This window comes from Etheostoma cragini, chromosome 23, assembly GCF_013103735.1.
Source record: "Etheostoma cragini isolate CJK2018 chromosome 23, CSU_Ecrag_1.0, whole genome shotgun sequence".
Taxonomy (NCBI): Eukaryota; Metazoa; Chordata; class Actinopteri; order Perciformes; family Percidae; genus Etheostoma; species Etheostoma cragini.
In genome coordinates, this window is record NC_048429.1 from 7,192,316 (window position 1) to 7,253,263 (window position 60,948).

The 60,948-nt window shown below is 40.5% G+C and overlaps 5 protein-coding genes across 9 annotated transcripts in view; 2 read left to right on the forward strand and 3 right to left on the reverse strand.

Moving 5' to 3' along the window:
* The window catches only part of tspan11 (tetraspanin 11), a 14,775-nt gene extending 2,831 nt beyond the window's left edge, over positions 1-11,944 (reverse strand). For all 3 annotated transcript variants that reach the window (XM_034863849.1, XM_034863847.1, XM_034863848.1), the window contains exons 1-7: positions 11,774-11,944; positions 9,581-9,688; positions 6,463-6,654; positions 3,119-3,193; positions 1,845-1,949; positions 1,245-1,403; positions 392-478 (exon numbers count right to left, since the gene is read on the reverse strand). In XM_034863849.1, coding sequence (XP_034719740.1) covers positions 392-478; positions 1,245-1,403; positions 1,845-1,949; positions 3,119-3,193; positions 6,463-6,654; positions 9,581-9,667 — 705 coding nt within the window. In that variant the 5' untranslated portion in view covers positions 9,668-9,688; positions 11,774-11,944. The remainder of the gene's footprint in view (positions 1-391; positions 479-1,244; positions 1,404-1,844; positions 1,950-3,118; positions 3,194-6,462; positions 6,655-9,580; positions 9,689-11,773) is intronic.
* Positions 11,945-17,110: 5,166 nt separating this feature from the next.
* Positions 17,111-28,460, forward strand: LOC117938670 (protein arginine N-methyltransferase 8-B). Its single transcript, XM_034863419.1, has 10 exons — positions 17,111-17,903; positions 18,424-18,636; positions 19,901-20,056; positions 20,784-20,847; positions 21,536-21,678; positions 22,008-22,095; positions 23,335-23,450; positions 25,281-25,431; positions 27,810-27,931; positions 28,226-28,460. The coding sequence occupies exons 1-10, from the start codon at positions 17,835-17,837 to the stop codon at positions 28,307-28,309; spliced, it is 1,206 nt and encodes a 401-aa protein (XP_034719310.1). The 5' UTR covers positions 17,111-17,834; the 3' UTR covers positions 28,310-28,460.
* Positions 28,461-29,382: 922 nt separating this feature from the next.
* cracr2ab (calcium release activated channel regulator 2Ab) lies at positions 29,383-42,699 on the reverse strand. 3 transcript variants are annotated; one of them, XM_034863416.1, is made up of 18 exons: positions 42,453-42,699; positions 41,234-41,605; positions 39,925-40,036; positions 38,781-38,967; positions 38,507-38,653; positions 37,141-37,231; positions 36,791-36,886; positions 35,309-35,496; positions 34,974-35,045; positions 34,704-34,752; positions 34,512-34,594; positions 33,591-34,155; positions 33,317-33,452; positions 32,731-32,812; positions 31,777-31,891; positions 31,217-31,318; positions 30,350-30,426; positions 29,383-30,170 (listed from the first exon to the last, which is right to left on the reverse strand). In XM_034863416.1, exons 2-18 carry the CDS (start codon positions 41,426-41,428, stop codon positions 30,083-30,085), a joined length of 2,385 nt encoding a protein of 794 aa, XP_034719307.1. In that variant the 5' UTR covers positions 41,429-41,605; positions 42,453-42,699; the 3' UTR covers positions 29,383-30,082. The 3 variants fall into 3 exon arrangements, 2 of the variants coding, with proteins under 2 accessions (XP_034719307.1, XP_034719306.1); XM_034863415.1 differs by having other exon boundaries at positions 33,591-34,248; XR_004655466.1 differs by lacking the exons at positions 29,383-30,170; positions 30,350-30,426; positions 31,217-31,318 and having other exon boundaries at positions 31,790-31,891; positions 33,321-33,452; positions 33,591-34,248.
* Positions 42,700-43,249: 550 nt separating this feature from the next.
* Positions 43,250-45,649, reverse strand: ccdc59 (coiled-coil domain containing 59). The gene is made up of 4 exons (XM_034863420.1): positions 45,380-45,649; positions 44,698-45,049; positions 43,603-43,711; positions 43,250-43,439 (listed from the first exon to the last, which is right to left on the reverse strand). The coding sequence occupies exons 1-4, from the start codon at positions 45,525-45,527 to the stop codon at positions 43,272-43,274; spliced, it is 777 nt and encodes a 258-aa protein (XP_034719311.1). The 5' UTR covers positions 45,528-45,649; the 3' UTR covers positions 43,250-43,271.
* Positions 45,650-45,917: 268 nt separating this feature from the next.
* On the forward strand, positions 45,918-57,081 carry mettl25 (methyltransferase like 25). Its single transcript, XM_034863418.1, has 12 exons — positions 45,918-46,309; positions 46,598-46,780; positions 46,941-47,047; positions 47,192-47,773; positions 48,070-48,217; positions 50,232-50,326; positions 50,533-50,562; positions 51,060-51,133; positions 52,385-52,478; positions 52,884-52,958; positions 53,407-53,478; positions 56,702-57,081. The coding sequence occupies exons 1-12, from the start codon at positions 46,027-46,029 to the stop codon at positions 56,807-56,809; spliced, it is 1,851 nt and encodes a 616-aa protein (XP_034719309.1). The 5' UTR covers positions 45,918-46,026; the 3' UTR covers positions 56,810-57,081.
* The last annotated feature ends 3,867 nt before the right edge of the window (positions 57,082-60,948 follow it).

Below are 60,948 nucleotides of genomic sequence, written 5' to 3' on the forward strand. Positions count from 1 at the left end.
CTGTATGCCTCCTTGGCCTCTGTGTGGCTTAAAAGCTTATGTCCATCTCAGGCTGGGACATATCAAATAACAGGAATGAACAAAATCAGATAATGATGACAGAAACTCAAGTGAGATGAAAAGAAATGTCCATTTACAAGTTGTTGACCTGTGCTGGCATATTTTCAGTTATGATAAGACTAAACCCCATCCCACTTTTTGTTTTTTTGTTTTGTTTTTAAACAAAGGGCAGCATTTATACACACATCTTAAACAGAGATAAAAGCAGTACATACATTTGCTAAAATAATAATTGGGCTTATATCAAGCACAGTCTATTCAGGATGAAGACTGCTGAATTGTATACTTATTCTCTAACAACTATCTGAACTACATATCATAATTTACTTGCCTGCAGACAAGCCACTCCTATTCCCACAGCACCAATGACCAACAGGTGGTCGGCCAGAAACTGCTCCAGCTTTGTGATGCAACCACCCTGCAAAGCCAAAGGCTGAAAGTTAAAATCACTTAATAGATAAACACTCAACTGTACAAATAGCTGCAGTATTAAGCTTGCACACCCTTTAAATCTTGCTTTGTGTCTAACTTTCAATGTGTTGCAGCAACGAAGGAGACATTGGCGGTAAGTAGGGAAATATCAGCATATGGGAAAATCTTAAAAGTACTCTTGTTATAGTCTTTAGGCAGCAAACATTGCACAGTGAATATTTGTGTAAATCAATAGAGAGTTCCATAAATGCAACGTGATATTTGATACCTAAGAGTTAAGCTTGATTCCTGGTTCTGCGGAGGCTCCGTGCAGAGCTTTTGCCGTAGCCTACGTAAGCGGCCTGAAGTTAGTACTTGTGTGTTGGTGTGTGCGTCAAGCTGTCATGTCTGTGTGTGTGGGGAGTGTGTGATAGAGTAAGGGAGAAAGTGAGAGAGAGTGGCGGCGATTAGCTTCGGAGCGAGCAGTGACTCTAGAGTCATAGTGAGAGAAACAAAATGTCTCCCCTGTGCTCTTCGACCAAGGTGAGACATCTTTAGCAGTAGAAGTTAACCCTCTTCTTCATTTCACATTGTTTATGGAGAAGGAGAACCAGGAAATGAGTCGGGGGGAAATGCAACGCTACCAAGCCATGGCCGAGCGGCGTACGTCGCCGTGACGTGTAGTTACATTTATCGAGAGGTCCCCATCAGGCTAGTGTCTCCACATACCTACGTACATAGAAACAGCTTTCAGAAGTGTGTAGTGCACTGACCTCCACCTTGTAGATGTTGGAGGGGTGGTCTCTCTTGCCACAGTGAGGGGTGATGGTCTTACAGCAGCTGTCAGGCACCACCCTGTCTCCTGCCTGCTTTGATGAAATGTACACACTCACCATCCAATCATGGGAGTTGTTGCTGCCACAGCACTTGAACTGGAGAGGCAGAGGGGAAAGCAAAATGTTTGGTTTCATGATGTCACACATTGTTAGAAAAGACCATCCCTCTTCTTTGATATATTTGTTTGGCTCAAATCATTATTCAATAAACTTCCTGCAACTGAAGGGAGTGGTTTAGTTTCCTCATAAGGATTCTGACAAAATGACTTTTGATCTGGGTACTTCACCATACATTTTGGGATCAATGCATTGAGCAAACGGCAACGGATAACACAGAGCTATGAGCAATTTCTTTTTCTGAATTTTTAGCATAATTTAATACTACTTAATTTGTGATAGCTGCAGACTGATTGATGGAAAACACATTCATAACAAAGTGTGACTATTTGTACTGAATGCTAGCTGAAGAAAAGTGTATCTTATAACCTTAAATAAACTAACAACAACAAAACAAAGAACACAAAATACAGTCCGTACGTCCTGTTGTAGTCTGTCCACAGCTAATGTGATGGCCTCCTTCCCTGGCTGGGCGTAGTTATCTGTCATAGTCTGGTTGAGATGCTGCTTCAGCTCCTCACTCAGCTGGAAATGACAAAAAAAGAGAGAGACAGCACAAACAACTTATTAATTACACATAGAACACATCAAATGCAAAAATGTGCAGTAGCCAAGACATATTTAAAAGAGTGTTGAAGTGATCAACTTGACAAAAATGAAAGAGTGGGTGTATTAGGACAAGATAGACAGGCAGCAACTCCCATGCATCTGTGAGAGCTGCGATTCAAAAGTCAGATGAAAAATGCATTGCAAAAAATAGACTTTAAACATAGCCATTGATGTGTATGTGTGTGTGTGTGTGTGTGTGTGTGTGTGTGTGTGTGTGTGTGTGAGAGACAACAAGAGAGAGGGAGCGAGAGAGAGAGAGAATGAAAGCCCTTTGTTATGTCTAAAGTGATTCCATCCTGTGCTGAACCCTTTTCCATTAGAATAAATCTCTGAGCTTTCAGATAGCGTGGTGCTTTTTGCAGTCCTAGCTGAGTGACAGACATATGTTTGAGTTAAAGATCCTCAGAACTGTGCGTTAGATCAACTGCACACACTGAACATTACACTCGGTGGAGGTAGGAAAACAGTGTCAAACCACATACACATATAAAAGAGCAGCAAAAAAATAAGCAACGCTAAAAGATCTAATGTAGTTTTGCAAGTGACTCATTATTATCCATGTCCTTTGAGATGGAAAAAAGACAACTAGGGAATAAATGATGAAAAACCAAGAAAAAAAGTCAGTTGATTGCACTTACATCAAGGGGTTCCACGAGCCAAGACAACACAGCAAACAAATGGGGGTATCCATATAGATTCATTAGTAGGCACGTGACATTGACAACATCCTCATAACATATACATTAATGATGCCCCGGAGTCTGCGCCCCTACATAGCAACTGTTCAGTTTCTGAACTCAGTCATCAAAAATCCCAGATGGACTATTCTGTTATGGTGCAAACCTGAAAAAAAGCATTTATAGCATACTAGGCTTTTTCGCATACTGTTCAAGGAGTTTCACTGAAGAGCTTTAAGAATATGGCAGAAAGTGCTGCCCTTCAACACACAGCCAGAGGGCTGACACAATCTGTAGCACTCAAACTTAAAAAAGCAATTAAAACATTCTCTCAGCAAAACACCCTCAATGCCTGTGTGCATCTTCTATTATATTGGCGGCCTAAAATATTAGAATATTTTGACTTACCCTCTGGTAATAGACATAAGCCAGTACTCCAGCCACCAGTTCAATCAAGAAGATAAACAGCAGGCAGAAGAAATACTGTCAATGAGAAACGGGACAGAGAGAGAGAGAGAGAGAGAGAGAGAGAGAGAGAGAGAGAGAGAGAGAGAGAGAGAGAGAGAGAGAGAGAGAGCACAGTAGGAAGCAATTCAATAAATTTGGCAAAAGAAGTTACTTTATTTCAGACATTTCAGCTTCATGGTCATCAATACACTGAAATAACTTTAAGAAAGTTGCTCGTACTCCGGCGGTTCAATAAAGACTTCCATAAACTGTCATTGTGCTGCATCTGTCACTGCAAACACAGATGGCAATGATGCACACAAAGAGACAAACCAGAAATCACTTTGACAGACTGTAGAATCCGATTTCTCTTGGGCATCTTTAAAAGCGCTCACCATGCTGCTTGACACAAGTTATATTATGCATTATAATTAACTTCAAAACTCCATCCCAGAATAAACTAAGTCAAAGCGATTTAAATATGAATCGTGAGCACCGTATTGCTTGAGAAACCAAGGAAGATAATTAATCAGACGTCAGATTGGTGTAATTATCTAAAAACCAAAGAGCAATACCTCAGCAGCTAAAAAACTAAATATCAATGAGGAATAAACATGATGGCTTTAGTTGTTAGGTATATAGTGGAAGCACTATTGTACGCCCTGAAAGAGTACATTTTAATGATCTGTGTAGCAAACAGATTGACTGCACATTCAGGGCGCTCTCTGACAGACAGTTGCAGATTGAGCGAGATCAGAACTAGAGCTTTCTCAGGCTAAACTAATGCTTTTTAGTACCACCTCAGTTGAGGTTCCAAGTGAGCTGAGGAGATACCTGAAGGTGACGTGAAAACCTGCAGACTAATGATTGGTTGGAGGGAATCGTCACCATTCACTGCGTCATCATTGGTGGCGACAGACGTTGGGTGTCCCTAACAAACTCGCTGTGTTTTAGTAGTTTTTCCAACAGTGTTTTCTTTGCTGCCTCCAGCTTCTTTTAAAACTAAATTTGTCTTCTAGCTGTGGAAACGGCCCCATGCCGAGAATCAAAAGCAACACGCCTTTGACGTTCTGAGTGAGTGTTGCATTAGGTCATGGCAGTTTCCTGCTATAACAACCAGCCACGCTATCCTCACGCATGACGCGCTACTGATCTTTAATAGAAAAAGGAGGACAGGGCACCGCGGGGCCGAGTCAAGTCAAGCAGGTGTAATGGACCATGGAAAAACGCAATAACAAAAGCACCAACTTTTGACTGTAAATATTTTGGTTCATATACCCCACACAAGCATGGGTCAGCCGTGTAATGCAAAAACACATACAACTAATGAGGCCCAACTGTCGCAGACAACAGTTTAAGAGCAGCAACAGCGCTGTTTCACTTGAGACCATTCCGGAGAGAGGTTCTAATACCCAGCCTGTATGGCTTTGGAAACCAAGAGATGGCAAACAACTGTCTAAAACAAACAGCCGCAGGGTGGAAATACTCTCACTGTATTAATATATAAAGACACTTTAGCAAATGTTGGCTTTCGTTTGGCACACACAGCCTGCTCGGTATCGCTTGGTTACAAGATTTAAAAAAAAAACAATTCAGTCTCTGGTTGTCTACACACCCACACCCGATCCGCTACACATCTACTGCAAGCAGTAGATAGATCTAAAAATAGTCCTGCAGCAATGACCGTTAACCTCCTGCCTGCCTCTCTCATACTAGGCCCTGTCTCAGTAAAATAATGAGGTGAGTAAGGTCCGTGTCAGAGCCATTTGTCAGCATCCTAAGACAGACCTTAGACCAGGGAGAGAATGTAGGTTATCTCATTGCATAGTGATTATGTACAGTAGTTGGTGAGACAATAATAGGCAGTCGAATCAGGCTTTAGATTGAACTGTGGATCACTTCTTGCATTTGAAACTAAGAATAGATGCGTGAGAACTGTAACATGTATTTAGGAGCACATGTGCGAATATTATATAATATAATAATATTTTCACCCTATTTCTTTGCAGATTATACTCAAAGATTCACAACGAGAAGAGTTGGAACTTGCAGGTTCTTGTGATGCTCCCCATGCCACTTTACAACACGAGACGATGATAGACAACAGGTGTATCGTTTATCAACGACTCTCTGTACTTCCGTTCTAACTTCTGGCTTGTGTTATTGTAGCTGGATATCATTTGTAGCTGTTTAAAGCTAGTGAAAGTGAGATACTTGCTAAAGCTGCAAAACAACGTATTATTTCTCTGATTCAACGCTGCTCGCTCTCTTCAGTCATTCTCTAGCTCAATCGACCATACACCGTGCTCACGGGCTCTAACTCGACCAGCTAACAGTTCGTAGCATATGATGAATGGATTACGGATCATTCTATTTCTTTAGTTTGTAGCTGACATTGCCAGCTGACTTCTCTATTGGCTGGTAAAACAGGTGACGTACCATACGTTCTAAAACCAGCAACTGGAGACTTAAGTCGCAGCCAAACCATCAGCTGGCTTAACGACGGGCCGGTTCAGACCGCCGCAACCTTTCCTGCTACTTTCTAAAGTGGTTTTGCCTCATCACCAATCTTTGGTCTAATCTGTGCAACCCTGTTTTGGACAATGACAACTGGACCATGAACCATACACTGTATGAAGCAATTTAAAGTATAAATAATTGCATAACTATTAAATAGGGTTTAGTGCAGAAATTATTGCAAACTTAGTATACTTTTATATACAAATAAATTAAATCACCTTGCTTGTAAATGTCTTTTCATGTCTCTTATTAAAGACCACAAAATATTTCATAGCCTACATTTTCCTTGGGAAAGAAGTTACTGTCGAGCCCTGGCCCTACATATTTTTTTGTCTTTGTTTTGGAAGTTCAGTGTGGCTTCATAGCCTGCTTTATAAACACAAAGCAGACGATGAAGCCACACCAAACTTGGCAGTCCTTTCACAAACGTGTCAATGCTTTGGTAGCAGTTCAGCAGAACCCTGCAATATAAATAATTACCACGTCCCCGTAATAAAAGCTGCTGCCCAAGTGAAAACTGCAGTCTTCTGTTGCTGGCCACTGTTCTCCAGGGGATTTAAGAAATAACTGTTACCTGCCCCTAAGCATTTTAGAGTAAACAACTCTGCTTTGTATATATGATGACATATCTTAAATAGTTTCAGTAAAGGCATCAAAAATGTAAAGATTTTAAATAAGCACTATTGCAAATCTGTCAAAAATGTTATTCTTTCATAAAAATACCGTTTACCCGAGACCTTTACAACAACCTCAGTAAAAAAAACTCCATGGGTCCCCAGTCTCACCGTGGACAGACAGCTCTTCTGCTCCCGAATGACAGCACAACACCCCAAGAAGCCCGTAACCACCACCAGGCTGCCGGCCAGGATGAGGATATATGCCGACACAGCAAAAGTGCTGGAGGCCAGCAGACTCAAGTAGTCACTTTTCTCCACCAGAGTCCAGACTCCTACGCCCAAAACAGCTGCTCCACCCACCTGTAAAGGAAAAGAGAGAAAGGAGGGGGTTGGGTAAAAACAAAATTAGGATGTAAAGATAAGGAAAGCTATCAGACTGATATGGGTGCAGCAAAAGCTTTCAAAGAAGGAACACCAGATGGAATGACATGATAAAAGGCACAATAAAAGCAAATTGTAAAAGGGTATAAGTCATAAAAAAGAGGAATAGAAGATACGGGTGACTTGAACAGAGAAAGGAAATATTGTGACAACACTGAGTGTGCCATGTCAATTCACTCCTAAAGAAAGACAAATACAAGACAAACAGAATTAAAGCACTTTACAGGGCAGGAAACATCAAACAGGAAGTGAGTTCAATGCTGTTAGATGAGTCACACAGCAGGTTAGTGAAAGGGGGCCTAAGGAAGAAAAGACAGGAAATAGAAAGAGAAACAGGGAGAAGTGGCCAGACACAAAAAATAAAGCTTGATATATGGTTGCCTACGTAAGTTGGCTGATGTTTATACTTGCGCATTGGTGTGTGTTGAGCTGGTATATGTGTGTGTGTGTGGGGAGTGGGTGATAGAGAGAGGGAGAAAGTGAGAGAGTTACAGCGATTAGTGGTGACTCTAGAGTCATAGGGAGAGAAACAAAGTGTCTCCCTCTGCTTTCTGACCAAGGTGAGACATCTTTAGCAGGAAACGTTAACCCCCTCCTTGATTTCATGTTGTTTATGGAGAAGAAGAACCAGGAAATGAGTCGGAAACAAGTCAAATCAAGCTTAACAGTCATAGGGGCAGTAGAGGGTTCAAAGATCAAGTCCGGGCTAATGACCTTCCTTACAAAGAATCCTGGATAAGAGACTCAGGGAGGCGCCTACGATCTGTTTCTATCATCAGTTTCAAAAACGGATGGAGAGGAAATGCCTCAGAGAGTCTCTCACCTTCATCCTCCCATTCCATTTCCGTCAAAAGCAAGATCCACAAACCACTGAAAACACAACATGCCCAAGGAAGGAGTTCCACTTGGATAAACACGGGCCCGCGGGAGATAACTCCACGCAAACTATTAGCATATTTAGGACATTTATTTTATTTATGTTTATTTTAGATTTGCAAGTTCCATTAAATTATAAACTCCCATTTTCAAAATAATTTTAACCAGGGCGCCGACCTTGGGACGCAATGTTAAAAAATATATATATATACTTTTCAAATGTTTTAAACTACCATGGCTTGGACTTGCCATAAAGATGTAAAAGCATCAATTCCTCAAATCCTAATCCAGTGTCAAAACCAATCATTTAATACAAATCCTTAACAATCGTATTCAGAAGGGATGCATGAATTCAATCCGCTGCATCAATATCCAAGTGGATGGATTTGATATTAAGCGAGATGACTAGCTAAATCTTTTGCATACTGTTCCTTGTTGCAAAAAAAAAAGGAAGAAAAAAAAAAAACAACAGCATGAAAACCACTAGAAGTAGTTCTTGAGCCAACATTTGGAACCGATACTTCTTTTGCGCCCTCAATATAAACAACAAAAATTGCACGATGATAACAAATGTTACAAGTCTAAATTTAAAAAGACACATTTCATTATATAAAATCGGCAAACGCAGCAGCCGTGCATCGGCCAATGCCGATACACATAAAAACGTATTGGCCCGATGTATCGGCCGGCCCATAAATCGCTTGATCACTAGTCTGTATATGTGCTTCATTGAAGCAGGAAGTGTTGCTCTATAATGGGGAGAGTTCTAGCCTGACCAGGCTCCTCTCCTTAACCGGTCTCTCTTAGTTATGCTGTTGTAGTTCTAGACTGCCGGGGGATTTCCTTTGACACCAGTTTTTCCCCGCCACTGGGCATGGTCGCACTGTCGTACCGTGCTTGCACTTGGGGGAATTGTTGGGACTTTATAAATTATAGAGTGTGTTCTAGACCTACTCTATCTGTAAATTGTCTCAAGAGAACTGTTGTTATGATTTAATACTGTAAATAAAATAGAACTGAATTGCTCTTTCTCGACCTATCTCTGTGGACAGAGCTAACACAGTCTGTCTTCTTGAGGCAGCCAGGCCTGTCTGTGGCCGCCTGTTTCCACAGCCAGACTGTGTCCACTCAGTCTGTATCTGCTCAGAGTCTTTCTGAGTCTGTGGTCATGTATGGTGCTTGAGAATTCAGCTACTGCGTACTGTAGGGCTACGTATGTTGATGTTTAGTAGTGTCTTTCCAATAGGTGATGTATTTCTCTTTTTGTCTGCAGATGATTCGGTTTGGGGGGGGTGTCCGGAGGTTCTCTCTCTTTCTCAATTTAATTTAAGGGGCTTTATTGGCATAAAAGTTTAAATAACAATGTTGCCAAAAGCATGACCAGTGACAATGAAAGCATGAAAGTGACAAAGCACAAACAATTACATGAATATTTACACAATATTAGGATGGGTTCATATCATTTTATTTTATTCTGTCTCTTTCTCAATATTCTCTTTGCCTCAGACTTGTTTCAAAGTGATCCCAGACACTCCACGGAGGAGCTGTAAGCTCATACACTTTTAGCACTTTAACACTGAATTGCAGAGAGCAGGTTTGACACACTGTTCCTCAACGTACACTGACAAGCTCTAAATAATCTATGACTCACTTCGGGGCCAAGTCCATAGAACTCTCCTTAATCCTCTCCCTGTTTCCACTTTGCTCCTTCCCTTAAACGTCTCTCTGTCTGCAGTTTAAAGAAACATTGAAGCAGTTTCTACAGTGTTATAGCAGAGATGGCAAAAGTTCTCACTTCCCATACTTAAGCAGTACAGAAACCTGTGTTAAAAATACTCTGGTAAAAGTAGCTGTTTGAGCACCATATTGAACAGATGACAAAGTGTAACCATTGTAAAGCATTTTCCTGTAAGGTTTTTGGGAGTGTAGTTAACTTAAAGAGAGGATAACCTTTACAGCTCTCACTTACCCAGAAGAGAAAGTTGAAAACAAAGAGCAGGTACTTGAGACACACCGTCAGCCAGTCCTCCTGGTCGTCTTTATAAGCCGTCGACATCTTCCTTCCACCAGTTCAATTCTGAAAGTGCAGATTGTTTTTTCCAATGCATGAAGAGGATAATGGGAGATAAACAGTGTGTTTGCACATTCTGCACTCAATCCATTCAGCCTCTTTTTTTTCTTATGGGAAACAGCAATTTTGTAAATATTTGTTTACACATATTTGTTAATTTCATATTAATGTTGAATAGGGTTTAGAAAATAATTTTTGGACAGCTATTACAGTAACGACTCGATTGTGATTATTTTGGCTTCTACAATCATGTTAAATAAAGAAAATAAAAAATCCACTCAAAATACATTTCTTTCAACAATCTGTGATATGTAACATTATTCAAGAATTTTATACATAAATATAATAATGAAAAGAGGAATAAATGTTAAAGGTTGAATCCAATGTTACACCAAACATTTAACAAAATAATTCACATTTGATTAATTGCGGTCTTCACAATTAGCTAATCGCATTCTTTCAAATCACGAAGTGTTACTTACTTCTTTAACATTTTATGACTTTGAATTTCTGATTCTGAAATGTAAAGTCAGAAGATTATTGAATTGTTTTCCTTCTGATAATACTCAGGCTTTGCTACTGCAACCCAAATTCCTTGGCACTTATCAGACATAAAAAGGAAGATGAAATGGAATAAAGGCATAACACAGCAAACACATGAATACTGACTGAATTATAAGATACTTCCTCTGCTATCTAGACTATCAAGGTCTCCATTGAGGTACACATAATCTTATATTGCCAGACCTTCCTTCACAGCGCTGGGAAGGAGGGTCTGGCAAATCCACGCAGCCTTCCGGGATGGGACAAAAACGCGCTCTGGTTTATTGGCATCTCTTTAAACCAATCACAATCGTCTTGGGCAACGCTAAGCGCCGGGCGGAGCCGTGGTCCCCCTGAAAAATAGCCTCGGGAAGGAACTTGTTTTGGCGGGGCATGTGTACGTTAAAAGTGTGTTTTAGTCATGCAACAGAAAACTCAAATTGGGGCAGATAATCTAGCTGTCTGGATTTACCTTGCAGAGATCTGAGGAGCAGTTAACCACAGTCCTCATCAATCCACTGGAGTTTAAATTGCAAACACAAAGGTAGCTGAAAGTGGCCCCTGGCCATGCAAAATATGTTTGCTTTTTTTCGCCAAGGTTTTAATCAACTAGTGTGTAGTGAATAGAGTTGTATTTGGCGTGTTTACAGCATCAGAAAGAAAAAAAACAAGAGTTTCCTCTATTTATATAAATTTAAATGTACTACTATTGTGAAGGGGTGAACGCAGAAACCTCAGGGCAGATAAAACCAAGCAGGTGAGTGACAGATAAGTGATAAAAAAATGAGTTTGTTGTAATTTGGCTAAAATACTAGGCTAACGTATTGCTCCATATCTGTTAATTTCAGAAACCATGCAGATTACGGCACCATTTCTATAACATTTGAGTTAAGTCTATATTATGGAACACTTTTTTTGTTAAAGATACACAAATTTCAAACAAAATTCAAACAAATACATACTTGAGGTGACCTACAGCAACAGTATTAGCCCCTGCCCAGTCCTTACCTCATTTAAAGTCACCTAGCTAGCTGTGACCCGCGTCACTTAGCTAGCTACTTTAGCTAAATATGAATTTGCACAAAAATAGTCACCCCTCAACGTTTATCCGTCACTTAGTAAGAAAACATGCAGTTTAACTAGCCTAGGCCGATAACGTTAAATATCTTGAAGTTTATTTTTATTTGCTGTTTAAATGCAGTCGTTTAAACATGCCCCCACGTGTTATAGTGATTTTATAGCACTACTTGAAGGGTTTCTTCTGGAAATGATGCCCTGCCGTGGAGATTTCGGACTTTGACCACAGCAGGCGTCGCAAGCAGCCCATAACTCGGGCACATATAGCTAGGTCCTGTACGGTTTATGACAACTTTCTTGCCTCCCTTTTGCAGGATGGTGTGCAAGCTTCGAGCATCCTGAGAAGAAAAATATCCCATCCACCTGCGTCGTTCACGCGCGGGACGATACGCTACACGACATACAGTTTAAGCATTCACCTTGCCGATACATCGACAAACGTTTTCGTTTCACAGCCGAGCACATACTCACCAGATTAACATTAATGATGACAACAAAAACTCGTTTTGTTACTATTCCCGTAAAATCAGAGCGTACAGCCCTGAAGAAGTGAGCGTTTAGGTTTTATCCAGACAAGCTTGTTGCATTCAGGGTGTCCGACAGCAGGTTTGTGCGGATGCTGCCTTTGAGTACAACTCGTATGTTTGACGTTTAGTAGCATAACAAGAGTTTTTTCGTCAAAGGTAGTAGACTCATAGAAATGAATCAGGTCAAAGAGACCAGCCAGAATTTGGGTTATAAATGAGACAAAAGTACATATTTTACATGCAAATTATTTTTTTCGGGCCATAATCTCAAACTTTAGTGTACGTTTATTTCATAGGTAAAATATTCAACTTGTTTATTGACTTCTATTCTACGATTATTTTCAAATTTCAGACAGTCCTTGAAAGCAGCACTGTGTGAACTTGTTGAAAGGGTGGAGTGAGAAGGAAATGGACACGAGAAAGGCTAAATACCACCGTGCCATTAACAGCATAGCCTTGGTTACAATGTAACCACACATAGCCCCTGAAGAATTTCTCAAACAAAGAATTAAAGGGGTGACACACTACAGTAAACAAACTCAGTGGGCTTTTTTGCAAGTCAAGTTTGTAAAAAAATGAATGTCCAATAAATGGTTAAACACAGTTGAAGCCCTTACTGTTGACATGGACACATTTCATTAAGAATTCCATCAAGCCAGTATGACCAACAATTGATTTTCAAATTACTCTTCATTAAATAAAGGAGACTACAATATTACAGAACAGAGCGCATCTGTGACCCAACAAACATGGTAAGGTGGTATTTCAGCATCAAGCTGATCCATTTTGATTTCATTCTCTGGACTTGTTTGCTTTTTTTTCACAAGTTGTGTAATCACAAAAGAAATGCAACTATACACAAAACCCACTAGACAAATGTATATGAGAAAAAAAATTAAAAGGCAACAAGCAACAAGGATGCCACACTATTTAGAAAAAAGAACTCATGCATCAAAGCCAATAAATATGTTCTGAATAAAATAACTGAAAGACGGCTCCTGTCCCCTTCTTTATGTAATCATGCTCTTCATCACAGCAAGACTTCCTCTCCAACAGACTCTTCACCGTGCATCTTCCTCTTTTTCCACCTCAGTAATTCAATAAGTTGGAATAGATGGTGCCTGCAGGGGGAGGAGCAGTGATCATCTGGACTGCCGACAATCAGTCTACCAAAATGATATTACTTAGCCGAGGATGTCATCCATTCGGTCAAGTTTTCCTAAGTAAAAAATCAAGCCAAACAACACATCATAAAATGTACAGAACAGCATCATTTTATGGACAGGAATTTCGTGCCTGTCCGTTTTCCATCTCCTCATGTTTGCATGGGTGACACATTGTAGAACAAACAGAAATGTGGTTTCCCAGAATAGCCAGAGCATTGCTATGCCTGGCCAGTGCCCAGTCTCATTCTGATGTAGTTAGTATGTGGCCTAAGGAGAAAGCAAACAATGTGCATTGGTGTGTGCATGTGTGATCGCATGACAGAAAAGAGGTATGTGTGTAAAAGTAGGTTAAAAATAAATAAATACACATGCTACCGCAGCCTTATGCATCGATTCATCCATTCACATTATGTTCGTCAGGTTTTAACATCTGCTTGCTTGGATTTGAGCCTGTCTCATTAGGTAGACAGCTGGGTGTTTGTCCCGTGGCACATCTTGCAAAGAGAAAATGAGAATTGGTTAGAAGGTGTGAAAATAATCGGTAAAAAGAAAGTTTTTTATTTTCTTAAACAAAAATATTAAAAAATCGTCTAACATGACAGACTTTTTTTATTGAATGATGATGATGAATGAGACTAAATTACACAGAGAATCAAATCTGGTTTTGAGCATTCTACATATTATGTTTGCATTGTTAAGGCAGTCTAGTTGTGTGTAGTTTTTGAGGTTCAACTTCCAGGAGTGCCTTGCAAAAGTGGAAATGGATAAAGTTCGAGCCACACAGCTCCTCCTTGTTGTGCCTGACCTCTTGTGGTCAGACCCAACTGGAAGTCACATGACAGACTGGCTTCTTCCAAAAGAGTGCAGCTCCAGTTTTACAAGTTATGAAAATATGACAAAGGTAGTGATGACTACAGCACAATTCACACAGATGATACAACATTTCAAAAGAGATAAGACTGCATTACCTCTTAGAAAAAGTAATAACGAACTATGAGGCTGTGCTATTCGTATTACTACTTTTGTGTGATCGAGAAAGCCAAGATCAACCAATAATAATCCTGAAGGATAACTGGAGACTTTTTTGGACGTGAACCAAGAGGTCAAGCAAGAATTTTCCAAAGTGAAAGCTCAGGGCTGGTCTCAGAAAACAACCATGGATGCAAAGAACAAAAGAAAACACCAGGGGTAATGCCAACTTGGTTTCTGGGGAGAGTCAAGAGAGAATGTTGTGATATTGGAGTGGAACATGTGTGTACTTGACATTAGCTCCTTCTACACAGACCACAACATCTTGTACCTGATTTTTAGCCACAATAGCAATGGGATTACGGCAATGTCGATCTGTCAGTAATGCTACCACTATTTTTATTATTATTAGTATTGTTATCTTTTCCACAAAGATGATCATATTGACTTAGATATGCTATAATGTTCTTTCACTTTACAGATACCAGTACTCTTGTGAATAGAGCTGCAGGAATTCTTCTTTTCTTTTTACCAGGAAATGTATAGTGACAGAGTCGGGGAAGCAGCCTGAAGGATCAAGCAATTCAGACAGCAGACCGGTTGCTTAAATAGACACACAGCAAACAAATGGGACTCAATGTAACACCTGTTTGGATACCAGCAGATATGGGAATCAAATGGAATAAAACAGAAATGAAGACCACAATTAAGCATGCGTTGAAAGAAAAGTGGAAAATGCAAAAGAGAAAACAGAAACGTGGTTGTACTTTGGTTATACAGAATTCAAAGAAAAGAAGGTACAATGAGAAGCACAAGGAGAACCCAGAAAAAGAGAGAGAGAGAGAGAAAGAGAGAGAGAGAAATCCAGGAACATTACGGAAAGGGACAGGACTGGGAAGACCAGTCTTTATACACTGTTCATTTTGCTGGTTTCTTGTAATTCGCAGTGGCTTTGTGCATTTGACAAGTTTGTGTAAATAAACTACACATTGAGACTGATTTGCTTGTGTCATTTCTACCTGGAAATTCTATCACAAACAATATTAAACTCTGATTTGGAAAACATTTGAACTCTTGCCTATAGATGTTCTACCATCCTAAAATACATTGCCATTTTTGATACGAAAGCATTGATTGCTATACCTCTCTTGTTGCCTGAATGCATTTCACTAAGAAAGGGATTACATGCAAAAGCAGCCATGTCCACCACTCTTTGAGCAGTTTGCAGGTTCAGTGTTCTGCACGAAGACAAGTAGATGTCGAGGACTTTGTACTTGTGACATTGAACTATAAGGCCAGAATTACAAATTCTACACTACAGTTTTAGTGAGCCATGGCTCCTTGTGATCTCTGTGTGATGGTGTATATACATATACACATGTATTAACCATCACACATTAATCACAAGGAGTGCCATCCTAAAACTAAAACTGATATCTGCTTTGTCAATCAAATGTTGTCTGCCCACTGCATTCATTCCTGACTACTGCCTATGTTCTGCCCCCACACTGGTGTGTGTGTGTGTGTGTGTGTGTGTGTGTGTGTGTGTGTGTGTGTGTGTGTGTGTGTGTGTGTGTGTGATAGAGTGAATGCATACATTATCCTCAAGTGAGATGCGAGGGCTGATGTTCTTTAACACCACTGATGGAGCTCATCCATAACTGTGACTAATACCTGGTGTGTTCCATTGTGTTTGGCTTTCATTGATAAGACATAAGCCCATTTTTCTTTGGTGACAAATGTCTCTTGATATTTTCCAGAGTAGGTAACTATTAAATCCTTTGACACAGCGTGAAACGAGTGATCAAGTAAGTAATGAAAGAGGTAACTAGGCAGACAGTAAGCTACAGAGAATGGAAATCAAACATCCTGAAGACAACAATGTTTTTAGACGGATATTCCATGAGGAATGCAGCATGCTGTGTGGATATACATTTATTATATTGTGTGCATTTAAAATGACATTAACACTGATGTCAACTATGAGTTCAATTTGCTCCACAATGGAAGTAGAAGAGAGAATTTGATGGCAAGAAAGTAAATATTGGAAGACTCTTGGAAAAATCTTGATACTTTCTATGATTTTAAAGTGCAAGCATGTTGTACTGTGATGACACAACAGGTGTTTCAAAAACTAAACAATTATAATATATTTCTAAACTACTAATTTAAATGTTTCTTCCAATAGTGTGAACACCCAGTCACACTTGAGCTTCATTTTTGGGCAAAGCAAGTAGCAATAACATTAAAAATAAAAGTCTTGCATTGAAAATCTTAGTAAAGTAATGTTGTAGTAAAAATACAGAAGTATTCACATCAGAATACACTTAATGCAGCACAATTATCCAACGTAATGCAAACCAGCCCCTGTCTGTTATATTATTGGATCATTATTATTGTTGCATTAATATACAAGCAGTACTTTAATGTTGCAGTTGGTCAAAATGGAGTTAATTTAACGTAACATATTGCTGGGTAATCTACAACAATCTGAGGTATAAATGTAGAGTATGCTTTTCCAGCTGAAAAGTAGTAAGAAAATGAAGTAGCCTAAAATGTAAACACTGTAATAAAGTGGGTTAAACAACACGCTCAAAACTGCACTTGAGTACAATACTTGATGTAATATACTTTGTCTGTGGCAGTAAAAACTAAAGTTGAATTATTTATCAATTTAATAATAACCACGTCATTGGTGATCAATTGTGTTCTTTTCTCTCTTTATTTTATTTCGTTTGTCAAAAATGTCTCCTTCAAGTTATCTATATAGCCTATTCCACAAATAGCTCTCTGTCATATAAAATGGAATACACACATGTTAAACTCCCTAAAAATAAAATAAGTGAAAATGTAACTACGTACATGAATAAAAAAAAAAAGGTATTTAAAGCTCCGGAATCATTGTAGCCTATTAACGGAAAAGGTGAGTGACTGGAACCTGAAAATGTCATAACCTGATTTTAATTAGTCGTAATTAAAGAAAGTATTATCATCCACCATATGGCCAAACATTTCATTTTTTTTTTTTTTTTTTTTTTTTTTTTTTAATCGACAAATAAAACAACTATGTTTTATGTTATATAAGCGAGTGGCTGAGACTCATTGGTTGCCAGAGCTCTCGCTTTCTGCTTCTGTTGGAAAGTCTGGTGTGTGAAGAGGCATGTGTCCTTGGGATGCAGAGATTTATACCTTTTTTTTGAGATTGTTATATATTTTTGTATCAGGTTGAACCCTTTTTTTTTAAACTTTCTCTCGGGGAAACCCCTCGGGAATAAGGGAAGGATTTTTCCCAGCGTACACAAAGATAAGAATTCCAGTCTTCGAGTCCCAAGGCTGAGAGATCATGACAAGTGATTCCAGGAGAAGTAAAGGAGAAGAAGAAGCGATTTCTGTTGTGGAGTTTTGTTTCTAGGCGTATTTGGTCGTGGTTGACATTTTCTCGGACACTCTTACGCTGAGATTTAAAATGAGCGTGCAGGTATTTAGGGCTTCAATGTCTTGCACGAGGACACCTACACGGGGCGCCCGGGTGTTGATGGGCACGAGCTGCAAACCAGCGACCTTTTAGTCGTAGCACATCTAAAAGAAGACTCAGCCATCCTGAGCCCACTAAAACAACCTGTATCCCATTTATAGTAAGGAACTGGACGTTTGACCTCGCGCGCATCCATTTAACAACTTTTCCCGGTGAATGGATTTAATTTGGTGAAAACCGTGAAACCTATACACGTTTCTTACTATGCCTTTCATCTTTACGTGCATTCCGGCAGCATACACGGTGGATTAGTGTTAATTTTTCACACGTTTCTATTCAAATTTTAGACCTTCCATACACTTTAAAGAGTTGTAGCCTAAATCTCGTCGGCTCTCATGGGACTGAGGCATTCGTCGCGTTGTTTGCTGCTACGGCGGAAGATGGCGGAGGCGGACAGCTCGGAGGTAGGGACCTTGTGGTGTCCTGCACCCGGCAAAAACGGGACCGGGACACTCTCAATATGCTTATTTTTTTTAATCGTGACATCACATTTGACTTGACTATTTTGTACACGTCTTAACGCAGTAGTAGCCTAGTGATAATGCATGCAGAAGGTTGACGGTTATTGCAGTGATTTTGGCTGCATGGCCGTATTGAACGTGTCTGTGTTCGCTGTCCTTGGTGCTGAAGTGAAACCTGCACCCTTTACCGGCTCTTCTCAGAGTTTCCTGTCTGTTAGCATCTCGAAGACTATATGTGTGAGTCTTGGCTTGGCTGCTTATTGTATGAATCCCTTTTGCCTTGCAATTCATTGACTCTGCCTCTAACAGCCCAATATTAAATTTTAAGTGCTTAGTCAATAAGACTGCAATCACACTCTTCAAATCCTTTGCTTTTTCCATTCATTCTTGTCTGTAATTTTTAAATCCTGATACAAACTCTTCTCCAAACTCTTTCCCTTTCTTTCCTTTTTCCTTCCAACAGCCTGTCACATCCCCACTCTCTCAGTCTGCCCAGCCCTCCCCACTGCCTAAACCAGTGCCTACCCACCATGTGCCATTCGTCCCCCATACGCCTCATGTAGCAGCCCTGGCCACCTGTCCCGGTCGAGGAAAGATTGCCAAGTTCATCAGCCCGGAGGAAATGACATCACGGGACTATTACTTTGACTCTTATGCTCACTTTGGCATCCATGAGGTAGGCACGCCAGGCTGACAAACGGCAGCTCGGTATGTGAGACCAGGGTAAAAGAATGAGACCAGATGTCTATGCTGATGCTCCGGAACTTGCCAAAAAATGTCAACCCTGTTAGTCTGGCCTTCTGTCAGCAGTGTGTTAAACACCTCTTTTGATTTGATTCCATGGACTGATAGGCTTTTGATTATGGTTGTGATCCAAATCCACTTTCTGGCATAAGAATGTATTATATTTTATCCATAACTAAAGAACTATTCCATACATGATTCCAAAGCCTCAGTTCTTCAGATCAAAAAAACAATTGCAAAGTAACATTACAAAAGCCCAAACAACTGCTAGAAAGCACAAACAACAAAACAAAGATCCATGCAAAGTACGAATACAAGATAAGAGGTGTCCTCAGTCCTCAAGTGCTTTCAAACATGAGTTTAAACAATATGAAACCAAATGGCAAAAGAACCATGATGAGACAAACATCTCTCAGAAGCCGTTTAAAGATGCTTAATGCACTTCAAGGAAGATATTCACTTCACTGTATTTCAATATAAAAATGCAACTAAATATTCAAAATCCTCAAATTAGAATAAACTCCAATCATGGACCTCAGAGGAAACTTTCCATCAACATCTTGTGTTGAAACAGATAATATTCCATGTTCAATATTCCATAAAGGAAAATAATCTATGTCTGTGTTTTACAGCCAGTGCATGGCTAAATATAATTGCAGAGCTATACCCTGGTGGTGGTGGTGGAAAAGTTTGGGGACATATAGACCTTTTTAAATAGTTCCCATATTTAGCAAGTGGGTCAGGTTTTTGTCTGCTTGCAGACAAAGAGAGTGTCCTGATTAGAGGAGCGCAAAGCGAGAAAGGCGGAAAGTGGGATGTGTGAATGGGCTCAGGGAGATGTATATCAGGCAGTCCCTGAAGACTTTGTGTTGTACTCTTGCCTATTTCAAGAACATCTGCCAGTGCCACTGAAGTTTTTGGCCTGAATACTCTTTTCTTTCTCATTATACATGAACAAATGATGTATTCATATGCTGAGGGAATTACTCTTCAGCTTAATTTATACACATTTGTATGTTTATGATGTAACATTATGTGCTTAGTATTCCTTTGAGCATTTGTATGAATCCTACTATTCTTCAGGTTGTCTATACCAGTTCAGTATAGAAGCTGTAGTGGTTTGCGTGTTATTCTGACTGTACTGTACTGTATGGATCACAGCTATGACCTCTCTGTTTAATCTCTAATTTAAACAGGAGATGCTAAAAGACGAGGTGCGGACGCTGACCTACCGGAACGCCATGTACCACAACAAGCATGTTTTCAAAGATAAAATCGTCCTGGATGTTGGAAGTGGCACAGGGATCCTCTGTATGTTTGCTGCCAATGCCGGCGCCAAACACGTGTATGGGGTGAGACAGCTAGATACACCCTTTGACCACAAACAAATACTCCACAGTTTATATTCTTCCTTAGAATCATCCAAGAGTTTCTGTTATTAAATATTTGTGAGAGACAAAAGCCCCACACCCTTTCACTGTCCAAATGGCTCTGCTGTCACCTTATCTCTCAACCATAGCCTTTCCTTCTCCATATGAAACACACACACACTGCCTTTTTTAGAATTCTTCTAAAGGGCTATTTTCTTGTGTTCTGTGGAGAAATTGGTAATCTCTTTCAAACAATCTTTTACACACACACAAAGTAAGAGACATTTGGCTCCACTCGTCACAGGTTGCCGGCAGCACAGTATGTATGATTCATATACTGTATCACTCGTATGGATGGCAGAGCAAAATGATGTATTAGTTGTCATGGCGCACAGGGTCTGAGATAAGCGATTACGGACATTAGTGTTTGGATGGATTGGCAGAATTCGATTAAATTTACCCTTCTGATATTGCCCCAAAGGTCAACGTACTGTATATGTGGAGGGAAAATGGTAGCTAACACCACTGTGGATCACATCCATTGGCAAGGAAATCATTTTTTTTCCAGCTAAGGAATATATAACATATTTCTTATAAATTATAAAAAATAACAGAATAGTTATGTAATTTGGAAACAATGTAGTAATTTCAGCAAACATTTTCTTATTCAGAAGACACCACATCTTGGCTTTTGTCCTTGTGCCTACAGATTGAATGTTCGAGCATTTCCGAATATTCCGAGAAGATTATCAAGTCAAATCACCTACACAATGGTAAGTCAAAGTGGTTTTCCATCGCTACTATAGTCCTTATATTCCATCTGTCTGAAAGCAGAACAATGCGGTGACGGATTCTCAGGATTAGAAGCAGCGTGAAAAATCTGCATATTACCATCGTTATTGTCACACTCGACAATATTAGTCACAGTTCTAATGGTTAAGTGGCAGCTCGCCTGACGTCAAATAACCATAACTCCTGCCGTCAATCACAAACCCATCAGTGGTGCTGATTACCATTGTAAAATGCCACCGTGAACTTCACAGATGGAGGACTGGCAACAGATGTTGGGTTTCATAACCTGCACATTTGATATCAGGATGCTTTTTTTTCATCTTTCACATTTCAAGTATTTTAAAATGATGAGAATGATATATAAGGCATAAAAGGATTTAAAACCCAAATGCCAATAACAACTCTTTATGGCTGTTTCCTTTTTTTAAATATATCTCGTAGTGTCTTCAAACCATGAGGCCAATATAAAAAAAAACTGAAAACAAGACAATTTCATGCATAAAGCACTGAGGCAGACAATGAGCGAAGTAATTAAGATGTACTACTTTACAGAAATCCCAAAGCATATAAACAATCTCCTCATCTGGGAATAGAGTTATTGTCTGATGTGTGATGATGCCGTGAAGTAATTTGCTGCTTGCTGTTTTTGTGTGTCTCTCCACACCGCAGTCATTACCATCTTCAAAGGCAAGGTGGAGGAGGTGGAGCTGCCTGTGGAGAAAGTGGACATCATAATCTCAGAGTGGATGGGCTATTGCCTGTTCTACGAGTCCATGCTCAACACTGTCATCTTCGCCAGGGACAAATGGCTGGTATGATGGTGCTGCTGGAGGCTCGGGGAGAGCTGGGCTTAGTGTGCGAGTAGCTTGCTGGCCAAATAAGGGTTTGGGCACACAAACACACCAGACAGTGATAAAGTAGAAGATTTATAGTACGCTTGTGTGCATGTGTCTGCCGCCCAGATGTTGAGGTCATAACGTAAATGAATGATCTGGTTTCTACCCTCAGTAGGTGCCTGCAGGCTTTAAACTCGGCAAATGTGATCTTATATTACATGCCAGGTGTGTGAACAATAAAGGTGATGGATGGCCTGTGTGTGTCTGTGTAGGTATTAAGACCTGAAGCTTTTTTTTGCTTTCAGAAACCTGGAGGCCTGATGTTCCCTGACAGAGCAACTCTCTATGTGGTGGCCATCGAAGACCGGCAGTACAAGGACTTTAAGATTCATTGTGAGTAATGATGGAAGCTTTGTTTTCTCTTTGCATTCACGTTTTGCATCTCTCGGTCTTCCTCTCAGCTGTGCAGGGCATTATCAATGACCACTGTGCAGGTGAAATCAAATCAAACTCTAATTAGAACTAATAATTGTATGGCTCCCTTTTCTTTATCAAAGTTGGCTGATATATTTCTGCAGTATGTGAGAAAGGAAAAAGTAATTAGTAAAAGGTTGTGGGTTTGTCACATTTTAACTTGCCATCAGATCTGCAGTTATTAATAAATATTAATAGAGTTTCTCCACCCCAATAAACCTTAACATTTGTATTTGAAATGTTAATAACATATTGATAAATGGATGTTGTTGGTGGTTGAAATGTCTGGTTAAGCAAGCTGAGTTAACGTTAGCCAAAAAGATATAGGACAGATAAATTGTTTAACCCAAAATATGTGTACAAATGGCTTATTGATATACCTACTTAAAAAAGAAACAGTATTTACACCAATGAGGTGCCTTTGTCCTGCAGCACATTCTCTGCCCTGAACTCACTCCATGTGTTCAAATAGCTCTCACGGCAGGAGGGGTGAGCTTAACATTGCGATCCAGATCAAAGCACCAATATTAAAGGTTGCATTCACACTTGTAATACTTAATTAAGCATTGAATCTGGGTAAAAACACTCCTACTGAGTTTCCTTTTGCTGCACAGGTGGCCTTCTCAGTTCTATTACATCTACTCATGCACATTAAAGTTCATGCTTTCACGCAAATCCCAAAAAATCCAGTCTACCCAAACCCTCACACTCTTATTTTTAGTTTGCGTTGGTGGCATTATCCACCTTCACACTGTTCCGACTTAGCGTTTGGCCCCCTGACAAACTGAGGTGGAGTGGAGGGACAGAGGGAATGGGGGAGGGAAAGCCTGCTTGGTGTGTTTTCAGCCCAAATTATAATAAAAAAAGCCTACCAGACATGGTGGAGGAGGTTGGAGGAGGCAGGAGTCTATTTTCGGGGGGGACTTGTCTATCTCCACATAGAGCTGGATAGACAGAAAGACAGCGTGAGTGTGGGACTTTTTATTCCTGGCAGGGTTAAATGTTTTTTTTTCTCTCCGACCTTTTTTTGTGCCGACAGCTTGGCAGGAACTCAGAGAACAGAGCTTTGCAGGTGTTTGAAAAATGCAGAAAGCAGAAACCCAGAAGTCACCTACTGTGTGCATGTATATTCAGTGTGCATTCATTCTCTATGCACAGGGTGGGAAAACGTCTACGGATTTGACATGAGCTGCATTCGCAATGTGGCCATCAAAGAACCTCTGGTGGATGTGGTAGATCCCAAGCAGGTGGTGACTACCGCCTGCCTCCTAAAGGTTAGTCTATAATAATAAAAATAACAATAATAATTCATACTTTCTTAATCCTGCAAGGGAAATGACAATGCTATCACTTTACACATTACACACAGCTGAAATATACACACATGCTCAGAACTTACACATGCACTAATGGAGAGACGTCAAAGTGAGGGGGCTGCAGTTGTTGATTGACAGGCACCCCGAGGGGTTCTGTGCCTTGCTCAAGAGTACCTTGGCAGGGCCCAGGAGGTGAACTGGCACCTCTCTAGCTACCAGTCCACCACCACACTTCGGTCCAACTTCCTACAGACTGAGCTACTGCCACCCCAACAATAACAACATAACAGGTGTACCAATACATGCTTGGTGAAGGTGTGTGAATGCATGGGTAGCATTTGTCTTTCATGCCATTGTTTCATGCATGTTGGAGGCATACACCCCAACAAGCAAAGTTTTTCCATCTGTTGTGTTCTGCCGCCAACTACATGCATCCTTAAAGAAATCTGTGACGGCGATTAATCACAGACACTCTGAACAGTCTGTTGAGACTATTTTCTAGAACATAATAGAGGTTTCTGGGATTGATGCTGTAATAGTCTGCAGCTGTTTCCTTGCTTGAACAGTGGCTTATCTTTCATCTGACAAATGAATAGAGGATAAGAGCATTCAGGGAAGTGATAGCTTTGTTGTTTTTCCCTCTACCTTTCATTTAATCACTTTTCATCTTTCAGTGTTCCTTCTCTCTGCTTTCTATCGTGTGTTTTCCATTTCAAGTATTACATATCTTCATTCATCTCTCTACGTTTTTGTTTCAATACAATTAATCAACTCTTCTTAACCTTCATCTCCTGTCACATTCTCGGATTTAAGCAATGTCATGCCTCACTTGTTTGAGCGAACAGGAGAGGTCTCTGTCTCCGTCTCCCTCTCCATGATGGTTAAATGTCACACAAGAGCAGGCATTGAGTCCCCAGAGGGAATACAATGGACTCTCCATTGTATAAGCACCAACGCTTCTTTTGTGTTCGAAAAGGTGATTTATATGTCAGGTTGGAGGGTGTTTATTAGTTATGCTGAAAATTCTCTCTATCTCTTACACATGTATGTGTGTAGGGCTTATCCACCCCTCCCCCCCACCTCACCCCGTCTTAATTCAAACTGCCACTCATTCCTCACATGCTAAAATTACAGAATTGCTCCAAGGGAATTTTTTCTCTCTCCTTCCACAATACGCTGCATATGATACTGGCCTGGTAACTTTGGAATAAAACAGCGGTGTTAAATCAAAATCGGTCATGCTGACGGCACATGGCCAGGCGATCCGTGGCCCAATGGCCAGGCTAGATGAACATGTCCCCCCCCCCCCATATTTTTGACCTCCACCCCCCATTAAATACAGCATCATCTACATGGATGACTGGCTCCACTACTATTTCGGAGCCAAAGTGATGCCTGGCAGGTATCAACATGTGATACTTAAATTTGGGGTCATATTCATAAGGCAGTGCTTGAACACACAGAAACAATGACACACACAGCCTCCCTCCCTCGTGGACTTGAGAGAGGACACCCACACAGCATGTGTACTGTTAGCAGGCTTCGTTTGCCAGCCGTGATTCAACCTGTGGGCTTTCACACGCTCAAAAACTAGGTTGAATACTCAAGCAAGGATTGACCTTATACATGTACTGGGTGTGTGTGTTTGTGTGTGAGAAAAATGACAAGTGGGGGTGATAACTTGTGTGTGTCTGTGCTTTCACATGGTGTGCTGTTTGACTGTGACATGAAATTTCATGAATTAAAAAGCCCAGAGATCGCATTTAAGCAGAAATATTTTTTTTGCAGGAAGTGGACATCTACACTGTGAAGCCAGAGGATCTGTCCTTCACCTCAGCCTTCTGTCTGCAGATCCAGCGCAACGATTACGTCCATGCTCTGGTCACCTATTTTAACATCGAGTTCACCAAGTGTCACAAGAAGACTGGCTTCTCCACTGGTGAGTAGTGTCTGTTCATCCAGAATACATTTTTATCCCACGTACTCCTAGTGGTATCTAGCCACACAGATAGTTAGTTAGCAGTTTTGCCAGGCCCTATGGTGTCTATCTAATGTATAACACAAAGAAATACAAAATATGGACAGTCATTATGCTGCGTTACATAATGTGTGTATCCATGAATGGCAACGCATACAACAAAAAGACATGAAACTTGTGATCAGATTTCATTGGAACAAATTTTACGCCAAAGGAATGGTACTTAAAAACCTGTTGAAAATGGCAGGTGTCCCAAAACTTGAGCAAATAAAAGCAAATATCATCATGGCATTTGCGTTAACCAGCAGTTTGGGCTTTGATGTGCGCAGAAAACATGAAAATGACATGAAGAGTGCAACCAGTAGATTGTGGTCCACTCTCTGGTCGACCATACAGTAAAAAATCCAGCAAATATTCCAAATGTCTTGGGGCTAAACTTTAGAGCACCTGACTCCTGGAACAAATTACAAGCCTTCCTTAAAATCCACTATATCAACAATTTAGAAATCTGGTGTTAAACCCAAAAACGTCTACTTGTAATTGCTTGACATAATTGAAGGGGAGAACCGAAACGAATAATATCGTAAAACACTGAAAGCTAATATTTTCACAAGCAACCTTAATCTGTCCTCTGTCAAATACAGTTGCATTTTCAGCTCTGAACGAAACCATTCGGGAGTTATTTAAGCAGGAGTCGGATGTGTGCTTTATTTCATTAGTCCCTCCTGGCCTGGACAAATGAAACAGGCATGGGGGACAAAAGAAACATACACTTAAAGCTATGTACACTTCCCACAACTTCAATATTTGGCAACATATTATTAATGGTACTTCAGATAGGTGTTATTTCAGATAGATTGCTGCAAGGCTGAATGTCTGTTAACAACTCATCGCTGTCATCGTGAAGCGTGAATCTCTGTCTCCCATGCACTATGCCATTTACAAGCTAGAATAATACATTTTTTCAACTATGTGATGTTTCTATAGTACAAAATGTCATTTCAATCTGTCATTATGTGGGTAAGCCCACCAGCACATCTAAATAATGCCCTTCATGATCCACGGTCAGTCTCCATAGGCAAAAAAACTTGTCCCCACCTGATAGCCCCAAAATATATTTATATCTTTCTAAAACCACTTTTCCATGTCCCACCTGCATAAGATATAGTATAAACACAGATAGGTGTGCAATTACGTAGAATACATAGGGTTTACTGCCTGGTCGGGACATCCATTGCAAACAAACACACAATGTGAAAGTCTGGGTTTGGAGAGAGCACCTTATGGTCTACTAAATAAACATGACGTTGAACCTTTAGAGGAAAAACACTCTTTAATAATAATAAAAATATGCTAATACATGTTTTATCACCTGTAACTCTGTCATAAAAGGACGTAACAGGGAGGTATTTGGCTGAGCAACGGAGAATAATATGTTCTATGTTTTGTCCAAATGATGTCTGTCAATGGTCATTGTACTCAGAGAAAACTGGAATGGTTCACTCCTCCCCCGTTTCAATCGTCCCGGTTAGCCCTCACTTTCTTTTGCATCCTAATTATCCAAATTTATTTTTTGTCTTAGTTAATTTAAAGTGTTATTGTCTTTTTATTTTTCTTATGATGGAATTTTCTGTGTTGTTATTGAGTTTTTGTCTTCGTAATTTGACTCAATGACATTGTAAATGAGGGTCACTCCTCAATGATCTCTGGAGTATAAATACTGGTTGAATGAATGAATGAATGCATCTTTAAAGGTGTGCTAAGCGATGTTGGGTGACCGCACTAGTGGTGAAGTATTTTTAAACAAGACATGTTTGCTGTATGTGACAAAAATGTTGTAGTCTAAAAAATGGGTGACATTTTTTAGAACACCTTCAAGCACAAGCATTTTTGAAGCACTACATTAATTTCCATAAAATGGAAGCTAACGCACTTTAGCATCTTAGCTCTTGACTCTACTTTGCTGGTAAGCCGACCCGGTGTTTGCACCGACGGAATCACAGAGTGCTTCAGGTAACGTGGTGTCTGGAGAGAATTGCTATGCTGTTATGTAAGCTTATGTTAATACATTCATGCATCCAGTGCTTACATAATGTTGTGTAGAGGTGGATCTATGTTTGGCTGAGTGTTGCGCCTGAGGCTGAGCATCACTGACGGAGTTCTCACCTGAGTGAGCTTCAGCTGCTTTTTCTGGCGAAATTTCTCCCATATTAACATGGCAAGGAAACTGACCTCTTCTTCACTGCCTCTCCTTCCTGCCTACACTTTTCATCTTTAACCTGCTTACATCTCATCTTCTTTCCTTGTATTACATGTCTTCCTTCTATCCTGTACCTCAGCTCCAGAGGCTGCCAGCACACACTGGAAGCAGACAGTGTTTTACTTGGAGGACTACTTGACTGTCAAGAAGGGGGAGGAGATCTTTGGCAGTGTCGCTGTCAGGCCCAACGAGAAGAATGTGGTAAGACTCATGAAAAATAGCCATGATATTTTCAATAATCTTTGTTTAAATTTCTGGCAGACAGTTAGCTTTAAATGTAACATCTTCATTCTTTTTTTAACATTGCAAGAACCTACAGCTCTCAATGAGTAAAAAGTACAATATTTGGCCCTGAAACACTGCATTTTACCTTTAAAGTGCATTTGTTTTTATACTGTGTTAAGATTGTGTTGGCTACTTTTATACCAAGTGGATATTTCTACCATTCATTTCTTAATAAATTCATTTAGAATTGTTCTTGTTTTACATTTGTAGCGTGACCTGGAGTTCACCCTGGAGCTAGACTTTAAAGGACAACTATGTGAGGCCGCCATTTCCCACGACTATAAAATGCGTTAGCAACGACAACACCCTTCCAACTACAGTACCCTCAGCCCCTCTCCACACAGTCGGAGAGGGGGATGGCACCAGCTGTCCAACAAGCATTCCAGTTGGCCAGCGAGGGCGACCAGATGATTCTAGTTGGATGACATCATGTCAGCACCTAATGGCGTTTTTCCATTACATGGTACCAGCTCTGCTCGGCTTGACTGCGTTGCCCCGTCCGCCATTTTACTTGCAGATTTAGCATGGCTGGTTGCCGTAGCGACACCACTGGAAACTGCCGTGTAGTAATGCGACTTACACACAGAACATCGAAGGTGTGTTTTTGATTCTTGGCATGGGGCTGTTGCCACACCCTGAAGACAAGTTTAGTTTCAAAAGAAGCTGGAGGCAGCAACAAAAAAAACAAACACCATTGGCTAAACTATTTAAAAATGGCGGGTTTGTTCAGACACCCCCCGTCTGTCGCTAGCAATGATGACGCAGTGATTGTGATGATTCTCTGACCAATCAGTAGTCTGCCGGTTTTTGCATTACCTTTTGGTATTGCTTCAGCTTGCTTGAAATCTCAACAGAGGTGATACTAAAAAATTGACCTGTTAGCTAATACTAGAAACTCTTTTTCATAATGGAAAGCCGAAAAAGGCAAGTAGAGTCGAGGCGAGTCGAGCAGGGACCATGTAATGGAGGAAAAAAAAACGGCATAAGTGATGTCATCAGGCAAGTAAATAGGAAAGTATCTATCAGCAATAGTGCCATCACCTGTATACCAACTTGGTCAACTCGGGCACATCGTTGAATGTAACATCCTACATGAACTTGATTCTGTTTTTTTCACTAATTTATGGAAATTCTAATCTAATCTTTAATTATTTATATTGTTAGTGCAGCTAATTGAAAAGCATTGATCCGTTTGATGTTGAGAGGGTTACAGCACAGCCATCAGCTGTTTTTCCTTTAGTCATTCTTAAAACTTATTATGCGTATGTGTAAATGTTTAGATGTTGCAGTAATCACTTGTGTTTGATTTTGTCATGTATAATTTGCATGTGAAGGTTTTATTTGTTTGCTTCATGGAGTTTAGAAAGGTGAATTGTAATTTCTTTAATAGAGGATAAGTCAGAATAAATGCATTTGGTGCCAGAATAAAACAGAAAAATGCCTTTAGAACAGTAACAAACACAGATGCAATATGTAATGTACCACTTTGTTTTGATTGGACAAATTAAGAATATGAAAAAAAAGATGAACACGGTAATGAAAAAAATGTCAAAGAATCAGATTTGTCTCTCTTTTTTTTAACTAAACCGTTATTTCAGTGAAGTCCAAATAATTTAGTTTATTTTTAGATTCAACATTAAATATAACTAAATTAACACCAAGACAAGATAAATTAAGACAAAAAGCTATCATTCAGTTATGACAAAGCTACAGTGTATTTATGATTTCTCTTTTGGGTAAAGATTATCGAAAGTAATTATCACACAGGATACGGTTCTATATAGTCTGCACTAATAGGATTTGGCAACACATTTTTCACAGGAAATTGTGCAGCACTTTATTTTTACTTTAGAAAAACTCTTTCTCTGAGCTTCATCATTGAAACTTGACTGACTTGACTGTAGGTTTTATGTTGGGTGACACAGCCCTTCGTGACCACTTAAACATTCTGGGCCAAAGTGAAGACCACTTGGTAAAAGACACATTCTATGATCAAGTCCCAAGAATTAATTAATTGCCATCTTTAAACACTGCAAAATCTAGAACTAGGTAAATTGAGTATACATGTTACTTGCAGCAGGCTTTCTTCCTTATGGGCTGAGCACTTAATATGACTGTTGTGTCTCTCACCCTGTCCTCCTGCTCCATTAGCACTCTGAGTAAAGACAGACACAGGGAGAAGATGAGCCAACACGGTTTCCACACACACACACCTTCATCAATCTCCTTACAAAAGATAGTACGAAAGGCCATGTACGCCTAAGTAATTATGTCATGCATCTGAAGACAGGTGTGTAATAAAAGTACATTATTATTACAATATTTAGTTCTTACCTGGCCAGTTGTGTCAGGGACTCGGTCACATTCTTGGCAGTGTAGGCACTGACCTCAAAGAACATCACCTTGTTTTCCTACACAGAACGTATGCACAGAGAGTCAACAAATCAAACAAAGGCTTTACATTGCTATACTTTGGCTTGGTTTTTAATTTTGAGCAAAAAGTGATCTCTGTGCACACAAGTGTTTTTAGCTCCAGTAGAAGAACAGATCTCAGTTTAAACTAATGCGCCCAAACCGCACATCTCATCCACATTCTCATATATTGGGCATGTGCATGCCGGGGTAAACAGAAGGCAGCATGTATACTCCCATGATACTCCACCCATGGCTGGTAGTTGCCATGGCAGTGCTAACAGCTTGGTCTCAGAGAACGACAGCGTCAGTGTCGGTGTTGCCGAAGGTCTTCATTTGCGGCAGTTGAGACTGCAACAAAACCCCCGGAGACTCCAAACCAAAATGGAACAGAAGTGTCAACGTAGCAAAGGATTTATGTTTTTTTGAAGATGATTTTTGTTGTGCCTTTTAGGCCTTTAATTCCAGAGGACATATGAAGACACGAAAGGGGAGAGAGAAAGGGAATGACATGCAGCAAAAGGCCACAGGTTGGAGTCAAACCCGCGGCCGCTGCGTTGAGGAGTAAACCTCTATATATGTGAGCCTGCTCTACCAACTGAGCTAACCCAGCTAACGAGATATTTAGTTTAAATCTAAACTTGGCAGTGTAAATCTAGCCAAAAGAAACACTGGTGGTCATGATCGGAACTCTTAGCAATCATATCTTTGTTATGGGATCAAAACAGAATTAGGGTTTTCAGCCAGTACATAAAATAGAACAATCTACAAGGTTTGAATTAAACTTACATAAGCCAGTTGCTCGGCTTCTTTAAATGACACCTCCCTGTCTCCATCCATGTCCATTTTGTTGCCCAGAAGGAGGATGGGGATCCCTTCTCCGGCTGCTTCCTGCAAAAAGAGCAATCCAGTGATTTACTATAGCCCTTTTTAACAGGAGACACATTGATATGTCACAGCAGTAAAGCTAGTAGTACATGGTAAAGTACATTATAAAATTAACATTGGCTCAATATCACGGCTTACTGGTACACTTCAATAGAACACAGCCATTGTCATTGTTACCACATGTCTGCTGTAAAGAAAGTCTATAATATAAATTAAAAAATATATACTTTTTTTATAAAGTGCTCATATTGTGCTCATATTCAGGTTTCTAATTATATTTAGAGGTTTTAGGTTAATGAATAAGTTTATGTGGTTTAATTTTCAGAAAACACCATGTCTTTGAAACATTTATAAAATAGAAAGAAATTTATAAAAATAAAATCTGTGTTATATAAATCTTCCAACTTGCTAAACGAAGGCAAATAGAGATACCGAGGACTCGGTTGGGTCAAAGGTCAGACCTGGACATTGGTGAGCCAGGGTTGCACGGCTTTAAAGCTCTCCCCCACTGTGACGTCGTACATCACAACCACACCGTCTGCTTTGCGAAAGAACTGCTTGGTTATGCTGCGGTACCTGCGTCAACGACACAGTTTGACGGTCACCACATTGACCTACAGAACACCAGTACTAGTATTATGTCATTGAAGGGCAACTAAACACTACTACTGAATCATTAATATTATTGTTTTGAAACGATATTAATAAAAGTAACAGTCTAGTACACCACAATCCACAGTAACTGTGCGTTTATTTCAACTAATCATACTTTTGAACAATATACCAATTGTTTTTATTTTGACATGCAGCAAAGGGCCCCAGGTTGGAGTCGAACCTGGGCCCATCTTTTCAATGAGTGAACCTCTATATATGGGCGTCGCTCTACCAACTGAGCTGTCCGGGCACCCATTATATACCAATTCTACATGAGTTGCTTTGTAGTGTACTTAGAAAAAACACACTAAAGTATACTCAAAGTAGTATTTTCATTAGCATACTTATTTCAAAGTTAGTATGCTAAACTACTACTACTAGAGGAATAACACTCTTTAAAGTAGTACAGTAAAACACAGAATATACATATATATATATATTTTCAAGAACTTACATTTACTACCGAAAATAAAGATCTGCTTCAAATGTACTTGATGTTTAAGTATACTGCAAGTATATTACAGTATACTTCATTTTTACCTGCGATTAATAAAATAATTAATGTAACATTACATACAAAAAACTGTCAGAACATTAAATAATTCAATCTTGGCCTTTGCGTGTGTAGCAGTTTGTAAATTATAATAATTAAATTAGTACATTTATTAATTACACATTTATTTTCACTTTACTTTTACACTAAACTTGCAAACCGATGGCTTCACTTGTCTTGTCTCTAAAGAAAATAAATAGAAACTCGCCTCTCTTGTCCGGCTGTGTCCCAAAGCTGCATGGCTACCTGCATATTGTCCAGGGTTAGTGTCTTCACACTGTAGTCAATACCTGATTAAGATACAACAAAGATCATTATGTAGTGATAAATCCTGATAAAATATGTAGCTACACGTCTCATATTTAATTTAAATCGAATATTCTTGTTTTTTTTTGAGCAGCAAAGACAAAAACGGCCAATAGGGGGGTCTGGCTGACTGTGCCTCATTCCAGAGGAGAAGGTGGTGTTGTGTGGTGGTGTGTGGTTGTGTGTGGTGGTGGTGTGTGGAAACAAGGCTCGCGTGAGGAATGGGAAAGATGAAAGCATAAAGAAAAATTCATGAGAAGTGACATAATCTGCAGTACAATGTGTGCCAGGGCTCTTAGACAGGCAGTGTGACTTCACAAGCCTTTTCATGTGATGCTAAGTAGCCCTCCGATCTTCAGTGCAAGCATCCACACACACACGCACGCTCACACACGCACACACACACAAACACGGTATCAAATTACTTCAAAACAGCCTCTTTTGTACGTACGTGCAACCCAATATTATTACAATGTTTCTCTTCTCACCCACAGTAGCAGTTGTGGAGGGGTGGAAACGGCCCTCACAGAAGGAGCGTAGCAGGGATGTCTTGCCTACACTTGAGTTGCCTACCAGGACCACTTTAAACAGACGGTCCGGGGCGAACATTGCTCCTTCTTTTGTCTTTCGTAGCAGAAAACATAAAAAGAGCAAAGACAGAGAGAAAGAAATTCATTTTCATTTGGTTCATTGCCTCTGCAGGTAATAACACATTTTTTTTAGGATCACAACATGTTTGGAGCTCCAGAGCTGTGGACCTACTTGCTGCGTCTCCTTCCCGACCGGCTGTCCTCTTGGAGACATGGGCATCTTTTTAGAGCGGGTAAAGCGGGAATTCCTTGCCGGAGGGGCTTCTGTTGACACAGGAACGTGACTAGAAGGTGGAGTTGTTCTTTCAACGTCACTCTGAGCTTCCTCTTCCTCCTCATCGTTCACCTCGTCTTCCTCCTCACTGAGCTGGTGCAGCAGAAAGTGAGGCCCTCCTTGGAGCAGGTGGGGCAGGTGGTCCTCCTCGATGGAGATGACACGACGGAGGGGCCATCCGTCCGGAGGGGCGTCCAAGGCATCCTCTTCCATTCCGATCTTTTTCTCGAGTTCCACTTTCTTCGCTCTTTCTCTTTCCTTTCCAGTCACCCGCTTAGTGGCGGCCATCTTGCCGGGGGACTTTTTGGCCTTCGCCTTCACATCGTGCACTTTAGTTGGAGCGGGCTTGGTGTGACCGTTGGCTAAGCCAGAGTTTTTCCTTGCTGTAGGGCGTTGTTGACATGTGGGGGCGCTAACGTTAGTGGTGGAGGAGGAGGGGCCGGTGATGGTGGTGTCATCCTCACTACAGGAGGAGGAAGCAACAAACACGATTTGAAGGTGCTCTATAGGCAAGGCCTCCAGAGACTGATAGGACCCATCCACCAACAGTGAGGCTCTTTAAAAACAGAGGAGAAACAGAGGATATACTGGGTCACATGACTGAGATTTAAATCTGGAGGCCAAAGCACTCATCTAAAAAAAACAAGTTAATTCAGGTGATTGTTGCAAGTGTATAGAATCAGATATCCTCTGTTTTTCCTCCTTTGATACAGGACAGGATTTTCAGATCAAACTGAGGCGGAAATTCTTCTTCATCACACAGGAAATATTCTGACAGATGATTTATGTTCAGAAGTATTTGGGAGATAAATAAATCACCTTTTTGCCGGTTGGCTGGTGTCATCAAATACATTGTCGAGCCCCGCTCTCTGTTTCTGCTTCTTACGGAGGGAGTTTCGAGGCTTATTGGAATGAAGGGGGATGTATGTGTGTGTTACAGAGATACTTTATCAATCAGGTGATGCCATGATAGATGCTGCAGCATTGCAATTAGATTAAATGTATACTCACTACGCCGCAGTATATGTCTCGCTCATCTTTTAAATGTTTGTTCATCTCCCTTGGAAATTAAAAAGAAAGATGCATGAGAAGGATGAAATCTGCTGTGTAAAGGATGCATTGAATAGCAGAAAAAGGCACCAGAATTGTTGCGCAACCTTTAACTCACTCAGCAAACACATGTGTGAGGTTTCTCAACTAGAAATTAACCAGAAGCCAAAAACGATTACAACCAACTACTACCCAGGTTTGATATGTGCTGATGGAATTTCCCAATTGTACCTGAGGAGATCAAGTTGCTTCATCAGACTTTGCTTCTCTCTCTGGAGTCCCTCAGTTACTCTGTACATCTCCCTGAAACAAGATAGATAACTCCCGATATTCAGCAGAAGTACAATCTGAGTATATTCATTGTTATATAATTCCATTTGTAGTGTCAAATCTTGAAAAGGAGTCATCTCCGGACACTTAGATACAGATTAAAAAGGTTTAGACCACACTTTATAATTTAAAAAGACCCAACAATTCAACAAAAAGTCTGTGTTTGTAGTCTTAGAAACCAAAAGTGAGGAAACACTCTCACAACTCAAGCATGTGTAATAGGTGGGTATACCCACATCTCTTTCTCCTGTTGCAGCTGGGCGGCCTGCTCCTGCAGCATGGCCAGCTGATCCTGGGCCAGCACCAGGTCCTGGCTGGTGCTCTGCAGCGCCCGGGACAGCTCTTCGTTGGTCATCTTCAGCTTGACGTTCTCCACGTGGCTCTCCTGCTTCTCACTGTTAAGCTCGAGGCACTGGAGCTCTAACTGAAAGGTAGTGGGAAATATTCACAGGATTGAAATGCACTAATGCTGGGTGAGTGTACTTAAGGTGTATCTAGAGTGGAAAATGAACTGTATGGCTGCAGTGTAAACTCCTCCTAGAAAACACTTCTAGAGGGAAGGATTAATACCACAAACACTGGGATTCTGACTTGACTAACGTTTTAGTGTATAATGTCTTTGTTAGATGTTCCAGCATTTACCTAAAATACAAATACATAAGCATATATATATATATAAAATATAAGATACACACACCTAAGAACAGTATCCATCTTGCATTATTTTGTCAGGAGTTGCACCACAAAGCCATTTCTTATTTAAATAATTTGAAATGAATGTTTAACATCTACATGTTGTGGGAAGGGATGTTGTTGTCATTTAACTTGAGTCATGTGATGGCTTGGGAACAGCCTCCCGTCTCACTTAAGGCATGTTCTACGACTGAAAACTTCAAATATAAATAAAAGACCCTTTTTTTCCTCTTATACTTTTAGCAACGTCTGAGGTTGCCTGGCTTCTGTCAAGCCACCTCCTGATCTGTATTTTTTCTTATTCCCAATACTGCTTTTAAGCTATTGCTGATTTAATTCACTATTCTAACTTTCATCTTTTTCGGACGTTGGTTTTACCATGCAAGTTGTTTTGTGATGTTGTGTTTGTTATGTAATTATTTATTTATTTTCTTCATCATGTAGCCTGCTGTTATTTGCCTATGGCCCTGTTTACACGTACATGGTTATTATGAATAACTAGAGTGCTCTTTGTTTACACGCAAATGGAGAATTCATTTAAAAAAACAAGTCTTTCTAAAAACTCCGTCCAGGGTGGAAATTTTGAAAAATCTTCATTTGCACGTTTGCAGGTAAACTGAGACAAATGGAGGTTTAAGCAGCTGAGAAAGTGAGGAAGAGAAGAGAGAGGAAGAAATTTGTTGCTTTTGTTGCTATTTTGGGGATTCTGATTAGCCAACGTGGGCTTGATCTTCTTGTTACACGGCCACCTACAGGTTTGACATGCTCTTGATGACATTGATGGCATATATACACGTGTTACCAACACTATTCTGAAAACTGACAGCTGTGCACAATATTATTTTTGAAAACAGAGAGGTTGAAATGTCTGTTTATGAAAATAGCCATGTGTAAAAATAGCCTATGTATTGAGGCATATCTCACCCCATCTGCCCTGGTTGTAAAGCACTTTGGGTCAGCTTATGCAGTTTTGAATGTGCTATATAAATAAAGATGACTTGACTTGTAAATATGCACTTACTAACCCTTTTCTGCTTCTGGAAAATAAGTTCCAGCTCTTTCTCCTTTGAAAACAGTTGGTGCTCCAGGTCCTGGCTGCGGGACTGAAGACGCTCAGAGTCCTGCATGGCCAGCAGAAGAAAAGGTTAAAAGGTCAAATGGTTAAGGAGTAGGCACATAATTAGGATCCCCTCCAGACATGTACAAATTCTGCACAATAAATGTCAAACATCCAAGTTGCAAAACAATAAGCAGAACACATATTCTGGTGGAAGGCAACTTTAAACATCTCTCCATACCGACAATATTTGCTGTTAGTTTGTTGCTAAAGGAGATGCTGCTTTGGTAGGTTTTGTTTGTGTTTAAGCTCTTTTACCTTCAGTATCAGCCTGTCTTTCTCGTTTTTAATCTGCGCCTCCATCTCTTCGTATAAATAGCGAATCTCACTGTCATGTGTTGCAGCCTTCCTGCACAAAGGGGCGGCAGAGACATTACAATTATTAAGGTAACTGGTTGAATAGATGAAAGACGTGAAGTACGACATAACATAACATCTAGGAACAGAACAGCATTGTTGTCTAGGGTTGAGCTTAAAGCTGTATCTGTAATTACATGTAAATACTTGAGCGCACACACCTACAGACACACGGCAACTGAGTCTAATTTTTTCAAAAGAATACTGAGTGGTATTTACATTCCCTCTGACAATTGTTAAGACTCAAACAGCCAATTAGTAAAGTCTAGAGGAATAACAAGCTGTTAACCAGTACCATGCAGTACCATGGGAAAACTATGCATGTTTTACAAAACAGCCTAAAATCCCACGATTCTCTGCACACAGACACTTGCAGTTTTGACGTTACCTTCAAACAAGTTCCTCGCGTAAATCTATGAAATGTGTTGACCATGACATGTTTATCTTTCTCACACACACACACAGTTTGGGGTCACTTACAAACTTCCATACCACGCCATTATAGACAGAATACCAGATCTGGGTGGGTGGCTGATATTTAATGCAATATCTACATTCACCCATTATCAGCAACCACTTGTACATGTGTAATGACAATAAAGTTATCTATCTATCTGCTGCACTTGTTAAAAAAACAATGTAACTGATCTCTGGTATTCTGTCTACAATGGAGTGCAATGGAAATTTAAAAGTGACCCCCCCTTTGACCGGTAGTGTGTGTGTGTGTGTGTGTGTGTGTGTGTGTGTGTGTGTGTATGTATGTATGTATAGATACATACATATATACATATACACTGTATATCTAGTTGCTTTTCATGCCCCCTGAGGCACTGAAATGGATTAAAAAAAACAGCAGAATGTGGTCAGACTTTAGAGTGTGCCTCCAGATTAGTGGTCATTTGACATGGACAAAGGGGTCATTCTATAGAGATTTACAGGTAAATCCATGCAAACAGTCTCAGGCTGTAATATAAACACACACAGAAACGCACCGTTGTATCACAGATCCTTCAGGCGACAAACGAAAAACGACATTTGCTATTTGTGGTACATAAAGTACAGTACTTGTAAATTATTTAAGTGTGGGAACCGATTTAGAAATGTGGCCTTTTTAACCCAGGATCCCCCCCCCCCTTTTTAATCCCTTCCTTCCTCTTGTTGTCTGATTTTTCATTCCATATCTCACACTTTGCAAGAAAAAATACTAAGACATCACAGTTGAAGTGAATAGTCTCTTTATGAGTGCATGTGTGTTCTGCCGTACTACCTCTGGAGGGCGCTCTCCATCTCTTTCCTCTCATGGTGGGCTTCTTTAATCTGGTGGGTGACCCTGGCCAGGAACTCCTCAAAATTGGACAGGAGGTGGGGCTCATCTCGCCTGAGTTGGGCCCAGAGACTGCGCACTTCCCCTGGACTGGAGAGAGGGAAAAGGAGAAGACATAAAGAGGGCTTTTATCAAGCCTGAATTACGGCAGCAAGATTTTGAGCACAAAACACACCAAAATACATATTGATTAAAGACTTGCAGTGATAACACTCACTCCTCAAAGACATTACTGGCCCCCAGGCTCTCCAGCAGCATACAGAAGTGGCCCTCCTCCTCGTCAACTCCTGACAGCTTGGCTTCCCATTGGCTCTGATAAAGGGCTTCCTTGGCCCTAACAACAAGGCCAGGGACCTGATTTTGGTCATCGGTCACAGAGATCCTCCGCCCATGCAGGAACTGACCTGAGACACACCCACAGCCTTTTTACTCACCTCAGTTACTTCTGGACGGTAAATACAATTTCCAAAACATACTGTCATCTTTCCTTTTTAGCAATTGCTCAGAGGCACTTAATGCTTATGATTTTAAAGTGGGATTTTGGAAAAAAGAAATAATTTTTTTTGACACAAATAAATAAAACACACCTTTGCTTGATACGATACACGTTTTGCTGCTGCAGCCTTAACTTACAGGTATGCCCAGAAAGAAAATCCACATAAATGTACTAAGGGATGTATAGGCATGAGACGCTTGCAATTACACCCTGCCCCGTCATTGCAAGCGTCTCATGCTTACACATCCTCCTACATGCTCATACTGACTCTGTGATTCAGAGAGTGTGTGTGATATATATATGTGAATAGTGCAATGATAAATTTTGAAGATCTACAATTAATGTGGACAATGCATTAAATATGGGCATTATAAGGGAATAAAGTAGCTTATGGTGGCTTATACTGGCAATTGTTAGCAAAAACAAAACGTAGTCCTTTAATCATCTGACCAATGGACTACGGTTGAAAATTAGCCAACTGGCTAATACTGGCACATTTACAGAAATGTTGACTAATGTGTGTTGTCCTTTATTAATAAAAAATACAATTACAAACTTTAGATAGATGTTGAGTAACTGACATAAGTGAATTCAGTGACATATGACCCTTGTGTTTAAGCGTGTATTATTGCCCTTTAATTTTGACTTGTAGCTAAAGTGGCCTCTGTTCAGCTAAAATTACAGTCTAGCTTTAAACATTTATAGACTTCAAACACAAAACAAAAGGCATACCATGTATTTTATTTTCCATGAAAACAACTATCTGAATTACTTTCTTGATGTTCCACAGCACCATAGTCACCATAGTGTCATTTAATCTTTAGACCAAAGCTGCAATAAAGGCCTCTGACGGCAGGAGACCTACTGAATCCAGAGGAGAATGCCTCCAGCGTGAGGTAACCAGCGGCGTCTGTATCCAGAGAGTCAAACACGTCCTCCAGCTCCTCCGCAGACAGAGGCAGCTCTCTGTGGAGCCTCTGCCAGGAAAACATAAACACGCAGGATATTTATAATGCTGTCGTACTGAACTGAACACAAATTAGCAGCAATACAAAACATGACAACAAGTAGGCAACACAAACATATTTGCACAAAAACACATAATAAGTAGGTATGAACATAAATACACATGTACACTATACTTACTATACTAAAAAATGAAGAAAATATGTAAACAATATGTGCTGTGACATGAGCAGGGATGGTAGATGACCTGTCAGCTGATAGTACAAATGATCTCTGGTAACGGTTAGACCTGGCATGTTTTCGGTAGGTATACCTCCTTCAAGATGGTAGGAGGCCATACTCAGAGTGTAGTGGGTTAGTAATGTGTGTGTGTGTCCAATGTGGTTTGGAGTAACATTAGAAACCATTTAAAGTAACACTAGAACTAGTATCTTATCAATAAATGTTACCTGCAAAGTCTGAGATATTCTGTCATATCTGGCTCTGTATTGCTAGAACTAAAACAGACCTAGCGCAGAATAAGCACTGGCACAAAGTGGCTGCTTTATATGTCACAGAACAAAGCTTTTCTTGGAAACCCTCAACGCTAACAGCACCAACAAAAGGCATGCTGCTCATGAGGGCCCTATCCCTATTAACTGACAACACAGCCTGGACATTATTGGCGCTTTGAAGAGGCTTGAGTGTGTTGTTTCTGCCAGTAAAATGAGTGTGTGTGCTTAAGAGTTAGGTGAATCTATACTCATTATCATTTCCATTAATGGTGCTACTTTGCCACTTCACCGGCTGTTTGAGTGTGTTGAGTGGTTGAAGAGCTTTCTTTTACAATGGTGATATAACGTGAAAAAACCAATGATCTCAGAATCATGCGATAATGGCAGCTGTGGCACTAAGTGTTTCTTGCTTGCCATTCACATTACAGCACCATGGGACACTTAATTATGCCACAGGTAAATGTGTGTCCTCTTCGACCTCTTGCTCTTAGCCGCGGCTTATTGCAATCACAGAGCATCAGTTATTTTAAAAGAAATAATGTGAGACTTTAAAGAATGAGTGTGACTAGGAAAAACAAACCTCTCTAAAGTGAATATTTGCGCTTTAAAGTAGCAATATCTCTCCTGACAACCTGGATATCTTAGATCTCCAATAGTGTGCAAACTTTGCAAAAACAAAGTTTGCATCACTCACACACACAGAGCTTCTCTAACCCTCATATCGGTGCGGGTAATGTAGCCTTTGCCCTCCACATCGCAGGTCTGGAAGAACTCCTTGGTCTTGTCCCGGAGGGCGATTTGACCCCAGTCTGAGCGCCTCCTCCCTGGGCTCAGGCCAAAGCCGTTCACCCTGCCTTTCTCTTCCATGTCTGGGATTCTATAAGGAGCAGCACGGTGTGTTTGTTGCATGTACTTCAGTTGCAGTCAGGAGTGGAATCAGACATTAGGCGTCCTCACAAGCCCTGCATCCTGTGCTTTGGGGCTCTTACAGTCACCATGACGACAGAGACAGGAAGTAGCATTAGATGATGAGATCACTGATAACTTTTTGTGGCTAATGAATACTCTCAAAACTGGTTGCAGGTCCTGTGAGACAAATTGGAAACAGTACAAATACACATTTTAGCTAAAAGTAACAGATTGAGAAAACTAGTGGGGAAATGTCTGGTTGCACAAGCAATCACAACATTATTGCAATGGTACCACATTTTACTATACAGTACAGCCCTTTCCTAATAAGCCAGGAACAAGTACCTCACAAAAGGTATGTAAACACAGTGTAAAGGATTATCTTAATACCCAGCCATACTGAACACATGACAGCGTAATGCCTGGAAGACTGCAGGAACCCAGAGGCAGAGTCACAGCTACAAATCAAAGCTATTATGAATAGTCCAACAATGGTTTCTTGTTTTTGTCATCACAACTTCATGATGACTCAAACAAGTTTTTATAGTATTGTCTTATTTGCAGTTAAGAGCCAAGGTACAGTTTGTAGAAATACAAGAAGCAGATGCGTGATTTTAAAAGTAAAGATATGTGAACTAACCTCTAGTGATGGAAAAGTGTGTTTTATTCTATTAGTAAGATGTTGGCTTTCAGCTTTGCAGAAAATAAAATGTTATGTTTAAAGGCTGTAAATTAGACATTGAATAAATAAAAGGACTTTTTGAACACAAAGACATTCTCCTCCATGCAAAGGCCTAAACTGTGTTACCCTTTGCAGTGTATTACTGTAAATAAAGTTAGAATCTTCTAAATATGCAGAATGAAGGACAAGCAAAGCATTGGGTCTTTCTCTACAACAAACAACTTCTTTCTGCTCCCATGCTTCCTACTCTAACCAGACACAGCTTAAACATACTTAAAATGAACTACAAATGAATGTAATGTCTTTCTTTAAATAAACCAGCAACAGAAGGAAATGTCTTACCTTTCACAAATGCAGAGCACAGGAAAGTGAAGCCTTTTTCCACTCTCAGTATCAACAGACCACTGGCCGTGCTCTGTGTTTCGGAAGTCTCGCCTCACAGATGAACGTTAGAGAAGTCATTCTGCAACCATGTGATGTCATGAGGAAGCGGCCGGAGGCTTTAGCAGCCTGTGTTCACACATTGCTCCCCCAATGAGAGAGAGGGTTGCAGTGTCAACTCTCTAGCTACATGTTTGCAACATGTTTACGACGCCTGTATCTATGACGACAGCAGACTCAATACGTGATTATTGAAAAGAGGTTTTCATCGTTTTGGCATTAACAAAGTTGAATTCGAAAATGAATGTAATTTTAAGGGTTTATAAAAGCAAAATGAGTTAACTGATACTACTTTACTGATACTTGAATGCTTTTTTTGTGTCATTGTAATTAGTCACAACGGAAAAATTGTTGGCCATGGTTTGAAATAGACAGCTCTTCACAGTAAGCTAAAACATTTATTGATTCAAAAATATCTTAAATGTACATGTTTTCCCATCTCTTCATGTCTAACAATGCCATCTGGTGGTCTGAGATTAAAATGAGCCACAAAATGTGCTACTCTGGGGCGAAATACCATAACAGAAAACCCGTGATACAGAAGTAAAGAGACAATCTGGTTTGAGATTACCACTCTATGTATAAAAGCACCACTAAAAACCGTGTGAAAAGCACAATCCTGAATGTCCTCAGGTAATCTTTTAAACTCAGCTTTTGTGATACCATAGTCCAAAAAGTGAAGGTCCAGTCTTTTCTCCATTACAGCTGTAACTCGGGGAGTCATTTCCCAGTTCCTTGGGTGATCTTTTGAAGCAAATACTCCATTTGGAGATTGAGATTGGGCTGTCCTTTCTTGGTCTTTTTGCTCAGCATCTGAAACGTCTCCGCCTTTTTCTGTTTGTACTTCTGAATGGCTTCTTCTCTCTGCTTGCTATTCTTAATGTATTCCTGGGATTTCACCAAGAAAAAAAATGCAAAAAGAACAAGACAACCGGTCAGCCAAAAGTCAGATTGTTATTTGATGTCACAAAAAACTAAAACTGTGAACTAATTTTGTGCCTTTTTTTCATGGGTAATGGTTAACAATAACCAGTAAAGATAAACACCTCACCTCTTTCTTCTGTTTCCGCTTTTCTGTGATTGATTCAAATTCCTCTTTTGTCTTCTGGTAGGACGTCTTCTTTAGCATTTTCTTCCTCATGCGGTTGCTCATTGGAAGACTAGAAGAGAATATTATGAAGAAGTATTCCTCTGCATTTCCCAAAGTGCATGAAAACATTAACAGTAGAAGAATAAAACAAATACTGAAAATGTATGATAATACTTATATAGAATCAGAAAAGGATTTACTGCCAAGTAAAGTTACAGAAATCCATGAAACTTAATGAGCTGGTCTCATTGGTCGCTTTTAAGAAGATGCTGATTGACTTGGAGGCTGCCACATCTGGCTGCAGATGTTTTGCCTGATGTGTTTAGGATCGTGGTTGACTTTGGGGGATTTGCTGTCTCAGTGGTTTTCTGTTTTTAGTGTTTTTGTGTATTTTGTGTTTGTGTGTATGTGTGGTTGTACTGCTGCCTGTCTTGGCCAGGTTACTCTTGAAAAAGAGATTTTTATTCTCCATTAGTCTCTTCCTGGTTAAATAAAAGGTAAAATTTAAAAAAAACTGCAACTTGTCCACCGATAATTCAGTCCGAGCTTTGGGTGTGTTATACACATGTAGCCTCGAGTAACGTTAGCTGGCCTCAAGGACAGATGAGGACCGGGCTACAGAGGTCTGTTAAGCTTTACTATTTCACATCTTTACATTTGTCATTTTCAAACTGCGTCACCAGACACAGCCAACGCTAACTCAAGTGACATCACTTGAGACAATTTATCAGGTTTACCTTGCTCCCTCTGGAGCCATGGAAAAACTTTATACAACTTGTTGCCATTATGCAGTAGTACTTCTTGAAACCTGCAAACCGACTTTGATGTGTGCAGTTCTCCTTTAAATCCTACATTTTAAAGGGCCCACACATTCAAATATGTTCTAACCAGGTTCCACAAATCATCTTCCATAAGCAATACTTAAGGTAGTGGGCACTTCCTCACCTTCAATGTAGTTTTAGGTAGTTATGGAACTTCTCTATTTCTTCATACGATCACAACAGGCACTTAAAGTCGCTTTTGTTTAAGAGCTGCGAGTCCAGAATGTTTTCTCACCTGTGTTTCTCCGAGGCTGCTGTTAGTTCAGAGTCCCCGGTGACATTATCAGTCTGCTCTGATCCACCAGTAGCTTCTGCATCAGCATCAGCATCAGCTTCATCATCATCATTGCTTTCTATTTCTTCTCCCTTCTCTTGCCTTTTCATTCTCAGCTTACTCCTGTTCAATCGATGGGTCCAAGCCTCGTTCTTCAGTTTCTCTGCCTCGGCCACGTACAGATGCCTGAGGTGTTCTGGGTACTCGTCCTTGTACAGCGCTTTGGACTCAGGGTTCTTTTTCTTCTCCTTCCGCAGCAGCTTGTTGTACTCATGTTGGACTTTTTGCTTCCTTTTTAAAGCAAACCCCTGACCTGAAGACATAAGACAAAAGGTATTCCATGCTCTATTAAATTGACAATTTCTTTAAATGACGGGAAGCTTGATGGACATGTGTCTGCCGAATGTATTAAAAGAGTAGCGATATTGTGCAAAATCCCTTAAAAAGATTAAGCGAGGATCACATTTTGTCACGTAGAAATGCCTGTTTCTATTGAGAGATTTCCTAGCATCATGTTTGCAAAAGATATGGATGTGGAATGTTAGATAGGCTGTGACCCATTGTTGGCTGTCGTCTTCTTTAAATGCAGCTGGATGAATGAACCAAACTCAATGATCTAAGAACTGTTTAGCAAAAAACTTACCTTCCTTAACACTGCCTTCGTATACTTTGTGCTCGGGGACCCATTTCTTCTTTTTCTTGACACCCTGTGCGTTATTTTGTGACTTCTTCCAGTTGCCATCTTTCGCGGTGAACTTCTTATTCTTCATTTTTTGATCTACCGGTGCCATTTCGGTTCAATCTTGCCAGGAAAAGTGAAATGTTTACAACATGCGTGGTTCAGGTCAGGCTCTTAGGCTGCGTGCCATTTCCTGACAGACGCGGTGTGATGACGCGCGGTCTACAACGCAGACATGAAAATCCATTACGGAGCAATTTCGATCAAACATGCTCAACAAATCTAAGACAATTCGTTATTACGAGGACATTTTTAAAGTCATGTCGTCGTGAAAAAATACATAAATCAACCGGTGTCTTAACAACTGGTTGAATTAATAACTTGTATTTAATTTATTTTAACATTTATTTTTTAATCAGGTTAATAATACGATGAGGAAATATAGTTATAACGTCAATATTCATAACGAGCTGCTAGGTTGGTCTAAAACTCCGCATTTTGGCACACTCTATATGCCTCCCCTTGTAATGTATGCTAACGTATATTTTATTAGAAAAAAAATCCATTACTGTAAAATCACCGAACAGTATTTTTCGACTGCTTTTGTCTAGATGTACATCAGCAGTGGAGGACTTCTTACGAGCTTCACGCGGGCCTTATTTGGAGAGCTGTGTAATATGTTATCCAAGTCATACAGCCTCACGGAAATTCAACGTCGAATAGATGAAGTTAAGCTGTTTCTGTCTGTAACTCTGAGCATCGCCAATGCCCACACGGTGGAGTTTTACACCCAGGACGTGTGGAACCGCTTCATGGCCGTGCCACCTCACGAGGTCCTGTCAACACTCGGCTCGGCTACTGACCAGCAGAGGGAGCCAGGACACAAAGCAAAAGGTGAATACGGTTCTTCAGCCGCCTTAAAATTAATTAAAAAAAAAGTATATATTAATGGAATACTCTCTATGGGGGGTTCTTGTCAGTCTGTTGTGTTAACTCTCTGTTGTATCTTCTAAGGAAGAACTGGCTGTACACACCATTCAAATACGTTTACAAGTTTAATACAAACGGACCGTCATTACATCTTTACAAGTTACTAACGTTACCACCAAGAAGAAAAACTATTGCCATGAAAATCCAAACACAACTTTACCCACGTTTCTGTGTCTGTGTCTCCACAAACAGAGCAACCGAGGACCACGTTCGGGTTTTGCAATGATACAAACCGGCTGGTTGATGTCTGTGAACTGTTGCAGGCGGCCAAAGCCCACTCTCTCCCTGGCCTTGGAGTGTGTATGAGCAGGGATGAGCTACTGCAGGCCCTCAGAGAGAACCGGTCAAAGTCTGGAGCTCCACCTGCAGAGATAGGTAGGAGGGAGAATGGACTGTCTGGTTTCATGCTGAGGGAAGGAATCCAGTAAAGAATTCTTCAGGGTTGTCCAGCCATCATGGAATTGATTTGAGGTCTTTGCAAAGGGGCATTGCTGGAGAATTGACGTTCTTTATAAAAAAAATGTGTCTAACCCAGGTGCTGAGCTGGAGACAGATGAGTTTATGAACTCTAAGAAATCTCATGAGGTCCAGTCCATGTCTGAGGTGGTGGCCTGTCTAGCCCAGCGCTGTAGAGTCAAACAGGTAGAGTAAAAAAATTGAAGTTTCAAACCTCAAAGGCTCGGTTTAGGGGGGACCTGAACCCTTGGACCCCACACATAAAGAAGTTTATCTTATTAAACAGACTTTGGATTTGATTTTTCCTTCTGTCTTTTGTTTCCCACCCAGGTGATAGATGTAGGCTCAGGGAAGGGCTACCTGAGCTCCTTCTTGTCTCTGCAGTACGGCCTCCAGGTCTATGGCATCGACTCCTCCAGCACCAACACCCACGGAGCCCACGAGAGGAACAGGAAGCTAAAGAAGTTCTCCAGGGCGTACCAGAAACACAACAAGGCAGTTAGGGGACAGGGAGAGGCTGTCACTTATTCACCTCAGGAAGAGTTAAGAGAAATAAAGCCTGGAACTGATGGAGACAATGAGGTTTTACATGACGACGGGGCAGGAATTGTGTCACAGGAGGAGGAGAAGGTGTTAATCGGCTTCTCAGATGTCAACGTCGCAGTGGAAAGGAATTCAGAGCCCAACCCTGAAACAGACGAGCTCTACCTTAGCGCCCTGTCAGTGGATGTGCTGCAGCCTACGTCTCCCAGAGTTCCCCCCGGACAACTGAGTGCTGAGGAGAGGGAGAGGAGGAAAACGGAGAACATGGAGAGGAAAGCTCAGAACCGAGCCGCCAGTGTCATGTTTTCACCCCTCACTTCTTACGTTACCGCGGAAACAGAGCTCCGAGAGCTCATCAATGAGCTGGAGGTGAGCGAATCCAAAGATTGAAAATAGATTTAGTGCATGTTTGGGCAGCAGTGGGGTGCAGATAGGAGGCCAGCCACACAGTATACAGTATAGTAGCAAAGCAGGATTCCCACAGCAGCTCCTGAAATTACAAGTCTGCCACAACAGCTGGAGATTACATTACTGAAGCAAGTGTGGGACCTTATCGCCATGCCAATTCTGCCTCACGTCATCATCAATAAATTTTACCATCGATCTCCCCTCCCCACCTCTTCCACTGTTCTCTCCTTTCTCCACATGCTTTCGCCGCATTCCAGGATGCGGTCATGGTCGGCCTGCACACGTGTGGCGACTTGGCTCCCAGCACCCTGAGGATGTTTGTGGCTAAGCCGGAGCTGGCCTCCGTCTGCAGCGTGGGCTGCTGCTATCACCTCCTGTCTGAGGAGTTTGACCCTGCAGGGCAGGGTAACCACACATACACACACACACACTAACACACTGGCAGCAACGTACTCAGATAAAGATAACAGCCAGGGACATATTAGTGTGTTTGTGTCTGTTAGTCTGTGTGTTAAAAAGCTGCGACAATGTTTACGCACACACTCCACCCGCTTTTTCGAGAGCATATGGTTTCCGTCGAACATAGAGCTCACATTTTCTTCTCTATTTCTATGTCTCTCTCGCTCTTTTCTCGCTCCCACATGTCCCATAATCCCACCTCAGTCACCTGCAGCGCTCACTTCATCCCTCTGATCCAATCTGAAATGAAATCTCCTCATCCCACACAAAGCCACATAAACACTTTATAGTCATATTTTATAGTAAACAAGTCAAATGTTCCACTGAGAGTCTGGAGACTCAGCCAAGTTACCCTTCTGGAGATTGAGTTGAGCACAGAAACTGGCTGTCTCGAGTCTTTAGAGTGGATTTATGGATTTAGGATGGCTGTTTAAGCCTGTTGAAAATGAGATTCTTTTGACCTTTGTGATTGATTTAGCAACTAGCGTGTTGTATTTACTCTTGGCTTAGGAGGACTTTGCTGTTATTTAGTTAGCCTAGACTTCCACACTAAGGAGATTGTACTGCAGCCTATTCTGCCGCCTCACCTCTGATGTTAATTCAGTTGCCAAAACGCAGGAAACTAGATATCAGGACTGATATCATGCTCATTTCATGCTCCTTTGGCTGCTCAGTTTACGAGGCATGAAATCTTCTAAATGTGTCCTCATGCTGGGACTGTAGCCTTTGCGTATCTATAAGAAAGAGCCCTCACTACAGTCGATACAGTATCGCGTCATCTCCTGTTAACGGTGTGACCTTCGACCCCCACGTCATCGGGCCCGATGTAACTACAGCCAAATGGGAGCGAAATCACGACAGCTGATTGAAAACACTCCTTTCCTTGCTTGTTTCTTGAACTCTAGCTTGATCTTTTAAAGAAGTGACAAAGGCACACACACACACACACACACACACACACACACACACACACACACACACACACAGACAATTTCTCCCCCCCTAATGGCCTAACAGTGAAGTCTTGGATGCAAGCCAGCTTCTGTTATAGCCTTTCTTACCCTAAAAAAGAGCTAAAGAGCTGAAAAGCTTCATTTTACAAGGCTACATTTATGTAATCAGCTCATTTGGGGAGTGATTCCTTAATGCATCATCCATGTTTAGTACTTTATGTGGTATTGAGAGTCCAGTCTCATGCTGTTTACTCACAACTAGATGAGTTCAGGCGTCTTAAGTTTTGGAGCCAGCGTGTCTCTTCATAAATTATTTGTAAGAGCACGATCAGAAATATTTGTCTTTCTGGAGTGCATGTACGTGGCCAACGTGAGGCATTGCTACTATAAACAGATCTGTGCAAGTACTGTAATCTGCACTTCAGGCGGAGGAAAGGTTTGTACACTTCAATTGCATCGAAGGGCCAAAAGGGAAGCTAACCCGATTTGCAACATGTTAGCGTGTCCAGAGCAGTTGGCAAGAGCCTGGCCCGGCCGCAGCTGCACGTGTTATTACTGCTTCTTTTGAAAGTATCCCTCTGGATTCACTGCGCCTTGGCCTCAGTCACTGACCCTTTTAGAAATTACATGAAAAGGATGGCACGCTGTCAAGTAGTCACACTCGGTGCCCTCCCACTGGGAATTTGTGTGTGTGCGTGTGTGTGTGCTAAGCTCTGCTGTGGTCGGTATGTCTGGTTGCTCCTCTCACGACAGCAATCGGAGGTCTTTTTAAGGCGAAATATTTAAGAGCAATGAGTTTAACCTTAATTCTTTTCTTCCAAGAAACTAAGCCAGACACACTGAAAAGAATAGGATGGAAGTCTTTGTAAATTAAAAAAGTCTCCCTGGCAATTTTGTTGAAACTCATACCCACGGATTGCAGTTGTTTAAAAAGAAAAAACACCCCCATGAATCAACCAAACTGATCCATCCGTTTACACCTATTATCTCTGTGTATTCCATCGCAGAGTGTTTGCCCGGTGTGTGTGGGTTCCCTCTGAGTCAGTACCTTCGCGACCAGTCCTGGTTCTGTGGTAGAAATGCCAGGATGTCGGCATGTTTGGTGAGTTTGGATAGCAAATTTCCTACTATTACATACAGTCTTGAGAAAATAGTATTTTTTATTAATTTATGGTAGGTTACAAGCAGGGCATGTGCATAAAGTAGTTATTCAATGACTGTCTTTTAACCTTCGTTATTACAGCTACATCTCCCTTTTTCCCCAAAAACATTTTGTCTTAACGATTTACCCATTTTTCAAAAATGCAGGCACTCGAGAGAGTTTCACTCGGCCAAGGGGTAAGTCAGACATGCATCCTAAGTGTAATCAGTATGTAAATTAATCGACACCATCGCACAAAAATGGGACTCCAATGTCTTTCACTAAACTGTCATTACGTCACACCCATCCAAACAAATCCTTCAAATTATTTCAAACATTAAATATGGGTGTTCACGATCACTCAAGACTGTTATCTTCAACAATCAGCCCATTAATTCTGCTATTGTTTTAAGTCTGTGATTGACTACAGTGTATTTATTTAAAAATGTAGAACTCGGAGCTCCGGCCCAAAGCCTGATACACGATACCACCAGCCATTAATATGGAATGTTTATAAATATTAATGCAATCACAGTAAGATTGATCACATGTTGGAACTGGGGTCCTGAATCCAAAAACAGGCTTGATTGATGGGTAGTCTTGCATCAGCCTCAGAAAAGTGTTAGAAATCACAAGGGAATAACAAACTTTTGATGTGAAAAAACCCAGTAAAGTGCGGTCTGTTTTCCTGCAGATTCAGATGGAGTCTCTGTTTTACCGAGCGGTGCTTCATGTTATTCTGAGGGATCACTACAGCTCCTTTAAAAGGTAACGGCAAGTACATCTGGTATCACTTTAACATGAGAAATTACAGCAAGTGTACAAAGCACTAACACATCACACAATATTTTCTAGGTATTTTTTCCACAGTATCCACATACAGTAACACATGTGAGGCAGAGCTTCACATTTCAGTAGCTGTCTAAAGGATAAAAGAAAAACTGTTCTTTTCCTTTCTCTGAACCAGAAAAGAAAAGTTTTTGTTTCTGGTTCATTTAACAAGAGTCACATGTACTCAGTGTACTTGTATCTTATGGATGCGCCGACAGTTTTGTTGTCATTACTTGGGATTCCTCATGGTGGAGACAGAAACTACGCACTATAGCTTTAAAGGAAAAATGACAAACATTTGCTGAGTTCCAGCTTTTTAAAAGTATTTGTGTATCTGGGTCTTGGACTTTAAGATGGACAAATCAAGTCATTTGTAGATGTCATCTTTAGGAAATTGTGTGGTGCATGTTTCACTTTTATCTTAGGTTTTTCAATGAAAAGACGAGGATTGCCATTGCATGCAATGAAGTGGAAAAAATAACATGCCATGCAGTATCATAAAGGCAGAATGGGTTGGTCGTTTGTTAGGCTTTACTTTTTAAACATGAGTAACAGCTGGCTCTCAGAAGTCGAAAGCTGCTGGTTTACACCCATAAAACCTGAATTTCTGGGGTCATTGCTGTTGTTATTTTGCATTCCTAATGGCTGACACTTTTCATGTATTTCGGTTCAGATCTTAAGTGATATGCCGTCATTACTCTCCTTTTAACTAAATAAACAGAGCTATTAGGTATTGCACATTTCAATTAGCCCTTATCAAACAACCCCAAGCATTGACCTGGCCCCCTCCTGTACTGTGGCCTTCAGTTTATAACCAACATCCGATCAGTGCCTATTCTTCACCATTTAGTCCTTTTTGAAGTGTATAACAGTTGGATTTTGGTTGCTTTGGTTTCATTTATACAAAAGAAAACAGATGAGGGTAAAGTAGTGAATGTTATTTATTGTATTGGGCAAAAATGTGATGTTCAGGGACTGTGTGTGTGTGTGTGTGTGTGTGTGTGTGTGTGTGTGTGTGTGTGTGTGTGTGTGTGTGTGTGTGTGTGTGTGTGTGTGTGTGTGTGTGTGTGTGTGTGTGTGTGTGTGTGTGTGTGTGTGTGTGTGTGTGTGTGTGTGTGTGTGTGTGTGTGTGTGTGTGTGTGTGTGTGTGTGTGTGTGTGTGTGTGTGTGTGTGTGTGTGTTTTTCAGTGAAAAGCGAGTTGGGAATGTCTACTCTAAAGCTAAATCATTTGTGGACTACGTTCGCCGAGCTCTAAGCAAACTGGAACTGGACGAATCAAAGGTGAGGAGCAGAATATCATAATTATCAATCTTTCAAACAAAACCTTCCAGAAACACACACTGTGGGAAGCAGTCTCAATTTTGGAAGGTGAATTAGAGGGAAACATGCTTCTTTGTTGGTGTTTGTTTAGAAAAGGCACCAATGTATGTCAGGTTAATGAGCTAAACAGGTGCTTGAGAAACTGGCTCTCTTGCTCAACATCCTGTTGCCATGCACCAGGATGTTGAGGTCATCCGGTTGCCCTGGGTATCCATGGGAATAAGGATAACGTATTTCTGTCTGTATGTCAAAAGACATAAACCCTTCTTTTCTTTTGCTTATCCTACTCTGTACATTCTCTGTCCATCCCTCACATGTATTTCCTGTTTTATATCCTGACTCACATGCATCTTTCTCTCTCATCAGCTTTCTGACAGTGACATCCAAGATTACCACGACACATACGCGCCGCGAAGGGGCGAGATGCATGCCTTTAATATGGTAGGTCCTTGATAACATTTTAACAGAACTGGTAAGCAGGAACATCCTTTTCATTCATGTAAAATGAGATGTATAATGCCAATAAATTGCAGACCGTTAAGTGAGATCATGTAGGCTGCTGGGAAGTAATACTGCTGTACAGGACGGGAAGAAAACCAGCCTCTGGTTAGAGCGGAGGCCACTAATTGTGGTGTCAACCAACATACCATTTTCTTTTCTGACGTAAAGCAGTAAAATGGTTTTTGGGGATCGCCCAGAAGTGACTGGGTACACACTAGTCATGGTGGGTTTTAGTATTTGGGAGCCGCCAAAAAAGAACAACTTACAAGCAATTTTGTACCACATATATAAAAGTCCCTGTGAAAAACACTAAAAGGAAATGGAATGAAATGAACAAAATTATATTTTAGGTAATGTTGAATTGTCTCTCACCATTATCTTTGTGTAGCTGAAGGTGACCTTGGCTCCCTGTATTGAAGGTCTGATTCTTCTAGATCGCCTCTGCTACCTAAAAGAACAGGTAAACTTATTTCAGCCGGGACACTCTGTCACTCATTGCAAAAATAATTATGAATTCATCTTGGAGGCGTGGCTCATAACAAACCCCCGTTGGCAAAACCTGGAATACTCAAAAGTCAGATAAACATGAAGTCGTACTGACTAGACACAACGTCACAAAGAGACGGGAGGTTAATTTAAGGTAAGTTAAAGGTACTTTACTGTCTCATACACATACATGCAGCAAAAATTCATTCTCTGCATTTAACCAATCCCTCAAGGGAGCAGTGGGCAACCATTTAGAGCGCCCAGGGACCAACTCCAGAATCCAGTGCCTTGATCAAGGGCACTGACTGGAGAACCTGGTACGTGTGTATGTTTTTGAGTTGTAGGCAGTGGTGCACGTTGATGTAATATAAGAACTGGATACAGTATTTGAGGCGGAGCCCTGTTTGTTCCTACAAGAGCAGCTCAGTGGCGCATAAAACCGTTTTATGGAGCCTAAAATTCCCCGGATGATCGGCACTACTTCCGTTTTGTGCCTTCCATAGAGCAGGCAAAGTAGAGACCTCCGCCGGTCTCCACTTACTCAATTTAGATAGGATTTAATTTTGCGGCTCTTCTAAACTTTCCAAATGTTATTGGGCCGAATGGATCAAATTCTGATCATTTGCGTGGGTTGTAAGCAGCAGTAAAGGTGTACAGTATGTAAAAAAAAAAAGAACAAAAGAGCAGGCTCAAAAAAGTCTCAAAGCCACTCAAAATACCAAAAAAAAAAAAATTATATATATATATATATATATATATATATATATATATATATATATATATTTATATATATATATATATATATATATATATATATATATATATATATATATTCATCATTAAAACATGTGCAATCATAACTCAGTGATTTACACCAGCATGCTACTTTTTCAGCATCTTTATAATTTGCTTGTACAGTTCGTTGAATGGGATTTGAAATGTGCTTCCCAGATGATGAAAACAAAGACGCCAAAATGTCAGCTGATATCTTAAAAACATTTTTTACTGTTTCTTTGTTTTTGATTCAGCCCACTGATAATAATATAGGTGTTGGCTAAATTAAAGCCAGATTGCAATTTAACGTCTCATGCTTCTGCAGCCAAACACAACATGTTAATCTTTAGCCATTGAGTCATTGTGATGAGATATGTACAAGCCGAAGGCTTTGAAGTTGTGATTACATGCGTGGCTGTGTGTCAGATGGACTTCCTTAACCGGGTCGGGTAATCAAACAACCTAACGTCAGGAGAGCTGGTCAGCTTTGAGAGGTCTCCCTGGAGGAGGAGCAGAGGAGGGAAAAGAAGAGGTGACGGATGTATGCGAATATGATCCATGTGATGATAAGTGTGCTGAAGCATGCTCAGGCTTAGAGAAAGATATAAACACACACAGGTCAGGTTGTTTAAATTCTGAGCAAGAGCTGTGATTATTCTCACAACATACATAACATTCTGTAGATTTTTATTTTGGTTTCCAGAAAGTCTAGAGGCCATTGCTCCAGTGTTGATGGTCAAACAATGATGCACTTATTAAGCAATGTATACACTGTGACGTGATGTATGCTGAAAGGTCAAAAGACCAAAAACTGTACGATAAAATATGCATCAATGGTTGTGTTAGCAAGAAATTCATTGAAAATAGTGCTGTGTATGCTGTTTTCAGCGATAGGATGTAGGTCTGTCTTATGGTCCACCACTGTGGTCCAGACTGAAATATCTCAACAACGAGGGGTCGCCATTATACAGACATTCATTGTTTCCAGAAGATGAATCGTTACAAATTTGGTGATCCCTTCTTTCCATATCGCGCTATCAGGGCAAAAATGTTGTTTTTACGATATTTTGGTTAATTACCAAATACTTGCAAAATTAATGACATTCCAATCAGTTTGTATCTTAGCTTGATAACAGGCTAAACTTAGATGGTGAACATGGTAAGCATAATAACCGCTAATCATCCGCATGTAACACTTGTCACTCTGAGCACTTTAGCATGCTGACGCGTGCTTACAGAAGTGTCAACAAACTAGTGCCAAAGTGGCTGCGAAGGCTCCCTCACTGGCAGTAAGATATAAATACAATTCAATACTAGCACTACTTTTGATTAGAGACAGCTAATTTAAAAGCAGCTTATACTGTTACAAGTGTCCCTGAGCAAGTCAATGCAGCCAAAGTTGCTCCCGGATGCTGTGTATATAGCTGTCCACTGCTCGGAATACTTAGGATTGGTTAAATGCAGTAATTGAATTTCCCTACATTGTATTGTCAAATTGTATGTGACGAATTAAGAGTAAAGTTTTGTTTGTATCCGGTTCCACATGTTAAGGAACGCCTCCTAATACGTAATGCAACAAAATTGGCGTCTGACCTGTTTAACCCTTGTGATGTCTTCCCATCAACCATCATCTTTTGCTTTTTCTGATGTTTTAGCATTTTTTTTCTACGCTTTTTTTTTAATTCATAGCCTAATTTTTATTTTTTATTACAATATACATCATGTCTTACGTTATAGAAAAACTATTTTTTTTCCCAGCACTTTTTGGCTTTTTTTTTTCTTCTTTTCTTCAGAGGTTTTGGTCACTTTTTTAAAATGACATGAAATTCAAAAAAACAAACAAAATTCAATAAAAGTTTACCAGAAAAACACTGTATGGCATCCTTGTTATTTCTAGGCAATTTGGTTGAAAGAAAGCTAAGTTCCTTATATTAAAAATAAAAAAAACGGGTCAAATTGGCCATGAGGACAACACAAGGGTTAAACGGCCCGTCTAGCAGCTAGTATGGAATAATGTATGAATATCCCCAAGCAAAATGGGTGGTTTTCCTATTCTCGTCATTCTACCGACACAGTAGGGATGCAGCAAAAGAACAGCCCTACAAAGTGTGTTTGAGACTACAGGTCGCTTTTCTAATCCAAAATGACCTAAAACTAAACTGCTAGCCATCAAGGAAGACAAACTTGTTCGACACACGAACAGGAGTCCACCTGACACGATATTTGTACGATGTTCATTCTCATGGGATTCAATAGAGACATCTTTAATAGTGAGAACATCATACGGCAGAGGATGCCAATAGGTCACAAGGCCAAACTGGGAGAAGAATCCCGATTTTTATGTCCATTTGTTTTTTATTCAGTTCTATTGTGTGTTATTGTTTTTTGGGGTGTGTGTGTGTGTGTGTCTTTGTGTACTGCAGGAGGATTTATCATTCTCTGCACTGGTGCAACTCTTTGATCCCCTGCTGTCACCGAGATGTTACGCTGTCATTGGACTGAAGAGTAATGGGGACAGAGTTTCATGTTGATGAACATATATATTTATACAGTACATATGCACATGATTATAATACGCTGCTTGAGACGTCATGATTATACATGATTATATCAGCAATCATACTTGAGTGATTGTAAATGTATGTGTTCTCTCGTGCTTGTTTTGATTATACTGTATGTATGATTAAATCTACATTTTGGGATTTATTTGTACAGTCTCTGTATCACTTTCAGCAACATCTAGTTTGGATTTATATACTTTACTTTTTGTGATGAAAAATAAATCATCTGTATTTTTAGCATTGTGCCCTTGACTGTGTGCTCCTCATGAAAACACATGCTCAAAACACCTGGAAAAACTGTCCTTCCTGTTTGATTGTATCCATCTCAGGCTTGTGTCTTTACAGTATGTTTCGTGACTCTTGAGTAAACACTTGTTTTTAAGGACCGTTCAGGGAACCAGGGGCATTGTGGGATTTAGGAGGCTCTGTTGACAGGTCTGGAAACCCCATTTCTAGGCTCTCAAACCAGAGGTAGAAGGGGAAAAGATCGACCTGGCAAGAGTCATCCTTGACCCCGCTTTACTTCTGTTTTGCTTTGTGCTTGGTCATTCAATAAATCACGGTTGTCTTACATGTTTGATAACAAATGTTATAGTCTTGAGTACGCACATGAATTATGGTAGTGGGATTTACACCAATGCAAATAGAAGGCAGACACAAGAGGCAAAGAGGGGAATGGAGCATTTAGGGGACCAAATACATTTAACAAAAACAATTATTTTAAAGGGAGATATTGACTTATTTTTAAACTCAATGTACAAGTTAAAATATTTGAAATGCTACATGTGTCAGTTTCTTATAATTTCCTTACCGACAGTGATAATGATAAAAAGGAACTGGAAATTCACTCAGTTACTCTTCTGTTATTGTCTTTAAAACTACAAGGAGATGGCCTAGGTCAGTGATTCCCAACCAGGGCTGCTTCTGCAGAAGTCAAGGTAGTTAAGATAAATTACAAAAATACAAATTATGAAAAAATAATATCCGCTACAGTCAAAAAGTACATGAGGTCACAATATTAGAGATCACTTGGCTCAAAGCAGCCAAATGGACAAATTGGATAATCCAGCTAAAGTAAAAGATATTGTTGAAATACTGTAGTCAAATGCAATGGCTAAGGAGTTAAAATAGTTATCTAAAATGTAAGGATAAATGGTTGAAATAGTTAGCTAAGAGTAATTGATAAATAGTTGAAACGTCCAGCTTCTGCCACTCCAAGCGGTAGCATGAATGCAGACTTGACCAAACTGACAATCTAACAATATTTACAGTTAAATAAAAAGTTTTAAACAAATTAAAATGTGTCAATGAAAGGTTAGGCCCTACTTGAGTTCATATGACAGGGCTGTGACAAAAAAGATCTTTTCTAATGAACATAACGCTGTCATATTGGGCCCTGTGTGTCGCTCAGTACCCAGCACTGAGTCTGTAATGGTCATGGCAGCTGTGCATGTGAACAGTGTCTCTGTAGGAACACCCATTTTTCGAAAGTATGGAGACACTTCAACAAAAGTAGCCTGACACAAAAGGAATTCAATCAGGAGAGACATGTTTGCAGATATGCAAACAACATTTATCGTACAAATATATTGTACAGCTCAAATAAAATGTACAAGGTCTTAATTAGCAATTAGACTCCATCGCTTACCAACATCTATATAGGGGTGAAGAACCATCAGACCCCCCCGATGGAATCTAGACACCGGTGGTGACGATGAAGGAGCCCGAAGACCTGAGCACAGGAAGCTCCGGACCAGTCAGCTGGAGTAGACGGAGGTGTAAGGGGAGGTGGAGGGTTGCATACTTGCCTGCAATGACAGCTGAATGGCAGAAGGAGAACACATTTAACACAGGGTTGTAACTCTGTGATTGCCATGATTCTGATTGGTTTAGCAGAAAGGTGAACGCCTTCAACAGCTGATTCAATTTTGGGCAGAGCATTGATTAAGAGTGAGGTCTTCCTGAAAGGATTTACGCTGAGACACATTTCAATCAGGAGAGACTAGCTGCAGATACGCTACAGTTATACGCTGCATGATAAAATATGCATTAGATAACAGCTGTGTGTTTTAGGAGTGCATCAATTAATAGTTAGGTCTTCCTAAAAGAATTTACGCTGAGCTGAATTATGACGCACTTTCTCACTGTGCAGTACTTGAATAGAGCACTTCTTCCTATCAATTCTACTGCTTTTATTATTTATTTTTATATTATCTGCAGTAGCTTGCCCATCTGTAGGCCATCCATAGCTCTCGCAGCATTGTCGTGGTGAAACTGTGTACCAGAGCTTTATTTTTATCTCGGTAAAGACGGACAGAGGGGCTGTCTTCTGCGTCTGGACTATGTATGGGTCCGGCACGATGTTTCACACTGACAGCCTGCTCTAGTGGCCAAAACCGGACTGACTCGAATGCAAGCAATTCAAGATGTGAACTGGGCTTGTTTTGGGATCCAAATGTTGCTGTGTTTTGTTGTGGCCGAGTGAGTCACGTCCTGTCGTCTGTCTCATTGTCTGGATGCTCGCATGCACGCTTGCGTACATACATGTATATATAAACACACCCTGGCACAGTCTTCTTTCATGTGCCCACATTGAAGACAAGAAAAATGACACAATGAACGCCCTGCTTCCAATGCACAAAAACAAACATGCAAACTTGTGGGGATGAAAATCAGTAAAAGCTATCCCGCCGTTGCAATAGGAAAACTACAATTTCCTGACTTTGCACTTAAGGCAGGAAAACGGGTTACAGGACATGATGAAGGACTGGAGACAGAAATAGATTGCATGGGGAATCATACAAGACAATACCGCATAAGATGACTTTTCATGGCAGGGTTGGAATGGTAAGAAGTGAGGGGAGTGCGTCAAACACTTTGACTTGATGCTGTGATCTCTGTTTCTCACGGTGGTGTTTGGATAGGAATCAAGTTCCTGCTACCCTCCTTGATTTGAAAAATGATCTGGAGGTTCCTCCTACATTTGCAGTTCGTATACCTTTAAACATCCAATCATGTTTAGATACAGTATATGCATTTGGCTTTAAAGAATGCTCTTTCTTCTAACTTCTTAATCAATGGACTCTAATCAAAAGGGCTAAGCTTTTGGCAGGCTTAATCAAACATTTCCATTTGCAGATTAGGGAAAAAGGAGAGAGAAAAAGATGTGGGTCAGTTGAAATGATCAATTTGGTGATGATGAAAAAGCCATCGATACGTCTGTTACAGCATCACACGCGCACACTAACCACCTTTACGTGTACATGCACTCTCATACACGGTGTCAAAATGTCTTCCATTTTCCAGCATGATTATCATGTCGTTCTGTTTTAAGCGTCCCTGGGGATTTTGTGTTGGGCCCGGGCCGACAGCCATCGGAGAGCAGGGTGCCAGGAAGTAGCCCTGGCTGCCATCATCATGGCCCTTCAGTCACCAACAGACCGCACTTCACTGCCAGATGCCCTGCTTGGGAGGAAGAGTGGATTTGGCCGGACAAGTCGTTTTAGATTAAAATCAGCTTTAATCACATCAAGTCACTGCAGATTTATTCTCTGAAGAGCCACATTTACAAAACTGCAGTTTTTTTCTTTCTCACCTGTCAGCGACATATCTGTGGATGTGTAAACAGGCGTGTCAAGCTGTGTATATGTTTGTCTCTGAGCCTCAAACAATGTCACCCTCAAGAAACCCCTGACGGAGAACAACTGCTGTTTTCAATGTGACACACATCATCACGTATATCCAGGAACAGTACTTGTCCCTCTTATTCATATTTTCCAATTATGTTTCGGAAAAACCAAAAACAATAATAATGAAAAACTGTTTATGTATTATTACTGTTTTCCATTACTGTAATAATGGAAAACAGTGGCAGAAAACTAAAAACCTTGTTATGTACGGCTTGTAGAAAGTAGTACTTCAATTCTACAGCTTCGACTTCTAATGCAATTGCAAAATAAATGTAATGCTTCATTTCTCCACGGCTTAATGGGATTTATATGATTCAAACTTGCTTTGTTTGTATGTTGTTTAGATCTAATAACCGGGATGAAGAACACGCATCCTGAATCTGTAAACATCTTCAGTGAGCTGCGATTGAAGGGCAACGG

Excerpts from the sequence above, each read along its gene's own strand:
- LOC117938670 (XM_034863419.1), top strand. The coding sequence starts at position 17,835 with ATGGGACTGAGGCATTCGTCGCGTTGTTTGCTGCTACGGCGGAAGATG. Across the intron at positions 23,451-25,280 it reads CTACCGCCTGCCTCCTAAAG|GAAGTGGACATCTACACTGT; the intron begins GTTAGTCTATAA and ends TTTTTTTTGCAG. Across the intron at positions 25,432-27,809 it reads GAAGACTGGCTTCTCCACTG|CTCCAGAGGCTGCCAGCACA; the intron begins GTGAGTAGTGTC and ends CCTGTACCTCAG.
- cracr2ab (XM_034863415.1), bottom strand. The coding sequence starts at position 41,428 with ATGCAACAAACACACCGTGCTGCTCCTTATAGAATCCCAGACATGGAA. Across the intron at positions 38,654-38,780 it reads GCCAGTAATGTCTTTGAGGA|TCCAGGGGAAGTGCGCAGTC; the intron begins GTGAGTGTTATC and ends CCCTCTCTCCAG. Across the intron at positions 36,887-37,140 it reads AAGACAGGCTGATACTGAAG|GACTCTGAGCGTCTTCAGTC; the intron begins GTAAAAGAGCTT and ends CTGGCCATGCAG.
- ccdc59 (XM_034863420.1), bottom strand. The coding sequence starts at position 45,527 with ATGGCACCGGTAGATCAAAAAATGAAGAATAAGAAGTTCACCGCGAAA. Across the intron at positions 43,712-44,697 it reads GCAGCCTCGGAGAAACACAG|TCTTCCAATGAGCAACCGCA; the intron begins GTGAGAAAACAT and ends ATTCTCTTCTAG. Across the intron at positions 43,440-43,602 it reads AGCGGAAACAGAAGAAAGAG|GAATACATTAAGAATAGCAA; the intron begins GTGAGGTGTTTA and ends GTGAAATCCCAG.
- mettl25 (XM_034863418.1), top strand. The coding sequence starts at position 46,027 with ATGTACATCAGCAGTGGAGGACTTCTTACGAGCTTCACGCGGGCCTTA. Across the intron at positions 46,310-46,597 it reads GCCAGGACACAAAGCAAAAG|AGCAACCGAGGACCACGTTC; the intron begins GTGAATACGGTT and ends CTCCACAAACAG. Across the intron at positions 52,959-53,406 it reads AGATGCATGCCTTTAATATG|CTGAAGGTGACCTTGGCTCC; the intron begins GTAGGTCCTTGA and ends ATCTTTGTGTAG.